General features: G+C 44.1%; 1 long non-coding RNA gene and 1 pseudogene across 2 annotated transcripts; one reads left to right on the forward strand and one right to left on the reverse strand.

Moving 5' to 3' along the window:
- Positions 1-5,352: 5,352 nt before the first annotated feature.
- Positions 5,353-9,420, reverse strand: LOC123492592. Of its 2 annotated transcripts, none has more exons than XR_006661800.1 (3): positions 9,338-9,420; positions 8,663-8,901; positions 5,353-5,380 (listed from the first exon to the last, which is right to left on the reverse strand). It is a non-coding gene; the product is annotated as an uncharacterized LOC123492592 (long non-coding RNA). The 2 variants fall into 2 exon arrangements; XR_006661801.1 differs by lacking the exon at positions 5,353-5,380 and adding an exon at positions 7,924-7,949.
- A 62-nt stretch (positions 9,421-9,482) lies between these two features.
- Positions 9,483-38,654, forward strand: LOC123492593 (annotated as a pseudogene).
- The last annotated feature ends 33,435 nt before the right edge of the window (positions 38,655-72,089 follow it).

Here is a 72,089-nt window from a genome sequence, read left to right on the forward strand (position 1 = left end):
TAGAGTTTGAAATCTGGAGACTGGCTAAGGCCCTCCAGGACCATAAGTATAAGCTTGTGCAAGCCACTCCTTTGGTGCCGGGCGGTGTGTTTAGGATCATTGTCATGCTGAAAGACCCAGCCACAATTCATCTTCAGTGCCTTGCAGATGGAAGGAGGTTTTCACTCCCAAATCTCCACAGTCTGTATTTATTCATTCTTTCCTTTACACTGATCAGTCGTCCTGGTCCCTTTGCAGAAAAACAGCCCCAAAGCATGATATTTCCCACCCCATGCTTCACGGTAGGGTATGTTCTTTGGATGCAACTCCCTTCTTTGTCCTCCAAACCACGACAGTTGGGTTTTACCAAAAGTTATATTTTGGTTTCATCTGACCATATGACATTCTACCAATCCTCTTCTGGATCATCCAAATGCCTCTAGCAAACTTCAGACGGGCCTGGACATGTGCCCCCTGGCTTAAGCAGGGGACACGTCTGAAACTGCAGAATTGTAGTTCCTAGCGCGTGGAAGTGTGTTACTGATGGTAGGCTTTGTTGCTGGTTCCAGCTCTCTGGGTCATTCACTAGGTTCCCCGTGTAGTTGCGGTTTTGCTCCACCGTTCTTGTGATCATTTGGACCCCTAGGGGTGAGATCTTGCGTGGAGCCCCAGATCGAGGAGATTAACTCAGTGGTCTTGTATAGCAAACTCCTAATAATTGCTCCCACAGTTGGTTCTTCAAACCAAGCTGCTTACCTTGTGCAGATTCAGTCTTCCCAGCCTGGTGCAGGTCTACAATTTTGTTTCTGGTGTCCTTTGACAGCTCTTTGGTCTTGGCCATAGTGGAGTTTGGAGTGTGACTGTTTGGGTTGTGGACAGGTGTCTTTATCAAATAATGAGACACAGGTCTGTTAATACAGGTAGCAGTGGAGGACAGAGAAGCCTCTTAAAGAAGAGATTCCTGAGTCTGAGATCCCAGAAATCTTGCTTGTTTGTAGGTGACCAAATGCTTATTTTCCTGCATAATTTGCAAATAAATTAATTAAATCCTACAATGTGATTTTCTGGATTTTCCTCAATTTGTCTGTCATAGTTGGCGTGTACCTATGATGGAAATTACAGGCCTCTCTCATCTTTTTAAGTGGGAGAACTTGCACAATTGGTGGCTGACTAAATACTTTTTTCCACTGTATGTGTGTGTGTGTATATGTGTGCCCACGTGCTTAGGGCATGTGTGTGTGCAGTCTGGACCTTTGCAGAGCTGGCTGATGTCCTCTGGCGCAGCTCCAGGTGGGCACAGCGCAGGGAGGAGGAGAACAGCCCGGGCGGGCTCGCTGGGAACTGGGTGTGAGAGACAAAACACGCCCTCCAAACACTGGGTCAACCAGCAGCTCTGCAGGGGTGGGTCTGGATGGAAGGTGTTAGCTGAGTGAAATCTCACACTTTACTTGAACAACTTATTTTGAAAACATATCGACGTAATTTCCACTGCATCAAAAGGTTCAGATTTCACTACCAGAATGTTATGTGAAGTGTTCTCAAATGTTCTCTCTAAAACGTACCATGTTCTCATTTGGGCATATTTTGATCACTTATTCGCTATGACAGAATTCTGCTTTCTTGCAGATGTATTCACGTGTTTACCCTGCCATTACCCTGTTATTACCCCTGTTATTACCCTGTTGATCTAAGCATTACCCTGCCATTACCCTGAGAAGGCTGAGAGAATGTGCCTCCCAACAGGAAATGATAGCCAAACACAATAGAGTCCAATCTGGCACACTGACCAAAAACATCTCTGGTCAAAGTTACCTTCTGGAGGGTAGGAAGGTCGGCATTTCCTTAATAACTTTAGAACGTTTGCTCAGGCAGCTCCTGTAACAGAACGTTGACAATTCCCAGAAGTAGCAGTACAAATCCAGACCCTGACAGCCCCAATCTCCCTCCACTCTTAAGTGGCTTTTCAAACATCCTTCTAAAGAAAACAAATCACGTTAGAGAAAGGTTAAAAGCATTTTTACAAGGGAAACACTTCGGGTCTAAATGGAGGGCATGTGAATTTACCATTAGCACACATATAAGTTCTAACAGATGTGCTGAGGCAATAGCGCCCACCAGTTAGCAAGTTGAGAAAGTGCATTGTTTTGCTTTGATGAATTGTCGTCATTTTACCATCACATTCGTTTCTGGAACAACAATACAGCGTATAATAAGGTGCTAGTCTTATCCTACCAACATCATAAAACATGAAACAAACACACACATTAGGCAATCTAACATTAGACAATCTACATATTAGAGACAATCTAATACATTAGGCAATCTACACATTAGGCAATCTAGGAATTCTAGGACAGTATCTTTCTTAGAGTGGCTTTAGTGTCCAGGTCAGGCTGGTGAATAAAATAGTGAGACTCGTGATTGATTTTCAAACTCACCCTAATCACATCCAACATCCGTTATCCTCTGCAAGGACTGTGACTATAAGTCGGTCAATGCAACCTGAGGAAAAAACACCACAGACCACCATGTACGCAAACAATTCACAACCCCCATCATAACTCATCTGTGGCTCACCAGGCTGATGGACTTGGCAACACGTTCACTTACCCAAAGTGATGATGGAATTTCGAATCTCTAAGCTTATTTCAATGTTCTGCAAAGAGTGCTTCTTACCCTAGATAAAAGGCTGATAGTACCACGAGACAGAATGACTTCCTCCTAATCACAATGTCAAACTTTACTTGAAAGGTTGATAGTACATTAAGATGACCCTCTGTTCAATGGCTATATACTATTGTCATAAATGCTGCGCTTGACAGTCCCTGACTTTGATTGACAGCTCAATCAACTAAATCAATCAATCCATTAGGTCTAAGATACATGGTGGTGTAAGAGAGCTTACTGCACACAGCTCAAAGAGGCAGGACTCCAGGGACCCCACGTCTGTCTTGGGCCCGGAGGACAGAGGGTTCTCTCCCCCTGGGAGGGGTCACTAGGGGTGGAATCTGAGCCCTGGGCGAGACCTCTGGAGCCAGGCTAGGGACTGGTAGCTGTGGACAGAGATAGTCAGAGAAAGGGTCAAGGGGGTCCAATTGAATACCCTGAAAGGCCTAGCAAACTTGAGGAGCGTTGAGGTTGTCTTGATTTAAATTCAATGAAACCTCTTTGCCAGATAACCTACATTTGACAATGAACAGACTTTGATGATTAATCTACCTAAATATTCCAGGAACTTCATGTTTCTTTGAAGTCATTGTTCAAATGATGTGTGTGCAGTACATCGCTTCATATCAAGGAATCGTCATAAACACTAGACAGATAAAGCTTATTATTACATCTTCAAACCAGATGTTTTACTTGGAGATTAGATAACACAGGACATCAGAGGGTGGCCACACACACACACACACACACACACACACACACACACACACACACACACACAATCATTCCCCATTCAACAACAGGATATTCCACAAAGACTTTCTATAACATGAGGGCCCTTGGGTTTTGGATAAGACTTCAGCTATCTTGGTACAGTGCACTTGAAACAATGGATTGCTTTAATATTCAAACCTGGTTTTCATAAACAATAGATTGACCATTACATACATTTCATAGTAATGTCTCATTCTATTTCACTAACAGCATTTAAATACTTGTGTTGTGTTCACAGAGGGACCTATGACCTCCATTATCTGAAGATCCACAGTATTACAAGTTCCAGACATTCAAGGTTCACATAACCGTCCATTATGCATATCAGAATTTGGTCATAGTTAACTCTGTACAGTGTGGAACATGTATCGCTTTTAACCTGTGTGGCTCAATTGGTAGAGCATGGCGCTGCAGCCAGGGAAGTTGTGGGTTTGATTCCCAAAGGAACCAGTACAGAAAGAAAATGATGAAAATGTATGCACTCACTATTGTAAATCACTCTAAGACTAAAATGTTTTAAAATATATGTTTTCACTGCCTCCGAATTTAATGTCAGTCACAATGTAACTGCTTTTCAAATCTATTGACACATTCTCTGTACATTGGGAAGTTAGATGTTAACAGGACTTACCCAATAGGAAAGTCCACATCCGCCCCAATGGTCTGTCATGTAATACAACCCAAACTTAGCCAGCTTCACGTTGCCCTACAAGAAACAATGTTACATATGACAATGTTCAATGTATTGATAGCCTTATGATAATCAATAATGCATCAATAACCTGATGACATTAGCCTGTTGAACCAGACTGAACGAGAGCACAGGTTTGAACCAGGCTAGATGACAATGGCAAATGGCGTTAAAGCCTTTCCATTAGACCCCAACTGATAGGGAAGGGAGGTAACCTACCTTGCCGTCCATGAGGACGTTCTGTGCATTGAGGGCTCTGTGAACCATCCCATGTTTGTTCATAAACTCTAGTCCCTCCAAGGCCTCATAGGCTATCTGGAGAACCCCTCTCTGTGCTGTAACATACAGACAAGGCCTGAGTATTATTATATACACATTATATTGCAACTTGGGCGTAGCTTTGGGATTCCTGTGGTGTTTGGCTTTTGAAAAAGGTTTGTAGTGGTACTCCGAGTGGGCCTTTGTTTTCCGCCAACAAAGCTACAACTAGGTTATTGTGTCTACTAAATATGTATGTATTTTTTCCCCCTGCCGGGTCTAAGCGTTTTAGATGAAGAGGTTTGTGTTATTATTCAGAGTCTACCAGTAGATGGCTGGTAGTACATAGCCTAGTCCTGTAGTAATGAAGCTATTCTTCTTAGTTCCAGTTGCCATGGTCATTCTACTTAACAGAGAGATAGAACTGGTGAGTCCTCTGAACATTCAATAACATAGTACAATGATAATGTACTATATCTATATAGTCTTTATATTGTGTAAATATTACACTATAAATTGTGCCAATCCTGTATTATACTTGTGTTAAAATGAGTTATTTTATTCTACTGAGCCATTTACTTTATGTTCATGTTCTTATCTTTATTATTTCTGCATTGTCGGGAAAAAACCTGCAAGGTAAGCTTTCGTTGGATGGTGTATACCAGAGATCATCAACTTTGGGATTCAGCCGCGGGCCGATTTTTCTTGAGCCGGATGGTCAGTGGGCCGGAACATAATTACAAATAATTTGTGGACTGCAAATTGACCAAGTAAGAAGCCCAAACAGATATAATATTTGACTAAAACAGCCATTTCAAAACCTTGCTTACAGTTGTATACGATCACATATACAGTATCTCTCTATAATGCTGTGGGAATAACTGCCAGTTGGGAACCCTGTATGACTAATAAAAAAACGTGAAACTTGAAATCATACCTGACAGTTTGAACCTGTTTCTGGAAATCATTTAGACTGCTTTTCTTAGTGTTCCGTCACAACAACCAGTCGTTCTGGAAGAAGAAGAAAAGGGTGATAAAACTCAAGATGTGAAATGGTTTCGATCAATTTGACATTGGTCAGCCCCACCATTTTATTGATTTATATGTTTAAAATGTGTGATTTCAAACATCTCAATTTGACGGTCTGCTGCTTGTTGTCAATTTTTTAGCGGTAGGGCTGTCATTTTGTTGTTTTTCCAATGAAGGAGTGTGCCTTTAAATTAAAGGTTAAGCCTACACCATGATTGGTTAAACAGCCAGGAAGGATCTTCTAAATGAAAAGCTAGTACCATGTGTTGAGATAACACACATCTGCAATTACAAAGCTTTAAAGTTGTACTTAGTCATTTATAACTTCCCGTTCACCCAGCCCACAAAAAAAAAATGAAAAAAAAAATGTTATCTACAAAATCTGACAACAAAGGGTCCAGGGTTCAGGACCTCAAAACATGGTTTTGACTAAATGGGATAAAGTTTATGTCAGAATTGACAAGAATTGACTTCGTAGCAGGCTAGCAGAACTTACGCAGGTTAGGAGTATTAGGTAAAGGTTAGGAAAAGGGTTAGGGTTAGCTAAAAAATGCACCAAAAAAAAAGTAATTATGACATCAATTTGACATAAGCTGTTTTCCGTCTAGCCATGACCATAAAACATCTGGACATGAAGAGGATGAAACAAAGCAAGCTTTTAACAACTCAAAGTCCATCAAGACAGTACTGTGTATACTTTTGGCCAAGAATCATTAATGTCGTCCAACATTACAGTGTCCTAAAAACAATGATGGGTTCCTCCAATAAAATCTGCATATTGTGGATTTGGGATCATTTCTGGTTTCTGTGAGACTTTTAATAAAACACATGCTTGTGGCAATACGTGTAGTAAACAAAAGTGTAACAAGTTAGGATTGTGCAGTTGAAGATTGCCAAACACATTTAGTTATTTTACAGTGACTGCGGATGTAACACAAGAAACAACACTACAAAAAAAACGGACATTGTTGAAAGCTGAGAGGAGTCTCTTGGGGAGCTGTAACCTGTGATGGTGTTTCTCCATATTTACTCAACTGTAAATGACAAAACCGGGTACAAGTCTACATTTAAACTTATGGATATGACCGCAATGAAGTTTAAAGTCAAGATTATTTGGTGCTTTTCCAAATAGAAAGGGAGGTCAAGGCTCTGTTGGAATACACTGAATGCACACCGTTCCTTCTGAATGCACACCGTAAGTAAGTGTTTCACTGTTTATTATTATTATTATTATTATTCATTTCACCTTTATTTAACCAGGTAAGGCAGTTGAGAAGTCGAGTTCTCATTTACAACTGCGACCTGGCCAAGATAAAGCAAAGCAGTGCGAAAAAACAACAACAACACAGAGTTACATACAGTGCTATGAAAAAGTATTTGCCCCCTTCTAATTTTCTCTACTTTTGCATATTTGTGATACTGAATGTTATCAGATCTTCAACCAAAACCTAATATTAGATAAAGGGAACATAAGTGGACAAAATAACACAACAATTACATATTTATTTCATAAACAAAGTTATGCAAACACCCAATTCCCCTGTGTGAAAAAGTAATTGCCCCCTTACACTCAATAACTTGTTGTGCCACCTTTAGCTGCAATGACTCCAACCAAATGCTTCCTGTAGTTGTTGATCAGTGTCTCACGTCACTGTGGAGGAATTTTGGCCCCTCTTCCATGCAGAACTGCTTTAACTCAGTGACGTGTGGGTTTTCAAGCATGAACTGTTCGATTTCAAGTCCTGCCACCACACCTCAATTGGGATTAGGTCTGGACTTTGACTAGGCCATTCCAAAACTTCCAATTTGTTGCTTTTAGCCATTTTCATGTAGACTTGATTGTGTGTTTTGGATCATTGTCTTGCTGCATGACCCAGATGTGCTTCAGCTTCAGCTCACAGACGGATGGTCTGACATTCTCCTGTAGAATTATCTGATACAGAGCAGAATTCATGGTTCCTTCTATTAAGGCAAGTCGTCCAGGTCCTGAGGCAGCAAGCATCCCCAAACCATCACACCACCACTGTCACGCCCCTGACCTATAGAACTCTAGTTAGTTTGGTCAGGGTGTGAATATCATGTGTGTGTTGATTCTATGTTTGTATTTCTATGTTTGGTCGGGTGTGGTTCCCAATCAGAGGCAGCTGTCGCTCGTTGTCTCTGATTGGGGATCATACTTAGGCAGCCAGGTTTTCCTGCCTGTGTTGTGGGATCTTGTTTTGTGCTCGGTGAGTTTGGCTTGTGTGTGTAGCCTTCCGACGTCACGTTTCCTGTTTTGTATGTTTATTCGGTTTAATAAACATGGATGCATTTCACGCTGCGCCTTGGTCTGACCCGTCCTTCAACGTCCGTGACAACCACCACCATGCTTGACCTTTGGTATGATGTTCTTACTGTGGAATGCAGAGTTTGGTTTTCACCAGGCATTACTGGAACCATGTCGTTCAAAAGTTATACTTTTGAATCATCTGTCCATAGAACGGTCTTCCAAGACTCTTGATGATCATCCAGGTGCTTTTGGCAAACTTGAGTCAATCTCGTCCCATTATGCCTGGCGAAAACCAATACTACAATTTAGTATTAACACTAGAGTGATAGATGTGCAGAAGATGATGTGCAAATAGAGATACTGGGGTGCAAATTAGCTAAATAAATAACAATGTAAATAACAATATGGGGATGAGGTAGTTGGGTGGACTAATTACAGATGGGCTGTGTGCAGGTGCAGTGATCGGTAAGCTGTTAGTCTACACTTGTTGTTTATGAAGAATTTGACAAATACAATTTTATTTTATATTAACAGCACACCAGTCATATAGTAGATGCCGAAGGGAAGGGGATTTGATTTAAAATCTGCTATCTGTCTGTCACGTGAGTACCAATCTCCCCTAGTCCTCTTTAGCTTCACTCTACATCCCACCCTCCCAATACTAGGATATTTCTGGTAGTGGAGTATTGTCACAATAACAGTATCGGGATCTATGATACCTGATTTTCCATGGATTCTTCCCTTCTTCAAGCAATCACTGAAAGCCAGATACAGTCGAATAGAGGAAAGCAAGGATTCCACTACATATCTTTCACCAATCCAGTTATGCCTTTTAAGTGCTATATCAGTGCGTTATACCAGTGCAGGGTTCAGTGCATTCAGAACACTTTTACTCCCACGGAAGGTAGGTTGAGGGAGTGATCCACTTTCACAGTATCAAGAATAGGACCCCCACAAGACCCAGTGACAAACAGACAGAGATGGATAGTCCCTACCATGCTTCCCTCTGGAGATGTCTACGTACTGGCAGAGCCTGGGGTGGGTAATGGTCTTGAGCAGCTGGAAACGGCCCAGGATCTTGATGGAGTTAGGGGTGAGGGGGAGGCCGTTGCTCCCGCACACATCGTGGGGAAGAGCGGAGGCAAAGAAGGTGAAGGCCCCTAGCTGGGCATCTCTCAGTGGCCTCATGACTGCTCACTGCTCACAGTTGACAGCTCCAGCACCAACACACACCCTATGGAAAACACAAAGACATTAGAGGCAGTGAAACAAATGATGAACAGTTTGGTTCATGTTTACAAAAACACTCATTTTAATTTGATTTGAAACTATATCTAAACACAACAGAAGTAATGTAGCTAAAATACAAGTTATATCACAGCTTTTAAACGCAGAAATAATTTCAGACATAACACAAAATAATGGTTACCACACACTTTCATATCCACTTCATTTATTTTGTAATCTTGTACAAGCATGACCTAATAGTGTATTTAGGGAGACATATAACTTGTTTGTAAACAGTAAAAGTGGATACAGGCAGCTAGCTAAATCGAAAGCTGAAGCGACAGTGCTGCAGTTATCTTGTACAAGAAGGGATGCAGTATGCAGAAAACAATGAATGAATAAAACTGCAAGAACGACTTTTCGAAATTTCAATGAATACTTACGTTTAGTGAACGTCTGTCCTCATATCCAAACAATCCTGACCGTATATTTTGATTTATTTTGCAGAATCTTCTCTTTCTCGGGATGCTGTAGTAGCAGCTGAGAGGTAACGTGACCGATTACGTCAATTTTCAGCGACGAGGCTCAGCTGTCAAAATAATTTGTAAACATTGCAACCGTGCTTACCAATTGCTGTTTGTAGCTTTTGGTTAAATGTATATATTGCTCAGTGTTTATATTGACAAACCAAAGGATACAACAGGTAGCTTACTTTATCTGCATGTCTTAATTTTCTATGCCTGATCAAATCTCATAAACAATGTTTCTACAAAAATAACTCAAAATTCGTAGTACGATTCTTGCTATGTTTTTATTTAGTATTTTCTTTAAATGTCATTTACAAATTACTTCTGAATGTCAAATAATACATACATTTACTGGATACGCAGGCACTAGCAAGTTAGCCCTAAAATCATAATGAACATATAAACTGGGCAACTGCAGCGCATATATCAAATGTCTAATCATATGGATAGAAAATGCATACCAGCATGCCCGAGCTAGCCAGAGGGTATGCAGACCAGTGATAATGCGCATGGGGGGCACGTGGGTCTTTTCTCGAACAGCTGTGGGGTTCGAAGTTCCACTCTCCAAAACGTGTCAATCACAGGCAGACGGTCATAGTTTGATGTAAGTTGAATGCATGTTTATTTTTGATCTTTCGTTGTCTATTTTTCAATTCAGCCAGTTATTTCTGAATTTGGTATTTTAGAGTTAGATCGATGCAACCCCTATTGCTAAACTGAGCTAGCTAACGTTAATGTTTCACCACAGATATAACCATATATATCCGGCGTCACCAAAAAACGTTTCCGTCAGCAAAAGGATATGTACAATTTCTAGGATTCTCTTCATTTACCAGACAAAGTGAAATGTGGCACTGGCTAACAAATAAATGTCCGAATCCAACTTTTGTCCAAACAACACCAAATGATTGTGAAGTTAGACAGCGGGCTGCCATTAGACCACGCACTTCATGCGAGACTTAGGTCCTACCACTCTTACACAGCAGGAATATGGAGCGGTTTGGACAAAAGTTGGATTCAAATCTATATTTGATAGCGAGGGACACATTTCACTTTACGTCTGGTAAGTGGAGTTCTTAGAGATGATACATATGCTTTTGTTGACAGGAAAGCCGGCTATTTTGTGGTAGGGTTATTTTCAGTCGCCACCCACCAGCTCAGGGAGTCCAACCAAGGCTACATTCGTAAATTCACTCTGGCTATCTACTCCGATTTCAGAGCACTCTCGTCTGAGTGTGCCAGAGCGCAGAATAATTGATGCATTTACGAACACGCAACACCCGTTGAATATGACTGGTGTCAGTAAACGTCTACAAAAAACGTAATTCAGTTGTTGCCAGCAACACAGTTACAGCAACCAACGCTCTAGATAACATGAAAACAGCCTAACCATCTCTGCTAGGGCGAGTAAAATGGTTAGAGTGAGGTATAATCTAATTTGTGTCTGGAAGTAGCTAGCCAACTTTAGCCAGTTAGCTTGGGTGCTTGACTGCCGGTGTGAGGTCAGAGCGCTCGGGATCAACCTACTCCTCTACCAGAGTGTCCAGTGTGCGCTCTGAACGCTCCAAGAGCTAAACGCGCTGAATTTACGAACAGACAATCTGACAAAGCTCTGAATTTACGAACGCCCGGAGCGCATTCTGGCACTCCAGAGTGAATTTACGAACACACCCCAATACAGACTCCCCGATGTTGTGTCCCAAAGATAGCTAGTCCCGTCATTAACTGTCATTTCAAACATAAATTAATAGAACAACATTTAAATGCTGACCAGGTGTCAAAGTAGAGTAGAGGCTGTGAAGGCATGTGGTAACAAGAATGTCCTAGTCTCAGCCAGAACTGTCTTGGACAGAACCACAACATTTTGAAAATTGGAGAATGTCATGCAAAGTCACTGGCTTCCATCAAAACAACCCCATCATTGTCCCAAACCATTATAATCTATCAAGTGACTGATCTGTTCAGATATCAGTCAGACACATTTTACTGTAAGTGCACCCTTCATTATATATGTGAATATCAGTCCCAAAAGAAAACCATGCAGTGCACTGCTGGCATCAGTTATTGCCATATCAGCATATTCCTTTAATAACCTCTAAAGGTCTAAGCTGTTGTACTAAGCAAACAATGGAATTGTTTTAAGATGGTCATACCATGGATCATTCAGCTATTTCATTTATAATTTTAGGATCCTGTTAGGGATCAGACATTTTTTTTGTAAATGATTTGATAAAATATTGAATTTGGACTTTACTACTATAGCCCATAGCATCCACACATTGAATAACACATTCATAAATGTAAGAAAATACAGTAAAACATTTCATCATAAGGAATAAGGTTTTGAAGTGTGTGTCCTATATCTAGGAGATATAAGAAAGATCAGAAAATATTGTAGTTTTTTTGGACACATAACCCCTTATTTCTGTTGGCACAAAACTACCTCCATACTTCCATTTGTTTGTATGGGTTACCTTCAGATGAGTCCGGTGACACAGAGAACACCATGGTGTTTGTGAGAGTCTCCCCTTTCCATAGAGTGGTCATAATAGTTTGTAGGCCAAACTGTTCATGACAAACACTGCTGTAGCTCGGCCACCTTCCACCATAGATGCTGAAGGCCGACATAGGCGGATGCGGTGGATTGAGACGCAGCCCATGCTAGAAACCTGATATCTCTAGCTTAAACTGACGGACTTTGATGTGGCTTTTTCTTATTTTTCTTATGTTACTTAGATTGATAGACTCTTATGGATTTGAAGTGCCAAAAACACTTTGGGCAAGCACTGTAAACAATAAACATATTGTTTGCATTATTGCTAAAAAATCCTACTCCCATTCAGTAAGGGACGGGTTATACTAGGGCTATTGGGCTGGACGACCAACTGGTGCTGAGACTGACTCCTTTGACCGCATCCACGTATTTCAACACCAATGCCTACTGAGTGATGACATTATGACGGCAAGAAAGCCAGCCAGCGAGAGAGTGATGGAAAGGCCAAAGCCGCAATTTAAAGCTGTTCCTAATATCTGTCCCTTATAAGAAAAAGCCTTGGTCCCTTTTAAAGTGTTCAGATCTATGCTGGCCTGCTGTGGCCCACACTGTTCTCATTGCCTCGCAAAGCAGCCTGGTGTTTCATCTCATCTACACACACACTCCTCACAGTGGAGACTAAGGGTGCGTTCGTAAATTCACTCTGGATGCTCTGCCCTGAAATGCGAGCGCTCTGGTTCGGCGTCTAGAGCGCTTGATAATGAGGAATTCCTACGAACGGACAATCTGACAACGCTCTGAATTTACAAACGCCCAGAGCGCACTCTGAACACTCTCTGCCACTCCAGAGTGAATTTACGAACGCACTCTTAAGTGACCCTGGTACACTAGATCATGCTTAGATCCTCTATCTGTTTTTCTTCCTCCACCACCAGCTGTTTCCCTTTAGTTAACACTATCAACGTTTCGTCCTACTGTGGCAAACTGGGAACGGCTGGTGGTGAGGGAAGAAAAACAGATAGAGAATCTAGGCTTACTTCTACTACCACACAACGCCTTGGTGCTTCTGTTGTCGCTGTTCCCCAAAGAGAGATGAAAGGGTACACATACTTTTGAGGTCTCTTGCTTTTTATGCTTTTCTCACTATCACCCAACTTGGAAAACGGAGCTAGATCCTACTTGTACTCGGCCTATCACCCAACTGGGAAAACTGAGCTAGATCCTACTTGTACTAGGCCTATCACCCAACTGGGAAAACGGAGCTAGTTCCTACTTGTACTAGGCCTATCACCCAACTGGGAAAATGGAGCTAATCCTACTTGTACTAGGCCTATCACCCAACTGGGAAAAACGGAGCTAGATCCTACTTGTACTAGGCCTATCACCCAACTGGGAAAACGGAGCTAGCTCCTACTTGTACTAGGCCTATCACCCAACTGGGAAAACTGAGCTAGTACCTACTTGTACTAGGCCTATCACCCAACTGGGAAAACGGCGCTAGCTCCTACTTGTACTAGCCCTATCACCCAACTGGGAAAACGGAGCTAGATCCCTACTTGTACTAGGCCTATCACCCAACTGGGAAACGGAGCTAGATCCACTTTACTAGGCCTATCACCCAACTGGGAAAACGGAGCTAGCTCCTACTTGTACTAGGCCTATCACCCAACTGGGAAAACTGAGCTAGTTCCTACTTGTACTAGGCCTATCACCCAACTGGGAATAGTGGGTGGTGGTAGTGCAGGAAAACTGAGCTATGTCCTACTCGTACAAGGCCTATCACCCATTGCCTGGGTTGTTTCTCGAAGATGGTCCTGCGTCTGTTGTGTTGTCACTGTCCCCCTAAATGAGGTGAAAAGAAAAACAGACTTTAGGGATGAATCAAACATTTATTTCGCATGTCGTCTCTTATACCTTCCCATAGAGAATTGGAACAAGGTACGGTTCAAAATCAGACTAGGCTATATTATATTGGCCACCAGCTGAGCAATAAGTTATTCATCATTATGTATTTTCTGATGTAAGGAAGCATTTCACTGTTAGTCTACACCTGTTGTTTACAAAGCATTTGATATTGATAGGACACCAGTCATATAGTAAATGCCGAAGGGAAGGGGATATGAATTGACAGCTGCTATCTGTCTGTCACGTGAGTACCAGTCTCCCCTAGTCCTCTTTAGTTTCACTCTACATCCCACCCTCCCAATAGTAGGCTATTACTGGTAGTGATACTATTACTACCAGTGCTAGCTGTGCCACTGTGCCACTAGAGATCCTGATTCGAATCCAGGCTCTGTCGTAGCCGGCCGCGGCCGGGAGACCCATGGGGCGGCGCGCAATTGGCCCAGCGTCGTCCAGGGTAGGGGAGGGAATGGCCGGCAGGATGTAGCTCAGTTGGTAGAGCATGGCGTTTGCAACGCCTGGGTTGTGGGTTCGTTTCCCACAGGGGGTATGAAAAAATATATAAAAAAATAAAAATATGTATGCACTAACTGTAAGTCGCTCTGGATAAGTCTGCTAAATGACTAAAATGTAATGTAAAAATGTGATACTATTACTGGTAGTGATACTATTACTGGTAGTGATACTATTACTGGTACTGATACTATTACTGGCACAGATACTATTACTGGCACAGATACTATTACTGGTAGGTATGCTATTACTGGTACTGATACTATTACTGGTACTGATACTATTACTGGTACTGATACTATTACTGGTAGTGATACTATTACTGGTACTGATGCTATTACTGGTACTGATGCTATTACTGGTAGTGATACTATTACTGGTAGGTATGCTATTACTGGTACTGATACTATTACTGGTACTGATACTATTACTGGTAGGTATGCTATTACTGGTACTGATACTATTACTGGTACTGATACTATTACTGATACTATTACTGGTACTGATACTATTACTGGTACTGATTTTATTACTGATAGTGATACTATTACTGGTAGGTATGATATTACTGGTAGTGATACTATTACTGGTAGGTATGCTATTACTGGTACTGATACTATTACTGGTACTGATACTATTACTGGTAGGTATGCTATTACTGGTACTGATACTATTACTTGTACTGATACTATTACTGATACTATTACTGGTAGGGATACTATTACTGGTACTGATGCTATTACTGGTACTGATGCTATTACTGGTAGTGATACTACGTTAGCTGATTTTCCATGGCAACAAGGAAAACACAAAGCAGACTAAACTCTGTGGTCCTTTAAAAAACCTACTGAATGTCAAATATTGTGTGCTATAGCCTGGAAAATAAACGTGATTCTGGGTGACAACTTAAAGCTGCTTGTTTCCAACATTAGGACTGTTTTCCTCAGGAAATTCAATCCGCTTCATGTTCTGTTTCTTTGCCATGATACCTCTGAGTATCGCGATACTGGTGTCGTGACAACCGTAGGTAGTGGAGTGTTCAATGTTTCAGGTGCAGAGTAGAAGTGGTTTTGGAACCAGGCCTGTACAGGCTTCTATAGACTTTGAGTTGGAAGTGATGATTGTTATGTTTTATCCTCTCAACCAATGTGCCCGCGAGCAGCTCACCTCGGACTGCCGCGCAGAAGAAATACTTGAGCCCGCGCAGAGAAGCACGTGGTTGAACTTAACTCAACTTTCTACAGTTTTTTTCTACTTTAGTTAACACTATCAACATTTCGTTCTACTGTGGTAATTGTGATCGGATCAATGCAATATTAACCACTTTCAATGTAATATACCGAAACAAAGCGAGCTATGCAAGATTTGGTATGCATAACGAACTGTGCAAGAGATTTTCTTGTCGGCAGAGCGCATTGGAGTAGGATTCTATTGCATTGACAGGCACGACTTAGGCCCGTATTCTACACAGACCGGTGCACCATAACCAATCAGAGCTGCAGTAGGCCTATATGCAAACAGCCATTGCCATATATGGATCTGTGCCATTCACTTTGAACTGGACTGTGTTTAGGCTACAGTATGAGTGGTTGGGAGGTCAAAGTGAGAGCTGCATGTAGCCACTTGTGTACATTTGTTCATATTCTTTGCTAGTTAGTGAGTTATTAGCCCAGTTATAGCTAATTTCTAGTCAACAATGGGGGAGTGATTGCTTCCTACAAGAGCACAAAACATCTTTGAAAAGCGATTCAGGTAAAGAGCTTTTTTATGTCTTAAAGGGGAAGTGTTGTATTTTGAGACAGTCTAGAATAAACTAAGTAGCCAATAGGCAGAGGGTAGCATAATTTGTCTGATTCTCTGTAACTATGGTTTGGGAATAATAATGCATTTTATTTTGTATAGTGGTTTCTTGCGTCAAACAACATTTTCAGTCACCTCAAGCTCTCAACGCAGTTTTATTTCTTAGAGGCTACCTTATGAATTGTATGATAACATCCAGAGCCAGTTATGATCAACTCCTCTATTAAGCTATCAGCTCTGCAGTGTTGTCCAATGTCAATCTAGCGATACTGATCCCTGGGGGACTCCTTGTTTCAGGCAGCCTGCCTGGAGGCCCGTCCTGTGGTCTGGGCTGCTGTCAGAGGTGGCTCGGCAAGGCCCCACAGCCCCAGCCCCTGGGCTCATTTTCAGGAGTTATGCAAATTAAAAACAGCCCTATTGTGGTGCTCGTAATTCTTCCACCACAGGGCCCAGTTAAATCGATTCCGAGCCTTCGAGCAAACAAACTTCTTTGATCCCCTATATTATCAACTCCAGCTCTTTTGTGTTTCTAATTTCCTCATCCCTGATATTTTTGTTTTCATCTCACTCCATCTGTTGTTTCCCAGCACCACCCTGTACTAAGCCTATGTGTACAGCGTTTTCTTCTCCTCCCCTTTCGCCTGAGCCCTTGTAGAATTCCCCCTCTCTTTTATTTCCTTTGTCGACGGGAGAGGATTGCCAAAGCCTGTACATGTCCAAGGCACATTTCACATTACAAGAAAAGCCCTAACTGTCGTCCAGCTGCGTTTTGGTTGAGTGGCACAAGGCTGTCGTTTGATCCCTTTTGAACTCTAAAAAGTAGCCCTAAAACCAAACACACACATCGCCGATGATGTCTGTAATGTGATTTGCCCATTTGTGCCTATAAAGGAAGAAAAAAACGGAGCAAATACCAAAAAGAGATAAAAAACAACAACAGGTTATTTCATTTAATGTCATATGGTTTGGCTTTTTTGCCGTGTCATTGAAGAATTCGGTTTGACCAAGTTGACCTGGAGTTTGTCAATACATTTATTTGGTTTACAGACTCGGCGCTGAGAAGAAACAGCAACCTCCTTCCGAATCCCCAGAGAGAGGGAATGATAGAGGGAGGGGGGGAAAAAGAAGGGATGAGCTAATTTATCGACTCATTTTCATCACCTAACCAAACCTACATGTACATAGTACTTCAATCAATCAATCACCTAACCAAACCTACATAGTACCTCAATCAATCAATCACCTAACCAAACCTACATGTACATAGTACTTCAATCAATCAATCACCTAACCAAACCTACATGTACATAGTACTTCAATCAATCAATCACCTAACCAAACCTACATAGTACTTCAATCAATCAATCAATCAATCACCTAACCAAACCTACATGTACAGTGAGGGAAAAAAGTATTTGATCCCCTGCTGATTTTGTACGTTTGCCCACTGACAAAGAAATGATCAGTCTATAATTTTAATGGTAGGTTTATTTGAACAGTGAGAGACAGAATAACAAAACAAAAATCCAGAAAAACGCATGTCAAAAATGACGAATTCATTTGCATTTTAATGAGGGAAATAAGTATTTGACCTCTGCAAAAACATGACATGAGGTCAGACGTTTCTTGTAGTTGGCCACCGGGTTTGCACATCTCAGGAGGGATTTTGTCCCACTCCTCTTTGCAGATCTTCTCCAAGTCATTAAGGTTTTCGAGGCTGACGCTTTGGCAACTCGAACCTTCAGCTCCCTCCACAGATTTTCTATGGGATTAAGGTCTGGAGACTGGCTAGGCCACTTCAGGACCTTAATGTGCTTCTTCTTGAGCCACTCCTTTGCTGCCTTGGCCGTGTGTTTTGGGTCATTGTCATGCTGGAATACCCATCCACGACCCATTTTCAATGCCCTGGCTGAGGGAAGGAGGTTCTCACCCAAGATTTGACGGTGCCCGTCCTTGTCCCCTTTGATGCGGTGAAGTTGTCCTGTCCCCTTAGCAGAAAACACCCTTTGTAAGCATAATGTTTCCACCTCCATGTTTGATGGTGGGGATGGTGTTCTTGGGGTCATAGGCAGCATTCCTCCTCCTCCAAACACGGCGAGTTGAGTTGATGCCAAAGAGCTCCATTTTGGTCTCATCTGACCACAACACTTTCAACCAGTTCTCCTCTAAATCATTCAGATGTTCATTGGCTAAACTTCAGATGGGCATGTATATGTGCCTTGAGCAGGGGACCTTGCGGGCACTGCAGGATTTCAGTCCTTCACGGCGTAGTGTTACCAATTGTTTTCTTGGTGACTATGGTCCCAGCTGCCTTGAGATCATTGACAAGATCCTCCCGTTAGTTCTGGGCTGATTCCTCACCGTTCTCATGATCATTGCAACTCCACGAGGTGATCTTGCATGGAGCCCCAGGCCGAGGGAGATTGACAGTTCTTTTGTGTTTCTTCCATTTGCGAATAATCACACCAACTGTTGTCACCTTCTCACCAAGCTGCTTGGCGATGGTCTTGTAGCCCATTCCAGCCTTGTGTAGGTCTACAATCTTGTCCCTGACATCCCCTTGGAGAGCTCTTTGGTCTTGGCCATGGTGGAGAATTTGGAATCTGATTGATTGATTGCTTCTGTGGACAGGTGTCTTTTATACAGGTAACAAGCTGAGATTAGGAGCACTCCCTTTAAGAGTGTGCTCCTAATCTCAGCTCATTACCTGGGAGCCAGAAATCTTTCTGATTGAGAGGGGGTCAAATACTTATTTCCCTCATTAAAATGCAAATCAATTTATAATATTTTGACATGCCATTTTCTGGATTTTGTTGATGTTATTCTGTCTCTCACTGTTCAAATAAACCTACCATTAAAATTATAGACTGATCATTTCTTTGTCAGTGGGCAAACGTACAAAACCAGCAGGGGATCAAATACTTTTTTCCCTCACTGTACATAGTACTAAAATCAATCAATCACCTAACCAAACCTACATGTACATAGTACTTCAATCAATCAATCACCTAACCAAACCTACATGTACATAGTACTTCAATCAATCAATCACCTAACCAAACCTACATGTACATAGTACTCATCAATCAATCAATCACCTAACCAAACCTACATGTACATAGTACTTCATCAATCAATCAATCACCTAACCAAACCTACATGTACATAGTATTCAATCAATCAATCACCTAACCAAACCTACATGTACATAGTACTTCAATCAATCAATCACCTAACCAAACCTACATGTACATAGTACTTCCAATCAATCAATCACCTAACCAAACCTACATAGTACTTCAATCAATCAATCACCTAACCAAACCTACATGTACATAGTACTTCAATCAATCACCTAACCAAACCTACATGTACATAGTACTTCAATCAATCAATCAAACCAAACCTACATAGTACATAGTACTTCAATCAATCAATCACCTAACCAAACCTACATAGTACTTCAATCAATCAATCACCTAACCAAACCTACATAGTACCTCAATCAATCAATCACTAACCAAACCATGTACATAGTACTTCAATCAATCAACCACCTAACCAAACCTGCATAGTACATGGCACTTCAATCAATCAATCACCTAACCAAACCTACAAGTACTTCCATCAATCAATCAATCACCTAACCAAACCTACATGTACATAGTACTTCAATCAATCAATCACCTAACCAAACCTACATGTACATAGTACTCAATCAATCAATCACCTAACTAAACCTACATGTACAGAGTACTTCAATCAATCAATCACCTAACCAAACCTACATGTACATAGTACTTCAATCACCTAACCAAACCTACATGTACATAGTACTTCAATCAATCACAACCAAACCTACATGTACATAGTACTTCAATCAATCAATCACCTAACCAAACCTACATGTACATAGTACTTCAATCAATCACCTAACCAAACCTACATGTACATAGTACTTCAATCAATCAATCACCAAACCAAACCTACATGTACTTAGTACTTCAATCAATCAATCACCTAACCAAACCTACATGTACATATTACCTCAATAAATCACCCCAACTACCACGTACCCCAGTGCACTGACACAGTACTGGTACTCCTTGTGTGTGTATATATAGCCTCGTTATTGTGTTACTACTTTATTTTTATCCATTAGCAAATTTTCTTACTTTTTAACTGCATTGTTGGGAAAGGGCTCATATATAATCATTTCACAGTAAAGTCTACACTTGTTGTATTCGGCGCATGCACGCAAATTAGATTTGATTATCTCTGCATTGCTTGTGGAAGGAAGCCAGCCTCTTGAATAGGCCAGGCAGATGTCCCATATGGGCTATTATTATGAGCTAACATGCCTGTGTGCTGTAGCAGCAACCTGGGATTCTCTTGTGGTTGTCTTGTCTTTGGGATGCTTCCAACTTCCCAGGTTCCCTGATGTTATGAGGCCATATATTACATGATAACATCCCTTATGTTTTAAATGTCTGTTCTTTACTGTAGCACAGAAATATAATTCTTAGAACAGACTTTTCCATTTAAGTGATGGTGGACCGCCACAATTCTATTTCTCATTCTCTATTTGTCATTGTGTTTTGTGTTAGGGTTGCTTTCCCAAATTCCAGAATGTCTCTGTTTCAAGTGTGTCTTGTACAGTAAATACCTGGGGTTCTTTCTCACTGTTAGGTTTTGTTTTCTGGTTCCAGGTTCCTAGTAACACGCTCCCTGTCCCTGGTCAAGATGTCGGGTCACACTCCATCCATAACGAGGCTGGAACAGCGGGCAGCCGAGGCCGATCACATCATAGACTACCTCAAACAGCAGGTCCAGCTGCTCAAGGAGAAAGCCAGTAAGAGACGCCGAAAGCACGCGCGCGCGCGCACACACACACACACACAAAGACACATGCAAACATAGAGATGCATGCGCACACTCAATCTCAAGCAGAGTATGGGGTCAAATGTATTCCTCAAGCATTCTCAAATGGTTGAAATTCTTTCTAAAAAGACTTTAATTGAATGAGTTTGACCTCAACTCTACATGAGTGCACATTCTCAGGGTGAAGTAGCCTAGCTGAGAGAACCGGTTTAAAGCCAAAGTTGGGGAGGGAAAGAGGCTGTAGGATAGAACTAGATGATGCATGTTAGTCCCTATAAAAGTCTGACAGGAGCTTGTCTGTCTGAACATAGAGGTGCAAGCCACCGTCAGAGAAGAGAAGAAACTGATGGTGGAGAACACCAAGTTGAAGAGGGACATCGAAGCAACTGAAGCAAACACTGCTGGAGAAGGAGAAGAACAGAGGAGGTACGTAGTTTGTTGGTGACAGTGTTCCATCTCTGTCACATCCTGTTTAACTTCTGCTAAGACCTCCTCGGAGATGAAATACTGACGTTGTTCAGACTGCGATTGAGAATAACTGTTTTTTTCCTGAGGGGAACTTCATTCTTCAAAGAACAGACGCCATTCCCTTTGGTACGGCCTTGATGTTGTCAACCACATAGCTATAGCAAGCTGTAGGGTAAAGTTCTCACACTTGAGTCGTTGATGGCGTCTGAGGCAACTCATTAGCGACACATTGTTTGTTTTGCTGTATTAGTAACAGTCCTAGATCTTAATAAAATGCCTTTCTCGTCTCATTCTAATATTACAACCAGACCTTTTTAACTATCAAAGTTCAAACAAATAATTGAACTCAAGTGCCCAAGCATGCCCATCATTAGCGCCACTAGGCAACCCCCAACTGCCAAAGTCAAACGGGCATGCCGTCTGCGTGACTGGCGGCGTGCTACAACCCTGTTGTTATATCGCGCCTCTGTCATGCATTAACATACAAGGCAAACAGTCTCTGTGATCATTAACATGTCAATAATGGCTTCCAGAGAGGAGAACCAGGTGGTAAAAACCAGAGGATTAGTATGAATAGGTAATGTAGCCCTCATCAAAAGGCTATCCTCTCTACATGTTATTTTTGGAGCGTTCGGGAATGTGTGCGAAAAGGACGGCAGGATTATGTTTTAGGTTTTTCCACGTATCCAATTCCGATGTTTATTTTTGGTATGTGTTTCAATGGGGCTTTGTGACACTGTTAAAAAAAAGTTCAATCACAGTACAGATAAAGTGTGGAGCTTTTTTGAGGGATATTTCAGTCGGGCCTCATCCGTTTGTTATGGAGATGACTAACTGAAGTAAAGTGAAGACCTTCAGGGATACTGTCTGGGCATTTTGAGCAACAGAGAACAACAGCAGGAGAAACGACAGCATTTAAAAGGTTCCATCGCCATGTTGTTTTAAAGGTAAACCTTTGGAGTTCTGAACCTCCGCTCCAACATAGAATTAAAATGTGGGTAAAGTATGACTTTACGTCCAAACTTAAACCTGAAATGACGTTTAAAACTATATTTCCTTGTTTTCATGGACACTGTCATTTTCCCATGAAAACAAGCTTCAGGAGGCTGGTCTTTCCTCCCATTGGGTCTAAAATAAGGTTTTTCTATCATTAAGCAAAATTATGTTGCGGAAACTAATTAGGCAAAAGTACATCTCAATGAATAGCCATCATATCCAACGATCCCTCGCCGTCATTCTCAATTCAAAGTTCCATCTGTCAGGTTAGATGGCTTTGTTATTCCCCTTTCACACTGTCGGACCCACCCAAGACGTACTGCGCTGGTTGGGATATTTTATTTTTCACATTGTTCTTTCCTGAACAATTCCAGCAACTGTGGTGGATGCATAGCCAGGCCAGCTCAGTACAGCTTGGCTCGGCTCTGTAGTGTGAAAAGGGTATTAGTGCCTCTGGGTTCAAAAGAAAAATAGCCAACCTGAAGATACAAGGTTTTCAAATATATTGTGTATTGGAACTTGGTGCAGTATCATACAGCCTATCTGAACGGTACTGCAGAGGAGCGTTCAACTCCAGTTCTGCAGATTTTTATCCATCTCTTATAGTCAGCCTCTGATCTCCACCTTACAAACCAGTTCTCCTGGATTCTAATCAGTAGCATCAATAGCAGGGATCAAATAAAACCAGCAGTACTGCTGTAACTGGAGTTGAATATCCTCACTCATGGCTCAGTGGGTTAGTTAGAGCATGGTGCTGGCAACACCAGGGTTCTGGGTTCAATTCCCGCATGGGCCAGATATACTTAATTCATGTGTCACTGTCAACTTTAAGGCGACATTCTAATATCCGTACTAGCATACCACTTAGCATGTGTCCAATGCATTGTATGCTGGTGTGGTTATTAGAACAGAGCTTAAGGGCTCTATTAAATCTGCGTCGTGGAAATTCAGCTTTACAGCGTGATTGAAATTTAAAGGAAAGGTTCCTGTTTTAGCGGAGACTACATTCGTGGTAAACGCTGCTTATGTCGGCTCAATCGGAAATGACCTTTACATTTCTATCGCGAGATCTGTAACGCTTCATCTTTATAGATTGATCAGGTCTCTTTGGATAGAAGTGTTAAATGAATCTTCTCTCCGTTTTTCCCACTGCAGTGAGGGAGGTGTCCATGCCAACTGCAGGAGACTCGAGTGTCCAGTGTGCCTCCAAGCCCACACCTCCTCAGCCCTCATCCCCAGCAAGGTCCTCCACCTCCACCTCCACTGCCGACCCCTTTTCCAAAAACAGCGAGGCCAAGAAGAAGAAACCAGAGAAAAAGGGTAAAGTGAAGAAAGAAGTGACTTGTTGTTGAAGTTGCAGGGCCCTTCCACATCTGTGATTCACACACTCATAATCGTCAAAACCCCTCAACGTTCCACCACCACTAAAGGCCCGGGGGTCTTAAAATATGCCATTTCATTTTTTGTTTCGTCAGCAAAATCGAAGTAGGCCTGAGCGCCTCTTCAGCGACAATTTGAGTTTTAAGTGCTCCATGATTTTGCTTTGGGATGTTTTTTTTTTTTTACTTCTCTGAAATTGCTTTCCATTTGGAACACGAGCCCTTGTCTAAGATCCAGCGTTTCCATCAATGCTTGGCTGGATACAGGGTCTGTCTGTACTTTAATGGCCATTTGTGATTTCCCAGGCAGGTATTCTCCATCTGAATCTCTAATATCTGGCGATGATGGATGAAAGGCACAAGGGGGAATCTGCATATATAGGGGATCCGTTTCAAACTTTGGCCTAACATTTCAGTTTCCAACAATAGACAGGCTTTTTCCCGAAACAAATTCACTTTCTCCGAAACCTTTCGGTGATTTATCTTGAAGTAGATGTTTAACCTTGATTACTTTAATTTTTAAAAAATGAAAACATTTACTTGTTTCGGGTGATGAGAGAAGAGTCTTAGCAGAAGTGTCAACGCGTAATGAGAGACAGGCAGAATTCGGTTTGGATGTTTATGTTGTGTCGACGCCATTCATCTTGAGGCTTTGCACAACCTCCCCAGAGCTAAACCAGAGATGCTCTAATGCAGTGTAATATAACATGCTGTTCATTTCTCAGTGTCAAATGATATCTAAAAACTCGTATTCCAGCGAAACTATTGAAATTCAGCGGTGTAGGGTTGTATTCTTTTGAACTTTTTTTTGTTTATTATTAAAATTATATTCGATATACAATAAATCAGTCAAAGCCTCGTTCCATCTCAGACGTCAAACCCATCTGGACTAATTAACTTCCCACGGCAACAAATTGGGAATAATCTTCCAGATTATTTACAAGGTTATAATTCAGAGAAGATGAGGAAGAGAATGCTTTGCGACGTAAGAACTGAACCAGTTTGTATCTGACTTTTCTGACAGCCAGATGTCAATGGAAAACGGAGAGCAGTAAATATCTGATACTGTTTTTTTTTTTTTCTCCGCTGTTGACGATTTGCTTTGTTTTAGTACGTGTGGATATCCTCGTTTCCCACATAAAGGCTTGGATGTGACTGTGTTCCCACCTCTTCTTAAACAATCATCGCCTGGCAATCAAAATAAATCAGCCGGCCCATGAGTGTGGTACACTGCTGCTCAGGGGCCAGGGCGGATGACGTCACACATCCAATAAACTGTTTTCGTAACAGGCAGATGTTGACAGGGGCGTTGGAAGTAGGTAGCCCAGAGGTTAGAGAGGCGGACCAGTAGGTTGCTGGTTCGAATCCTGGGCTGGCAACATGGGAGATGAGCTGGCAACTGGAAGGTTCTCACCATCTAGAAAAAAAGGAGACGAGACTAGGAGACGAGACTAGGAGACGAGACCACTTTATACTATCCACTGCATATCATTGGAAGCGTCTGGCACGCTACAGCACCCTTGTATCCGTGCAAAGCCTGTCTGGGCCTATGTTTTAACAGTGGGTATTGATATTGGTATTTACTTTAAGTCTCCTCAGAAGTCTGTTGAGGTTGTGGAAAAGTAAATGTACTATTTTTGAAAGCTCACGGTGATCACAGTAAAAATGCCAGACGCTGGGGCTCCAGAGTCGCCGGGCAGATTTGTTTTCACTTTGGGGTAAATTGGATCAGAACAGTCAAGATGGCTGAATCACTCAGCATAGTTTCCAGACAGACTAGGCTCAAATGGGTCCTAATGAGTCTCCAGGGAACACTACCATAGCAGTGGGCTGAACATAATCTCAAATAAGCCTTTGCATTAGATGCCTGGAGACAATATATTCTCTGGTGGACCTTTAATGTAATAAAGGCAGGGAGTCAGTATGCCATCCCTGAACTCAGTCCAGGATACTATACCGCTGTGGCAGAGCCTGTATTGTAGCCCCGTGTAGCTCAGTTGGTAGAGAATGGTACTTGCAATGCCAGGGTTGTAGGTTCGTTACGGGGGCCAGTATGAAGAAAAAAAATGTATGCACTCACTAACTGTAAGTCGCTCTGGATAAGAGCGTCTGCTAAAATGTAAATGTGTTAAGTAATATATACCATTAAACAGACGCCTTTATCCAAAGAGACTTAGTCATGCTTGCATACATATTACGTATTGGGTGGCCCGGGAATCAAACCACTATCCTGGCGTTGCAAGCACCATGCTCTACCAACTGAGAGAAGAGGACCACAGCTTTGTCACTAGTCAGGCAAACTCACTCTTATCCCAAAGACTTAACTGCAAGTTCGTATTGGGTGGGTGTGTGACTGTCTGTCTCTCTGTGTGTGTGGTCTCTGTTCCGCTGGTTTAACCCCTTCCCTCTGTGTGTGTGGTCTCCTGTGCTGGTTTAACTCCTTTCCCTCGGTGTGTGGTTCTGTTCCGCTCGGTTTAACCTTTCTCTCTGTGTGTGTGGTCTCTGTCAGTGCGGGTTTAACCCTTTCCTCTCTCTGTGTGTGTGGTGTCTGTGCTGGGGGAACCCTTTCCTCTCTGTGTGTGTGGTTCGTTCGCTGGTTTAACCCTTTCTCTGTGTGTGTGGTCTCTGTGCTGGTTTAACCCTTTCTCTCTGTGTGTGTGGCCTCTGTGCTGGTTTAACCCTTTCTCCCCGTGTGTGTGGTCTCTGTGCTGGTTTGAACCTTCCTCCTGTGTGTGTGGTTCTGTGCTGGGTTTTTAACCTTTCCTCGGTGTGTGTGGTCTCTGTGCTGGTTTAACCCCTTTCCTCTCTGTGTGTGTGGTCTCTGTTCCGCATTGGTTTAACCCTTTCCTCTCTGGGTGTGTGGTTCTGTGCTGGTTTAACCCTTTCCTCTCTGGTGTGTGGTCTCTGTGCTGGTTTAACCCTTTCCTCTGGTGTGTGTGGTCTCGGTGCTGGTTTAACCCTTTCCTCTCTGTGTGTGTGGTTTGTGCTGGAAGCCTTAACCCTCTCTCTGTGTGTGTGGTCTCTGTGCTGGTTTAACCTCCCTGTGGGTGGTCTCTGTGCTGGTTTAACCTCTTTCCTCTCTGTGTGTGTGGTCTCTGTTCCGACTGGTTTAACCCTTTCCTCTCTGGTGTGTGGTCTCTGTGCTGGTTTAACCCTTTCCTCTCGGTGTGGGTTTGTGGGTTTAACCTTTCCTCCGTGTGTGTGGTCTGGTGTGGTTTAATCCTTTCCCCTCTGTGTGTGTGGTCTCTGTGCTGTTTAACCCTCTCTCTGTGTGTGTGGTTTGTGTGGTTTAACCCTTCCTCTCTGTGTGTGTGGTTCTGTGCTGGTTTAATCCTTTCCTCTCGTGTGTGTGGTCTCGGTGCTGGTTTAACCTTTCCTCTCTGTGTGTGTGGTCTCTGTGCTGGTTTAACCCCCCCCCGTGTGTGTGGTTCTGTGCTGGTTTAACCCTTTCCTCCTGTGTGTGTGGTCTCTGTGCTGGTTTAACCTTCCTCTCGGTGTGTGGTTCTGTGCTGGTTGAACCCCCCTCGGTGTGTGGTTTGTGCTGGTTTAACCTTTCCGGTGTGGTCTCGGTGCTGGTTTAACCCTTTCCTCTCTGTGTGTCCTATCACAGAGAAGGGAGAGAAGAAGGCCGCGGCCCCCCAGGAGGAGGCTAAGGTGGACGTGTCGCGCCTGGACATGAGGGTGGGGACCTCGTCACGGCCGAGAAGCACCCGGACGCCCGACTCGCTCTACGTGGAGCAGGTGGACGTGGGGGAGGCCGCCCCAGGACGGTGGTCAGCGGGCTGGTCAAGCACATACCCACAGATCAGGTACTGGAATGCACAGCCTAGTAATAACACAGCCTAGTACGAACACAGCCTAACACTGCTAGGCAGCAAATGTCAGATCAGCTCTGAAAAATCAGATCAGCTCTGAATAAGATCTGATGTGAAAAGATCTGATCTGATTGGTCAAAGGACCAATTAGTGGAAAAAAAGATCAGAATTGGGCTGCCTGTCTAAATGCAGCCAAAGAGCCTCATCATGTCAAGTATTCACGCAAGGCCTGTGTCAGTAGAACAACAGTGTATGGGTAGTTACCAGACAACTCATCGGGTAGAAGAATCGGTTACCAGACAACTCATCGGGAGTTCAGACAATCCGGGTATTCTGGGCCGGGTAGTTACCAGACAACTCATCGTAGTTCCAACGGGTAGTACAGACAACCAGGCGGTAGTTACCAGACAACCAACCAGACAATGGGTAGTTACCAGACAACCATTGACAACTCACCGGGGAGTTACCAGACAACTCATCGGGTAGTTGGACAATGACAGAAGGGTAGTTACCAGACAAATGCCCTTTTGGAACGTTTTATGTGTCTGGAACACAGTCTGCCCACAGACAATACAAAGGAAGGCTGTTACTGAACTAAACAGGTAGTGGGAACTTAGCGGTCATTCAGGGACTTGGGCAGGCAGACCTAGTACACTACAAAGCTCTCTACATGCTTTTGGTAGTCAAATAACATTGGTTTTAAAGATTGCTGTTTTAACACTGCTAATACATTTTTTTGCCATTTTCAATAGAACAAATTCAGCTGTTTTTGTTGTACACACGGGTGCTATAATTCTGGCTAGCCAGGGTCATGTTCTGGGGTTTAATAGCCCATGTAAAGGGACTACACCGGTGTAGTCTGTGTCTGGGGTTCACGTGATGCTTTTTAATGTCTACGACGTAGGTTTCTGCACACACAGACTTGGTTTTCATTTAGTTATTGCCCCGGAATTTACGATTTGTCTCCGAGACGCAAAAGTAATTTGTATGCAGTCTTATTCACCTAGAAAAAGTCCCCAGTTTCTCTGTGCAATCAAAACGCTCTTCTCGGTTTGCCTCTTTTTGATTCATCTCCAAAGCATGGGGAGCCTTTGTATACATCCTACTTTATATAGACAATGTATATTCCTATAAATGAAAGCATATGCTCGTTGGAGTCTTTGTACCCAAACACAGTCGGAGTCAAAATATATCTATGGTTCTATGAGAAGACTAATTGGGAATTACATTTTTCATTAGATTTTTATATAAATGTATTGAAATACTTGTAGTTACGTAGCTATTGGCTACATTACTAAGCTAGGGCCTACATTTGTTTGACAATTCTTTTATTGCATCTTAATGTACGTTCTGTAGTGGCTGAATTGTGAAGTGTTTCTTCACAACACCGAAATAACCTTTTTCACTGAGACATTTGTCATAAGCCATAGTAAATTACAGAGACTCAAAGACAATCCAAGCACACGTCACTGTAATGACTAGATTTTGTTTTGTCATTTAAAGAGAGAATGCCTTCTTCCTTCACACCAGGGCTAGACGAGCAGCCTTCTTCCTTCACACCAGGGTAGAATCACACCAGGGCTAGACAGAGCAGCCTTCTTCCTTCACACCAGGGCTAGATGAGCAGCCTTCTTCCCTTCACACCAGGCTGACGAAGCAGCCTTCTTCCTTCACACCAGGGTAGACGAGCAGCCTTCTTCCTTCACACCAGGGCTAGACGAGCAGCCTTCTTCCTTCACACAGGGCTAGGCGAGAGCTTCTTCCTTCGCCCCACACCAGGGCTAGACGAGCAGCCTTCTTCCTTCACACCAGGGCTAGGCGAGCAGCCTTCTTCCCTTCCACACCAGGGGCTAGACGGAAAGCAGCCCCTCACACCAGCTAGACAGCAGCCTCTTCCTTCCACACCAGGGCTAGACGAGCAGCCTTCTTCCTTCCACACCAGGGCTAGACGAGCAGCCTTCTTCCTCCACACCAGGGAGATGAGCAGCCTTCTTCCTTCCACACCAGGGCTAGACAATAATTATTTGGACAAGAAGAAACCACAGTTTTCCTTTCTCGTCAAGTCATTCATTCTGTCAGAGTCAACATGGCGACGGCCCGTGCATACAAGACATTGAGCCTTCCCTGTTTCAAGGAACATACTGGAGTTTGAAGAACGACATGAGGAATAAAAAGCCAAACCCTTTCATTGGCAGCAATATAGAGGGCCCATTGCAGCATGTTGACTTGAGTGCCCTGGCATGTTTGTCCTTTGTGCGTTGGCGGAATAAGGAAACTTTGGAAACCCAAATCCAGTGTTTGGATTGTGTTCAGTTGTAACCCCTCAACATTAAAGTGATTTCAGGCCTCATTGCCATTACATGAAATTGAATGTCAACCCCACACACATAACACACACACACAACTTGACTTCTGTAGTCCGCACATCTGACCGATTACTTAACTGACAAGACGTCACACACCCAACACACACACACACACCCTTTCCCCGTTAAGCAAATGGCGCTTGAGTAAGAAAAGCTGCCGCAAGAAGGCTGTCAAACAATATGTCAGCACTTAACGGGAATGTATGTAGATTTATGTAAACATTGAACTTTTTTAAAGGATGTTTCAAAAGTGAAGACATCATTATTTTCCTAGTTGTGACACGCACTATGACTTTGTACACTGGATCCTCGCCGTCCTCTTCTCTTTTTGATGGAAATAGCTTCTGGCCTTCTCAGAGTTTTGGTCAACCTCTGAGGTCACTCCAGAGACATGAAAGAATAATGTTTTTTTCTCTCGCTCTCCTTGGTTTATGAAATAAGGCACACCATACACACAAGCTATATGCCGGCCAGAGGCAGGTTCATTTTAATGACAAGATTGGACATGGTAGAATTGTGTGAATATGATTCTGAAAACCTCAGTACTGCAAAGTGGTCGAGAGTGGAGACCACACAAGTTGGTGTTTTCTTTTCTCCATTTTTATCAATCAATCAACCAATCAATCAAGTCATAAAGTAGGCCATTCATTCTGAAGACAGCAGTGCAAAATCCCTGTGTGGTTTGTACAGAATCAGAGTAGTGCTCCCTACTCTCTCTACTAGTAAAATATGTATTCTTTATTTTAATACTTTTCCTACAAAAGAAGGTTGAAGATATATGTATTTAATATCTCTGTATCTCAGTACTAGTTTTAAACCTTGCCCTGTTTCATCGCCCTCCAGATGCAGAATCGCATGGCTGGTGCTGCTGTGCAACCTGAAGCCAGCTAAGATGAGAGGCGTGCTGTCCCAGGCCATGGTGATGTGTGCCAGCTCCCCAGACAAGGTGGAGATTCTAGACCCTCCCAGCGGTGCCGTGTCCGGAGACAGAGTCATCTTCCAGGGCTTCCCAGGTACCGTAACACCGCTGACCATCTGGGCATGTATCCACAGAGTCTGAGTAGGAGTGCTGATCTAGGATCAGTTTGCCTTTTAGATAATAATGAATAAGATTGTATGGACAGATCCCTAGATCAGGACTCTACTCTGAGAGGCTTTGTGGATATGCGCCCTGAGCCTCTAGGGTCTACTTCACCATTAGCCTGGAGTTAAACCAGACTGAATGCTGCACTCAATGGGGAGCACAGTGTTCAGTATGGTTTATCCAGGCTACTCATCATACCCTCTACAGCTCAACCTGCTTGTGACTAAGCTAGTACGGCGAAAGTAACCAGGAAGTGTCTGCCCCCACAGCCTTTTGTAGTTTTCTTTTTATGATCTTCAATGCGCAAAAACGTAGCGCAATGGTCTTCAAGCACAAAAACGTCAAAGTGTATCTGGTAGAAGTACATTCGTCCACAAACCCGTATTTTATATCTATCTTAAATGATTGCGTTTTCATGAATTTGATGAGTAAAATGTCAAAGCCAATTCAAAAAAGCATGGGAAACAAACGAAAGTAAAAGCGGAAGTAGCCGTCACTTTCACAGGGTATTTTAACCTCGATAACACTTACATATATCTTTATAAAGGGGTTGTCAAGGGTTTATACACTGAACAAAATATAAATGCAACATGTAAAGTGTTGGTTTCATGAGCTGAAATAAAAGATCCCAGAAATGTTCCATACGCACAAAAAGCTTATTTCTCTCCAATTTTGTGCACAAATTTGTTTTACATCCCTGTTAGTGAGCATTTCTCCTTTGCCGGAAGAAAATCCATCCACCTGACAGGTGTGGTATATCAAGAAGCTGATTAAACAGCATGATTATTACACAGGTACACCTTGTGCTAGACAATAAACGGCCACTCTAAAATGTGCAGTTTTGTCACACAACACAATGCCACAGATGTCTCAAGTTTTGAGGGAGCGTGCAATTGGCATGCTGACTGCAGGAATGTCCACTAGAGCTGTTGCCAGATAATTGAATGTTCATTTCTCTACCATTTAAGCCGCCTCCAACGTCATTTTAGAGTACTTGGCAGTGGACGTCCAACCGGCCTCGACAACCGCAGACCAGGCGTAACCACGCCAGCCCAGGACTCCACGTCTTGCTTCTTCACCTGCGGGATCGTCTGAGACCAGCCACCCGGACAGCTGATGAACTGAGGAGTATTTCTGTCTGTAATAAAGCGCTTTTGTGGGGGAAAACTCATTCTGATTGGAAACGTGGATCTTGAATCTAATGGCGGTAGAATAGTGGAAGACTGGACTATTGTCCAAAGGAATGGAAAAAGGAGCAAGGTTATTTTGGAAAACAAAATGTTGAGTTTTGAAAATGTGCCCTCTTAATGGAGTACGGTTTGTAGAAGAGGAGCGGATGACCCAAATACCATACTTGAATCCGTTTGAGATATCTAAAACTGGTGGAAAAAAGTATTCGGCGTGGTGTAAAGGAGAAGTAAAAATACTTTTTTGAAAAGTATTTAAAGCATTTAGGTCGTTTTTTGGGTATCAGTACTTGGTTACTATTTATAATTTTTGACAATATTTACTTTTACTTCACAACATTCCTAAAGAAAATAATGCACCTTTTATTCCATACATTTTCTGACATCCAAAAGTACTCTTACATTTTGGGTGGCCTGGCTCCCAAGTGGCTGCGCCTGACCCAGTCATGTGAAATCCATAATTTAGGGCCTAATGGATTTATTTCAATTGGATTGATGACCTTATATGAACTGTAACTCAGTACAATTGTTAAATTGTTGCATGGTACGTTTATATTTTTGTTCAGTATAAGTAGTTTGCAGACCATTTATTGATTAGTTCATCTAGTTGGTTCAAATCCTGGCCATCATGTGGGAACTGAATTAAATGTGGTAAAATAGTTGAAGGCTTGATGTTTGCCATTCCACTGGCTACACTTTAAAGTAGGATACAATGAGTCTGGTACAATGACGGAACACTGCATTCATTTCCAGCTTGCATCTGGTGGAATGGGACACAGGGTCTGCATCCCAAAACATTGCACTTAGGCAAATGTAGTGCACTATGTAGGGAATAGGGTGCCATTTGGGACACATCCAGGGATTCCTTCTGTAAACTCAAGTCATGAATTATTTATGACCAAAAAGCCACTAGATGACCCAACACTAAAGAACATCAATAGATTCCAAACCAAGGGGAAAAGGACTGAATGCATTGCCCTGAACAAAACAACAGGGTTTCCTTATTGCCTTTATCGGTAGGTGAAATGAAGCGTGAACAACCAACTGTCCTTTGCCAAGGGGCAACAAAGGCTTTTATTTTCATTTCTTTGAAGAGAGGAATCAAAAAGCCTTCTCAAGACCTCGAGTTTCCTATTGCAGCGCTCCTGCTCTGTTCTCTTTAGAGATGGGAGCTAAATGGCCTGTGACTGTTAACAGAATAGACAAACTAATCAACTCCCTCTGACAAGAAGTGTAAGTCCAGTCCCTCTTTTCCCACAACTCAAGCGTAGGAGGTTAGGAGATGGAGAGAGTTTGAAAGGCCCCAAATAATTCTTTGTAGCTGTCTATTTACCACCACAAACCGACATGCTGGTACTAAGACCGCACTCAATGAACTGTATACAGCAATAAGCAAACAGGAAAACGCTCATCCAGAGGCGGCACTCCTAGTGGCCGGGACTTTAATGCTAATATAACAATAATTGGCAAATCTGACCATAATTCTATCCTCCTGATTCCTGCTTACAAGCAAAAACTAAAGCAGGAAGCACCAGTGATCGGTCAACAAAAAAGTGGTCAGATGAGGCAGATGCTAAGCTACAGGACTGGTTTTGCTAGCACAGACTGAAATATGTTCGGGATTCTTCCAATGGCATTGAGGAGTACACCACATCAGTCACAAGCTTCATCAATAAGTGCATCAATGACGTCGTCCCCACAGTGACTGTACGTACATACCCCAACCAGAAGCCAAGGATTACAGGCAATATCCGCAGTGAGCTAAAGGGTAGAGCTGCGCTTTCAAGGAGAGGGACTCTAACCCGGAAGCTTATAAGAAATCTTGCTATGCCCTCCGACGGAACCATCAAACAGGCAAAGCGTCAATACAGGACTAAGATAGAATCGCGATGTTTCACGGCTCGGACACATCCGAGCTCGGCCGGATGTGGCAGGGCTTGCAAACTATTACAGACTACAAAGGGAAGCACAGCCGCGAGCTGCCCAGTGACAAGAGCCTACCAGACGGAGCTAAATTACTTTATGCTGCCGGAGTAACACTGAAACATGCATAGAGCATCAGCTGTTCGGACGACTGTGTGATCACGCTCTCCGTAGCCGATGTGAGTAAGACTTTAAACAGGTCAACATTCACAAGGCCGCAGGGCCAGACGGATTACCAGGACGTGTACTCCACGAGCATGCGCTGACCAACTGGCAAGTTTCTTCACTGACATTTTCAACCTCTCCCTGTCTGAGTCTCTAATACCAACATGTTTCAAGCAGACCACCATAGTCCCTGTGCCCAAGAACACTAAGGTAACCTGCCTAAATGACTACGACCGTAGCACTACCACGCCTGTAGCCATGAAGTGCTTTGAAAGGCTGGACATGGCTCACATCATCACCATTATCCCAGAAACCCTAGACCCACTCCAATTTCCATACCGCCCCAACAGATCCACAGATGATTGCAATCTCTATTGCGCTCCACACTGCCCTTTCAAACCTGGACAAAAGGAACACCTATGTGAGAATGCTATTCATTGACTACAGCTCAGCATTCAACACCATAATGTCCCTCAAAGCTCATCACTGGCCAAGCTAAGGACCCTGGACTAAACACCTCCCTCTACAACTGGATCCTAGACTTTCTGACGGGCCGCCCCAGGTGGTAAGGGTAGGTAACAACACATCCGGCCACGCTGATCCTCAACACGGGATTCCTCAGGGGTGCGTGCTCAGTCCCCTCCTGTACTCCCTGTTCACTCATGACTGCATCGCCAGGCACCGACTCCAACACCATCATTAAGTTTGCAGATGACACAACAGTGGTAGGGCCTGATCACCGACAACGATTGAGACAGCCTATAGGGAGGAGGTCAGAGACCTGCCGTGTGGTGCCAGGGGACAGAGGGACAAAACCTCTCCCCTCAATGTGATCAAGACAAAGGAGATGATTGTAGACTACAGGAAAAAGAAGAGGACGAGCACGCTTCATTCTCATCGACGGGGCTGTAGTGGAGCAGGTTGAGAGCTTCGAAGTTCCTTGGTGTCCACATCACCAACAAACTAACATGGTCCAAGCACACCAAGACAGTCACGACAAAACCTATTCCCCTAAGGAGAGAAAAGATTTGGCATGGGTCTCAGATCCTCAGAAGGTTCTACAGCGACCTGGTCTGCCTGGTATGGCATCTGCTCAGCCTCCGACCGCAAGGCACCTCAGAGGGTAGTGCGTACGGCCCAGTACATCCCACTGGGGCCAAGCTTCCTGCCATCCAGGACCCATACCAGGCGAGTGTCGAGGAAGGCCCTAAAAATTGTCAAAATTGTGATTTGAAATGCCTTGTTCAAAGGTCTGGTTTGATTCAGAGTGTAGAGAATTAGAGCTCTTTATACCAAATCATCCAACGGAACACAACCTATGGAATTTATAGTCTTTAACAGAGTGACCTCAACACTATCCCAGTGCCTTTTAACCATACTCCATGTTCAATGTCAGTGCCTGGGAAATGGCAGAAACCCAAACTAGAGGAATGCCTGCCTGAACTGCTCATAAATGTTCAACCTCTATGCCCTCGTCCGGCGTTGAAGGAAGAAACCCATCACTACACCATATTATGACTGATTTAGAGTTGTTCGAGCAGAGTTAATTTAAAAATATGGTTGTAGGGCTGGAAACAAAATGTTTTGGGGGGAGGAGGAGAGGAGTTGAGTCATGCGGTTGTTTGTAGGGAACAACAACTGAACTGGGAGTTTCTGAGAAGAGAAGGAAGAGAGAGGCGTGGAGATAGAAAGGGAGTATGGGGAACATGACGAAGGGGGAGGGCCATCACACAGACACCCTGACAGGAATGAGGCGCTGACATCAGCCTGGGCATCCTTTCATCCTCTCTCTCCTCTTCTCTTCCTCCTCTCCCCTCTCCTCACAGCCGCCTTTCTCAAGCGGTTTGTTTTAACCAGGCCTGTATCCACTTGTCTGAATAGGAGTGCGATCTAGAATCAGGTTGCCCTTTTTTTAGATAATAATGAATAAGAGTGTGACCTAGATCAGCACCTCCTTCTCCCTGAGACGACGCTGGATATGCGCCTGACCTCTAGGGTCTACTTCACCATTAGCCTGGTTAAACCAGACTGAATGCTTGCACTCAATGGGGATCACAGTGTTCAGTATGGTTTATCCAGGCTCACTTCCTACCTCTACAGCTCAACCTGCCTGTGACTAAGCTAGTACGCTGTAAAAGTAACCAGGAAGTGTCTGCCCCCACAGCCTTGTAGCTTTCTTTTCTGTTTTATGATCATCAAATGATGCGAAATGGACTCTAGGAATCTGTAGCGCAATGGTGTTCATAATGGCACTTCCTCAATGGTGTTCAATAATGGCACTTCCTCAATGGTGTTCATAATGGCACTTCCTCAAGCTGTTTGTTTAACGGATCCTCGGCCAAAACCCCTTATTTTACGACTCTACGCACGTCAATTAGAGCCACATTCAGGTTGGCATCACAGAGAAGGACCACAGGATGGAAGAGAGGAGAGGAGGATCATGGAAGGATGAGGGGCGGGGGTTGCTAAGGCGGTCTCAGTCGGTTTCTAGCTGTTCTGATACACAACTCTGGGTCGTTAAACAACACAGTCAATAGGCGGTGATGGCGAACGCTTTTCCAAACAGGATGTGTTTCTGTTTACAGTGAGGATAAAGGATGATGGACTTGGGATTAGTTTCATTCCCTCTCTTATTTTGATGTCAGCTTTGGTCCCTCAGAATAAGGCTTCCACATCATAGAATGTCCAACCTCATGCCTCACCCGACATTGAAGGGGGAAACCCACCACCACCATCAATGTGACTGGGAGAGCGAGGGAGAGAGAGAGAGAGGAGTCCATCACACAGATGCCCCGTCAGGACTGGAGCCGTGACATCAGCCTGGGTTCTCCTTTCATCTCCTCCCCCTCCCTCACCGGCCCCTCCTCCAAGCTGTTTGTTTAACTGAGCGATCCACTAGGGCTTTGGCGGTCATTCCAATTCCCACCCGGCAAAAAAAACATTACGACCTACGCACACAGAGAACGACCACGGGATGGAAGAGAGGAGAGGAGGATGGAGGGATGCGGAGGAGGAGAGGGCGAGGCGGGGCTGCTAAGGCGGTCTCGGTTTCTAGCTATTCTGTTACACACCTCTGGGTCGAAAAACATAGCCGCGGCGGTGATGGTGAACAACTTTTCCAAACAGGATGTTGTTTACAGGCGAGGGGTAAAGGATGAAGAACCTCATTTTACTTTTTTGACATTCCCTCGCTCTTATTTTGATGTCAGCTTTGGTCCCCCCAGGATTCCATATTTTTCTTCATATTTTAGGGAGTTGCACCTACTTTTTAGTGACATTCGGTGCTAGCTAGTAGCACTCAAGTCAGTCAGTAAGTGAGTCCAGCATTGGTCTTGGTGTGGATAGATGACAGTAATTACTCACACATTCACCAGCCCTAATAAGCACCCGTGTTCCTGTTCAAACGTAGAGGGTGCCCTAAGCTGCCCCATTACAACTTTCTCCCACCGCTTGGGTGCAATCGGGAGGAAAATTAAACATTTTGTTTTTTCTTCACACGTCTTTCAGGATGTTTGTGATGATGAGTAGGAAAAGTTTAACCCCAACAGAAGCACGTTATGAATCCAATGTGGAGAGCCAGTTATGAATCCACACAGATGCAAAGTAATATCTAAACACTGCCAACAATACAATGCCGAGGTTATGAAGAACTCCCTAACTCCATTAGTTGCCGACAAACATGGAGGTTGTAGACGTTTTGAATTAGAGCTACAAGAGTAATAGCTTTAAACCTCTGGCTTCGTTTTTCTTTTTTATATGTCAAAATCGACACTACACCAAGGGAAGTACTCCCTGCAGCACAAACCAATCGTCATCACAAGGCTACAGAAAAGCAAGCAAGGCAGATAAGGTGTTCGCCATTGAGTCATCATGTCTACTGGGGTTCCCCCTAGAGGCGACATGTCATCGAAACTAAGGAGGAACGTTCCCCCTCAATTTTATTCATAAAATATACAAGCGATGCGACAAGAGATATTCAATAAGCGCCCCTCAAAAATCTAGTGCATAACACGAGTGTATTGCTCCATACAAGGTATGTAAGTCATAACTATCGGAGCTGTCATCTAGTTTTCTCTCCTATGTTTCCAGGGTGAGCCAGACAAGGAGCTGAACCCCAAGAAGAAGGTGTGGGAGGCGGGTGCAGCGGACCTGGAGACAGACGGCCAGTGTGCTTGGCCACCTACAAGGGAGCCCCCTTCCAGATCGCCCGCAAGGGGAGTGTGCAAAGCCCAGACCATGAGCAACAGCTGCATCAAATAAAGGAAGACGAATGCAGATGACTGGAGCCGTAGAACTAGAATTGCTGGGAATGGGAAAAGTGGGGAAGGACCGTTCCAGCCATTCTATTTCTATAGGTGGAACTAGCGAAGGTCCTTGTTCAGCCTGTGGAACTGATAAAAACTCATCCATTGACGGTGATAGTGATGATGTCGACGGAGGAAAAGGAAATGTTTTTGAAGATGTTCAATAAAAAGGTTATCAGTTGGCCTTAAAATTGTTGCAATTGATTTCTTGTTTGGTTCTTCTTCATAAAGAAGCTGATAGGAGTGTGTTTACATCCTATAAAGCCTTTATAATGCTCTATAGCATTCTTAAATCATCCTGCAAATCACTTTTGTGATTTATTAGTTTGATTAGTACTTTGATTTAGAAAAGTGTCCATTTAATCTATTCTGGTTCGATGAGTCGAAGGACAGAAATTGGGGTGTCATTCTACAAAGCCCACAAAAGACAGATCGATTCTCACAGACGTTACGCGGCAGGCCCTTTTGACAGTGGGCAATGGTAACAGAATGATGCGGAGATGCAAAGTTTGATAACAGAATGACGGTTTGTGCCATCATTCTGTTACCAAACTGCAGTCATCACGTCTCTTTAAGGTTCAGTCATCACCCTCTCTTTAAGGTTCAGTCATTACCCCACTCGTCAAGGCTGTTGCTCGAGCCCAGTTTTTTAGGATTCTACGATCCAGATCAAAAGGATCCTGTGTTGTGTTCAATTCTGTTTCTCCGTCAGATTTGTTCCCTCTTAGCTTTGGACTAAACCAATCTGAACTAAATCTCAGTGGTACCTTTATATGTACAGTCAAGGTCATGTCCCATGATATGACATGCACTTGTATTGGCTGTTTATTTGAAAGTAATCTAATGAGTTAACAGAATCATTTGATTTCTAACTGACCAACACCTGAATCAAGGATCTCTGTAGTATCATCTCTGGCAATCAGAACAATAAGGTCTGGATCAAAGTTCTAGCTCTCTCTCAGCAACACACCAGGAGTGCACTGGGTTCCTCAGCCAGGGCCATACCAGTCTGTCTGGGTCCTGGTTCTAGAATGGTTTGATTCATAATCAGCAGGGTCCAGATTCACAAAACACTTCTTACGCAAGAAACTTTAGAAGCTTCTTTAAGAAAGAAAAAAATAAGTTCATAAAATAGTTAAGTAAGTGCAATTCCTCAACAATATCTTAAGATTTAATGACTTTCACCACAAAAACTTCTCAAATATCTTCTTACAAATCTTTTTAAGATGGTTGTTGCTAGGTTTTTGCTAGGCAACCGTTTTTAGCTAGCTATCTAGCGCGTAGCAATGGCTATCATGTTGGTATATTTCTTACTGAGATTACTGTTCAAAAACATGTTCTTGGGTTTAAAATACATCAATACTTAAAAGTTTGAGTAAATTGAAACATTCTATTGCTTATGAGCTTTTTTCTCTCACTGCCCTGAGTTCAAGACAAGGATTTAGTAATCTTGGAATTAAGAACATTTCGTAATAACTTTATTTTTCAAGAATCTAATTTCTTCTTAACTTTTGCCTAAGGAGAACATAAGAAATAGGGGGTGGGAAAAAATCCAATAACCTTTTTAAGGAATAGCAACTTTGCTTTTAACCTTCTCTCCTTAAGTCTATAGTTAAGGAACAACATGCCAGTTAAGAAGACATTTCTTCTTAAGAAGGTTTTGTGAATCTGGGCCCAGGGCTGATTTATACATCCTTATTGCCGGTCTATTCTCTTGTGTCGATAGTAATCAAGTCCATGTACACCCCTGAACATCTGTAGTTAGACTGAGGAAACCCAGTGTAGCATAGCCTTGTGTTTAATGTCCCATTCACTCTGCCCTCCTTTGAGATCTATCCCATTGGCAGCTTCAATATATTGCTGGGTTGTACTGTTCCATAGTCAATCACACATTTAGGACTTCATTATATATCGTAGTGTCTGTTTAGTGTGTTGACGTATTCGTATATCTGATGTGATGCATATTGTGAAAATAATATATTTAGGCTTGTAAATTACATTGTCCAGTTCGAAGTTCTTGAGGAAACAGTCGAAAGTACTTTTCTAATTGTGATACTAAATGACACGTTGTTGAGGATAAACCTATAGTATATTTCTAAATGGAATGTGTGACTCATGTTACTGGAATGCTTCTGTGTCAGCCTATCCCCAGTCATTTAATTTATTTGGTATATTCCCAGAACAGATTCAACTAATCAAGGGCTTGATAATTAGTTGACCAGTAAAACAGCTGTACTAGAACTGGAAGCTGATCTAGTTGGTGAAAAGACCTTCATTAATAAATAAAAAAAGATCAGAATTGGGCTGGCTGTGTGAACGTAACTGACTAGACCAAAACAGTGGAATGGTACTATTCAAGGAGAACTGACCCCTGCTGAATATCATTTGCTACTATACCACGGTCTCTGTGTTGGCATGATTATCCGTAGAAATATAATATTATCCATAGAAATGGATATGTGATTATCGCTGACAGACAGCTTAACTGAGAGATCTGAATGTTTATTTCAATGTCTATTTTTTTTTAGCACCATGGGGCTCATTTGTGATTGCTGGAGCAAAGCTGGGCGGTAGTTGAGTGGATTGGGGGATGATTGGGGGTTTAGATAGCTGGTTTGGGCACGGGCATGGTTAATGCACATAGTCCGTGATTACTGCCAAGATTAAATATTTGACTTGTCATGCTATTTTCATCTGGTCTGAGTCCTCCCTTATTGGGGTGTATATTATCAAACATTGCAAAACATCTGAATGTCAATAGAAACATAGTTGTTGAAAACAGAACCCTGAAACTGTTGGAGTAATGATTACACCCCTGGGGGGATTACTAGGAAAACTAAACGAACAAATGAGGGAGGGACCTACCTGAATTTGTCTAATAAAACTTGTTTCCATTGCAAAATGTTTTGGATTAATGATTACACCCCTGGTGTTAGTAGTGAGAGTAGGGCCTAAACAGGTAAGCTGAGTGAGGAGGACCTGGGTACATCTGATTAGGGACCAAATGGAAGAAACGGATGGAAACAGAAAGATACTGGACTTACCTGAAGAACATGACCTCATCTCCTTAGGACTGGGCAATTAGACTTGATGAGTGTTAATATGATTGGGGGTAATATTGAGACATGGGATTACATCTCATCAGCTGGAACGATGAAAGTGAGAAATAGAGAATATTTTTTAAGGAGGATATGAATAAAATGGGGAAATTTAGAGTAAAAATCCTCAAGTTGTCAATACTCAAAAATCTCACATCTCACCCACAACCTTACCAAAAGAGATAGGAAAGGGACTTGATATGGTGGTGGGAAAAACCGTTATAGGGTAAAAAGAAGAAGAAGGGGTGAGTATGAGAGTAGGGGGATATTTGAGGAATTTTTATAGTTGAGACACAGATGATATGTTGGGTATTGTGATAAATAAATAAGTGTTTACTGGCAACTAAATCGTCTATTGGCACAACACTAATTGTGTGGAGAAGCGAAAGGAGAGAGATTGTTCCGGTGGCTGATGGTGTTAATGTGGTTTGACATTAAAGCTGAAATAGTTATCCGTCTCCACCTCCAGTCCTGTGCTCCTACAGAAAGTAATAATCCACCTGTACTGGATCAATTACGGTGATGGAGACAGTGAAATTCCTATCTGATTCCTCCTCCACTTACCTCCCTATGCTTTGACGGCTAGGATGACAGCTATGATGACGGAAGTTATGAGGAGATCATGATAGGCTATGAGGACAGGATGATGACAAGGCAAGATGATGGAAGAGGAAAGTGGGGATGACAGATGATGGGAAAGGGGATACGAGTCAGTTGCAAAAGTAAATGCATTAACCAAAATGTTTTAACATTTAACAACCCCTCTGAATGGGAGAGGTGTAGGGCTGCCTGAATCGATGTCACATCATGTGCCGGGGAGCAGTTGTTGTTGGGGGTTGAACTGCCTTTGCTCAAGGGCAGAATGGCAGATATTTCCACCTTTGCCGGTCAGGGATTTAATCAGACATTTTAACGGTTATGGCCAACGAATCCGCTAGGCTACCTGACAACTTCTTAAATATGTCAGCACCTAATATTACACAACCAGTGGAAAAAAGCCAAATCAAAGAAAGAGATGAAGACTTTTTTAGCAGGCCGAGTGACAAATGATGTATAAAATGAGAAGGAATATGTAAAAGGATGATTATCAGTTAGTTGATTGCCTTTTAATATTGGGATTGAGATGTGATGCGAAGAAAATCAAAATGCAAGTGCATGTGTTCCTGATTACTTCAAGACCTGTTGGATAATGTGTCAACATGATGAATGGCTTGTTTTGGGAATTTACAAAAACCTTGGTTTGAAATGATTTATAATCTGTTGATTCATAGTTATCCTTTTGCTTTGTGTTGATGTAGTGAGAAAATAAGTTTTCATGTCAGTATGAGCAGATAACACTGACCTCATCAGAATTAATAGTATGGCACCTATTCCATCATAGTGACTATTTTGACAGAGCCCATGGTAAAAGTAGTGCACTATATAGGAATAGGGTGCCATGGGGGATGCAAACTAATGTATAATCGCTTGTGTTGTATTCTTGTTGCACGCGACATCCACACTAAGTGTACATGCCCGATGGGGACCTAAACGCATGTTTTAAATATGACACCGAAGATTGTGGACAGGGTTAAACAGTGTTTTGAGAGATGTCAAACAGGTTCAATTGAGTTGCCTGGGAGTGCCAGATGGTTGGGGTTTGTACTTTTAGGACTAGTCTGTTGGTTCATTGCGCCAGACAATCTCACATTGAGCCCAGCATAAGTATTTAAAAGCTTCCAAAAAAGAACCATTTTTGCAATGGAATATTTTTAACAGGTAGTGGGACTGGAGGCATAATGATTACTTTAAGCTTGATTTGAACAATGTTAACGATCAACAATACAGGGAGAGGATAAATGCCAACTGAAACTGTCGGGGGAGATTATACTCCTTTTTATCTGTAGTAGAAAAAGTGATAACCTCTTTTCTTTGGCAAATGTAGAAAGATTAGTCATAAAGGTTGGAATAAAATGAGAATTATACCAGTGGTCTACTTTGTGTTAGAAATGCTATAGGCTTTCTGTTGGAGCAAAAGTTAACTTGAGTCAATATCTATCAAACCTGGGAGGGAGTGGGGATGTCTTGGCTATATCTGCACCATGGACGAAGTCGACTATGATTTGGAGGGGCTAATCATCATTTATTATTTAAGATTGTTTGTTTTGATGTAGGATTAAAAGTATTTGGATCAAAGGAAGAATGTGTTTAATTTTTCACATTTTCCACTGTGATCTAGTGGAATCTAGCTTGAAGCTTTTTGTAGAAAATAATAGCAGAATCGTAGGAGATCAGTATTTTTGGGTATTTGCCCCTCTTTAAAATGGAACAAAGGCGAGGAAAACCATGAAAATAATTTGTTTGAAAATTCTCATCAGAACGTAAACTGAACTAATGAATTAACAACAATGGAGGTCTCCAACACTATTGATTCAAAGGCGCCTGAGATGTATAAACAAAGAACATCAAAGCATATACTTGGTGCACTTAGTCTCACTGCTATGAGGCGATAAAATAACAGGGGAAAAGATGGCACATGGATGGGTAAAGAGAGAGGAGAGGGACTGCCTAGATGGCCCAGACCCATTCCTATCCCTAGCCTCCCTTCCATGGCCCAGACCCATTCCTACCCCTAGCCCCTTCCATGGCCCAGACCCATTCTCTATCCCTTTAGCCCCTCTTCCATGCCGAGACCCATTCCATCCCTAGCCCCCTCCATGGCCCAGACCATTCTATATACCCCCTCCATGGCCCAGACCATTCCTATCCCTAGCCCCCTCCATGGCCCAGACCCACATCTCCTAGCCCCTTCCATGGCCCAGACCATTCCCTATCCCTAGCCCTTCATGGCCCAGATCCATTCCTATCCCTAGCCCCCCTCCATGGCCCAGACCCATTCCCTATCCCCAGTGCCCTTCCATGGCCCAGACCCATTCCTATCCCTAGCCCCTTCCACTTGGCAGACCCATTCCTATCCCCTAGCCCCCCTTCATGGCCAGACATTCTATACCTAGAACCAGCAGACATTCTACCCACCTTCATCAGACCCATCCATCCCTAGCCCCCTCCATGGCAGACCCTACTCTATCCCTAGGCCCCCTCATGGCAGGACCCATTCCTATACCTAGGCCCCCTCCCATGGCCCAGACCCATTCCTATCCCTAGGCCCCTCCATGGCCCCCAGACCCATATATATAGCATGGCAGGACCATCTCCTATCGCTAGCCTTCCATGGCCCAGACTCATTTCTATACCTAGACCTTCCATGGCCTCAGACCATTTTCATACTCAGACCCTTCCATGGCCCAGACCACTATACCTAGCCCCTTCCATGGCCCAGACTAATTTCTATACAAAGGATCTATATGTACACTAAAACCACATACTGTCCCACTAAGCTGTAATTAATGTGTTATGTGACAAAACACCACATAAAACTGTCACAAAAAGGAACAATAAAAAGAGACACACAAGTGTGCAAATGAGACAGGGCACTAAGCATCACTGATTGACTGTACATGAAATGGTTAAATGGACATATCCAAATGTCTTCTGCATCTTATCAAGCCAACTAGTACAAACACTATGAAGTAAGCTTCATTAGGGGCGATTACAAATGATTCAAGGCAAGTTACCTCTTGTCAATATTAAATGTAGAAAGAGCGAGAAGGTGAGAGGGGAAATGCATACACAGAAAGAAGTGCATACTGGGAAAAACACACTCTCCATGGAGATATGTTGGCGTGAGCTGAAAGTCAGGTTGCTCTTTGCATGCTCCTCTATGTGGTTTCATGGCTTGCCAATGAACACAGATTACCCCAGCTCCCTCTCTAAGCTAGAAGGAAATCTATTAGCCATATAATGGGTCAACGGGGACTATTAGAAACTCTAGTTACGAACAGCAAGCATTGCTTTCTTTGTCTCGGTGGCCATGTTGATGGTTCTTTTAAGCGCCCTTGCGTGGCAACATTTGGATTTATAGGCTCAAATGTGCTCAACTTGGTCAAGGTTCTATGCGGGACCACACGTCTTTAGACTGAACTTAGACCTGTTTTCCTTTTGAGAAAGATTTATATTGATGTTTCAAAACACTAATAAGCGAATTATTGCACTGATTATTTACAAAATAATGTGTAGCCTTCAGAAAGTATTCATACCCCTTGACCACATTTTGTTCTGTTACAGCCTGAATTTGAAATGGATTTTAAAAAATTGTCACTGCCCTAAACACAATACCCTATGATGTCAAAGTGGAATTATGTTTTTAGATTAATTAATTAAAAATGAAAAGCTGAAATGTCTTGAGTCAATAAGTATTCAACCCCTTTGTTAGGCAAGCCTAAATAAGATCAGGAGTACAAATGTGCTTAACAATTTACATAATAAGTTGCATGGACTCACTGTGTGCAAGAATAGTGTTTAATCTCTGTACCCCATACAATTATATGTAGTCCTGTGTAGCTCAGTTGGTAGAGCATGGCACTTGCAACGCCAGGGTTGTGGGTTCGATTCCCACGGGGGACCAGTCTGCTAAATGACTATAATGTAATGTATCTGTAAGGTCCCTCAGTCGAGCAGTGAATTTCAAACACAGATTCAACCACAAAGAAGGGCATCTATTGGTAGATGGGTTAATAAAAGCAGACATCCCTTTGAGCATGGTGAAATTATTAATTGCACTTTGGATGGTGTATCAATACACCCAGTCACAACAAAGATACAGGCGTCCTTCCTAACTCAGTTGCTGGAGAGGAAGGAAACAGCTCAGGAATTTTCCCATGAGCCCGATGGTGACTTTAAATAGTTTGAGTTTAATGGCTGTGATAGGAGAAAACTGAGGATGGATCAACAACATTGTAGTTACTCCACAATACTAACCTAATTTACAGAATGAAAAGGAAGCCTGTATCTAATTTACAGAATGAAAAGGAAGCCTGTACAGAATAAAAATATTCCAAAATATGCATCCTGTTTGCAACAAGGCACTAAAGTAATACTGCAAAAATATGGCAAAGCAATTATCTTTTTGTTCTGAATACAAAGAATCCAATACAACACATTACTGAGTACCACTCTCCATATTTTCAAGCATAGTGGTGGCTGCATCATGTTATGGGTATGCTTAGAATCGTTAAGCACTGGGGAGTTGTTCAGGATAAAGAATTTATGGAATGGAGAGGAAAACTTGGTTCAGTCTGCTTTCTACCAGACACTGGATTCATCTTTTAGCAGGACAATAACCTAAAACACAAGGCCATATCTACACTGGAGTTGCTTACCAAGAAGACAGTGAATGTTCCTGAGTGGCCAGAGTTACAGTTTTGACTTAAACATCTACTTAAAGCTATGGCAAGACCTGGAAATGGTTGTCTAGCAATGATCAACAACCAATTTGACGGAGCTTGAAGAATTTAGAAAAAAAAATGTTGCACAATCCAGATGTGTAACGCTCTTAGAGACTTACCCAGAAATACTCACAGCTTTAATCGCTGCCAAAAGTGATTCTAACATGTTTTGACTCAGGGTTGTGAATACGTATGTAAATTTGATATATGTATTTCATTTTCAATCAATTTGCAAACATTTTGAAAAACATGTTTTCACAGAAAAATAATGATTTAATCCATTTTGAATTCAGGCTGTAACAACAACTTACATGTGGAATAAGTCAAGGGGTATGAATACTTTCTGAAGGCACTGTAAGTCCACAAAGTAGCAACAACAGATTTATGCAAATTCTGTTGAGCATCTCCCTCATTGCATGTCTTCTGTAGAACACAGAACAAGGTTCTGAAGGTTCTTGTTCTCTCAGTGCTGCTGTGTGATGTGGATTTGGCAAAAACACAGAGAGAACCATTAGAGTCCAGCCAGGCAGCCACCATGTAGTAAAACCATTCCACTGCAAAATTCATAATGACAGACTGAACAACTTTGGACAAGTCTGGAAAACAAGAGAAACGCTGACAATTTCCTTCTGGGCCACACAGCTTGCTACAGAATAATCCACCTAATTGGTTTCTGATTCAGGGGATGGTAGAAAACATGCTCACTGCATAATCCATCAATAGAACAATACTACTGACAATGTCACTATGTCCCCATTGGTTCAGGAAAACAACTGTAGTGAGAGGACCTTGTTGTTCTCTCCACTCTAGACAATATCCAACATCACCATTTGTGAGTGTCCCTCACATCCATTGGATTCACAGAACTACTGAACACAGCCCTTGACTGGACTAATCAAAAATGTTACTTAGAGACAGTGATGATATTTCTGCCAGTGCGATAGTACTACCTGTCTGTCAGTCTGTCAGTCAGTCGGACAGATGGACATTCGTCCTCTGTGGTTGCTGAGCCTTCTGATTAGGCACTAGGGAGGTTGTAGCTATGGCGACCACAGGAGGGCAGAGCCCCACCACTAATAATAAACATTCCTAGACAGACACAGTGGGGAACAGGGTTAGATAGGATTTACACAGGAGAATTCCTCAAAGATAAATGATGTTGCATTCTACTACAGGATGCTACTGCACTTTTACTGTTTGCTGTCTCTATGTCCTATTTCCTTGACTATGATTATTACTATTCATTTCATTTCTGCAGTGCTGTACATATCTGGAATGGAAATGTGTTGGGTGCGAGGGAAGTGAAGAAGAAGAAGAAGAAGAACAGGAAGTGAATATATCCCACTGTATAGTTTGTGTTCATATGTAAAGTCTCTATCTGCACCAATAGGCTAGGTCCCTCTAATCATATAGCTCAAATTTATTTCATGAAATCTTGTGATCTAATACATTTACGGGTGCAAGCAAGCACTTCATGTCTAAGCTTAATGTGATGAAATATTACTTAATGAGCAAAACTCAAATATCATAACAGGAAATGAGGATGTGGTTAGCATAGTTGCTGATTACCGGATGGCCCCGTTTCCAAAACACGAAAAGGGAAGTGGCCGAGTTGTGTTTTGACATGTGCACTGAGACGATCCCCTCACCCTCTCACTAAACATATTCCTCTCAGACGGAGACTGAATGACTGAATCGCACATTTGAAATATGAAATGATTCAACAGGAATAATAGGGGTGACTCTAGCTCACATATTATGGAAATGTCCAATGCTAGCTGCAAAGAAGACCGCAGGGAAGTTGTCTGAAACCTTTGAGAAGTAACACACATACAGGATGATACCAGGGTACTGAATGTCTGCAGTAAAACCATGACAAGCTCAGAGTCCAAACTTTCATGTCTGGTACTTCAGTGAGCGCATTCATTGTCTATCTTTGTAGAAGTGCAGTGTGTGCATTTTAGAAGGGTTGAGTTGGCATATTGTGCTTGTCTGTTTCAGATTCCCATAGAGGCATTAGACATAAAAAGATGAGACCGTAAACTGAGATTAGAATGATTTGTTCCAAGACAGGCTCCACAGATATTCATTCACCCTTACATTTAGAACAATATATAAGCTTGCATGACATTGTTTTAGGTGTTGATTTTGGGTTTTGGTATTAAGTATTTATTTAATATTTTATTAGGATCCCCAATTAGCTGTAAAACCATGTCCAAAGTTTCATGTCTGGTACTTCAGTGAGCTCATTCATCCATCACCAGCCAATGGGGCTTGTGGAGACAACTCATAGGGCTGAGAATATACACACTTCCTGTAAGAGTCTCCAGTGAAACTCAAGTCTCCTCAGTCCTCTCAGACAGTCCATGGCCAAAACATATGCAAAGTAATCGATCAATCAAATGTATTTAATATATTTTTACATCAGCAGTTGTCACAAAGTGCACTACAGAAACCCAGCCTAAAACCCCAGAGAGCAATCGACGCCGAGCAGTGGCTAAGAAAAACTCTAGAAGACAGGAACCTAGGATAAAACCTAGAGAGGAACCAGGCTGCAAGGGGTGAAGTAAGTATCATGACTGGGAAGATACGACGAGCATACTGTATGCCTAGTAAAACGATGAGAATCTCTCTATGACAAAACCATGAGAATCTTTTTATGACAAAACCATGAGTCCAATTCAAGTGACCTATCCTTCAATGAGTAGGTCCTCTTCTATGGCTGGTACCTCAGTATGTCTCACCAGGCAATGGGGCTTGTGGGGAGTCTGGAGAACATTGTTTAGGGTTGAGGAGGAAGACAGACACTAAGGCTACTATAGAGGTCTCCATCGAAACAAAAACTGAACAGTCTTAGAGACAGTCAGACAGCGCTGGAGTGTCTTAATTTTCCTTGACACCTAATGAGTCACTGTCTCAGTCTATGTGGCTTCAGGAACTTTGGTTGGGTGGGGGTGGTTCCCCGGGGAAACTTTGAGGTGAGCACCGTAATTAGAGCCAAACAAGGACACCAGTGTCCTGAGACGCTACAGGTGAAACTCAAGACACTATGGGGAGATGCTGGGATCAAAATAGGGAGCTTTGGAACAGATTAAGGTTTAGATGAAGGACCTGTGGTATGTTTTGGGTTACAGAACACCTCAACGGCCCTCTTGTTAACATCAGTTGGCGCTACCGCTTATTAGCATGCTGCTGGTTAGCGCGATGTATTCCTTGGCTTTGGTGGTGGATGGACGACAGAACAGAAACGTAGTAATTTTCAGACGTCAAATTAATCGGTGAATGGAATATTTGATTTACAGTGCGCGAGGCTGGTTTCGTGCTCTGTGGTTGTGTTTTCTTCCACTGCGTTCTCAAACGATATCAGTTTACATATCTCTAAGCTCCATCAAGGGACTTTTCCCCCCTCAAAGACAACGTCCGACTCAAATGAAAGTCATTGTGAGACAAACATGCATGCAGTCAATTACGATAATGCTGACGGTTGTAAGTGATATTAGTGAACAGCGCCATGTAATCCAGCTTTGTCTTAAATAACATAGGGCATGCTCAATGGAGCAGCTGCTTCAAGTATAAACAAGAGGGAGGGGCATTATTGGTGCCCACAGTCCTGCGTTGCCAGATTGGATATAGTGTGTCTGGCTGTTTGAGTGCCTGTTGATTTGGCTGAGTTGCCTGTGGCATGTAGGGGAAACCCCCTTTATAAGAGGGCAATAACTGCTGATCCAGGTTTTAACATGTTGGGTTGCCAGCGCTTACTCACTCAATAACCCACATGTGCACCCAATCAATCTCTGAAGTAGTGTGGACTTAACCCCTTATGGACCCCAGGCAGAAATACGCTGGAAGGAAGGAATGTTCTCCCTGTGACCACTCACAGCTAAGATTGATTTATCACTTTGATGGAGGAGGAGGTAGAGGAGGAGGAGGAAGAGGAGGAGGGCAGGTAGGGCCAGTCCTCATGATTTACTGCTTTACATTGGTTTTCATTTTTATGCCATGAACACAAGCAGATTGGGCAGGTGCCTCTACCGCTACAGTATAATGATGGAAGATGTCTCCGTTAGGCTATAGCTCACTGCAATGAGTAGTGTCGTTTTCAGTAGACAGTGAAGCATCAAGAAGTTGTGTATGAAAGCAGTAGACAATGGAAATGATGAAGAAGTCACTGACATCATCTGTCTCACAAACGCACACACACAGAGAAATCTAGGTCTGAAATGTAGACCCCAAACACACACCTGAGGTGGAATACTCTGACTCACTCTCCTCTGTCTGTTGTCCTGGTTACACACACACACACAGTCTTGTACAACTAACCTTTTGGGGTTCAAAATCCTATTTTCCCTAACCCTAACTCTAACCCTTACCCTAACCCTAACCTTAACCCCAAAACCTAACCTTAACCCTAAACCTAACTCTAGCTCCTAACCCTAAACCTAACTCTAGCTCCTAACCCTAGCCCTAAACCTAATTCTAACCCTACCACTAATTCTAACCTTAACCTTAAACCCCCTAGAAATAGCATTTGACCTTGTGGGGACTAACAAAATGTCCCCAGTTGGTCAAATGTTTGTTCATTTAATATTCTTGTGGGGCACAAGTATAGTTAAACACATACACACACACACACACACACACACACACACACACAGGTCAGTCAGCAGCAGACAGGGCCAGCAGCAGAGTAAAGCAGCCAGCCACAGTGGGGTCTGATCCCTGATGACATGCCTCTGGAAAAACACACAGACTATGACCAGGCATGGCAGGTCAGTACAGGATGGAAAACTACACTCCCCAAGAGTTTTATCCCATGTCCACTTAGCCACATGGAATCACCATCATCCCTAGCAGTCCCATCATCACTAATACTGACATTAATATGCCAGGGGATTTCCATATTACTGTAAAGTATTCCCCTTTCATACTAAACTGGACAATGTTTCAATGGGCAGAAATATGGAGTCAGTCAGTTCTTCCGTCGATGGAGAAAAACTGTAACAGCAGCCTAAACAACAAGAGAGAACTACCAGAACTGAAACCCTTCAATTTAGGGGTCATCACCACATCAATCGTTATTTACAGACCCCCTGTTTAATCCCCATTTGGTTGACCCAATGTTTAACCCCCATTTGGTTGACCCCCTGTTTGAATCTCTAGTCAGTCAGTCACCATACCGACGCCCTGTCTTCATTGAGAGAGAGAGAGAGAGAGATGCTCAATGTCACGTACAGAGTATACAGCCGTCCTCCCTGGTGATGGTATCTTATCTGTTCTAGGCCTTAGATTAGGTTAGCAGTAAACACAGAATAGAGAGAAAACGTGTAGATAAAGGAAGATTGATCCTCGTAACAAGCAGGACGATGACATGTAAATCATTTCCTCCTGATAAGTGCATGATTTAGCTGTTTTATCTCCATCAGATTGGGGTTATCCGTCCTGAAATCTATATACCATGCATGGGCAGTGTTGCCTGCCTCCCTCAGCTGGTGGGGAGAAGAGAGGAGGGGAAGGGGTATTTCGTGTTTTGTGTGTACTAAGACTGAAGTTTCAGGTCCCTGTTGTTTTGTCTGGACAATGTACTGGAACTGTGAGTTGTCCAGTCACTTTGGGACAAGTTCTGAAACATACAGAAGGTTATGCAAGAGATTATACCAATGATTGATTATACAAGCGGCCCTGTCCAACACGTGAACAAGTGTTTAGGAGTGGGTCAATGAGCAAGGCCAGGCTCCAATGAATATGAGCTGTCCAGTATTCAGAATTCCAGAGCAATAATGAGTCCTTTTTATCCGCTGTAATTCCCTATGAGTCATGTTGTTTTGCAGTATTTGAACAGTTGTCCAACATGGATAGCTACAGTAACACTTGTGTTTTCGAGTAGTGTTCAGTGGTTTCAAATCTTTCCTCGAGGATCCCCCAGGATCTTTGTTTTCTTCTTCTAGTGCATCACTAACACACCTGAGTCAACTAGCCAACGAATCATCGAACCCCGGTCCTGTATGGCTCAGTTGGTAGAGCATGGCGCTTGCTTCGCCAGGATTGTGGGTTCAATTCCCGGGGCCACCAACACGTAAAATGTATACACGCATGACTGTACGTCGCTGTGGATAAAAGCATTTGAATCTAAATGGCATATATAGTATACTAGACTCAGGTGTGCGTTCCTGGATAGAGATGGTGGAAAACATCACTGGGGAAAGAATGTCAGGGCAGTCCATGGTTGTGGAAACACAAAAAGCTTTGCTTTCAAATAACTGCATTCTTCAGGCGCAATATAGACCTGACCTGTCCATTCATTGAATAAGGAGAATAAATCACATGGGAATATAACTCTTTTTTTGTCATAGTGGAAACCCTCAAAGGACGTCCACTGTGAGCGGTCCCGTCGCGCGGAGACGCTTGGATAAACACTGAAGTAACATAGAGGAGGTGTCCAGTTGCAGCCGGGGCTATTGGGAAAGAAAGGAGCACAAAATGCATTGTGAGAAACCATTGTTGTTCCCTCTATTTTCTATTCTGGGGGTAACTCTTCTTACAGACCGGACACAGGCCATCATTTCTCCAACAAACACAAAACAACATCCTCCAGGCCTCCAGACAAAGAGCCAGAGAGGAGACCTGATATAATAATTGGTGCTGGTTGAGTGGTGGATGATGTTTGGCTCGGGAGTAGTCCGTGATCGACGGTGGCCTGGGGAAAAGTCTGGACTCAGCGGGGCCTCTAATTGGCTGAAAGGGGCCTGTGGCCAATCACGTCAGTTGATGGTCAACGAGGTCATGACATGAAGGACAAACCATGAAAGTAAAGGTGAGAGAGGTCAACTACGACTATTGTCATCACCCAGATTACTATAGGCTAGTATCCCAGCAACCCAACTCATCCAAGGCAGAATTGGATGAATAGACTGGCTGGGACTTAGCCTGAAACTGAGCATATCAGTTTTCATTCTAGAATTCGACTGACCATCCTCACTATTTGAATCATTGACAAGGAGGGATAAAATAAAGTGCTACCACCAACAACTTACATCTGTGCTCTGTGGGCCTATTTGAGTTTTGTGCCAAAAAACTGTTACATCTATGTGGCGCTCTCTTGTTCTAAAAACAAGCCCCAAGAGAAGTGCAAAAAGCACTGCGTTTTTATTGGGCCTCAGCAAATTGAGCAGCATGTCGAGAACACTTAAGAGTGCACGACAATGAAAATTCCCCCTCTGAATCAGGACTTAGTCAGAGTTCAGTGCCACGCCACCCACCAAGAGTAAGAAATCCGAATCAAACTGCCATTCAGTGTGGAGCCCTCTGAAACCTCTAAACCCTGTAGACATTATCATTATGGGTTTATTTCATTTGAAGAGGCAACCGCCTCTCCACCATACAACATTGGCGAGTGGGTTATGAACTGAGGCCTACTGTAGGGGGAAAACAAGAGAGGAGGAGAGAAGAAAAAATGTCATTCTTAATGTAATAATACAAGTCTCTCTCTGATTATAGGCCTTTGAGAGGCCTAGTTAGCGAAGCAGAGAGGGAGCTCCTGGCTTATATCTTTGGCCACATGAAACAGGAGTTGTGCCGGAGGCCTACGCTTTGTTTCGGTTTCATTCTCCTGGCATTCATTTTCTGTGGCCTTAATGAGTTTCTGTTATTCCTTAATGAGTTTCTGTGGAAGCGACTAGCACAGAAACATTTTGCTGTTGTTGTTCATTTATCTTATGAACAATACATGTGAAAAGGAGTTGTTTTGTTTTGAGTTGTATTTTGTCGTCACTACAGACAATAACCTAGCCTCCTTAGAGGAGAGAAGAAGAGGTCATTTAAGCAATAAGGCCCGAGGGAGTGTGGTATACGGCTAAGGGCTGTTCTTAGGCACGACGCAACGAGGAGTGCCTGGATACAGCCCTTAGCCGTGGTATATTGGCTGTATACCACAAACCCTGAGGTGCCTTATTGCTATTATAAACTGGTTACCAATGTAATTAGAGCAGTAAAATTAAATGGTTTGTCATACCCGTGGTATATGTTTGGATATACCATGGCTGTCAGCTAATCAGCATTTAGGGCTCGAACCCTAGTTATTGTTTATAAACCACCCAGTTTATAAACAGTAACTAGATCATGGCACATTGACTTGGATTGGGAATCCCATTCTAGTAATTCTATTTCTATGGGTATAATATTGAATATCTCAATTTAATCAAGCCACTATTGAAATACAAGCCTTGACACTCTTGGCAAAGAGTGCGATCCTGTAAACTGGTTTGGTTTCGAGTTGCACACTTCTTCAATAAAAAGCTGTTATTTGTCACTGTCTGTGACTGCTATCCGAAAAGAGTATGCTTTGAAGGTCACATGTTTGTTACTTGGACACTGGAGAGTGTGACTTCGTTAGCCTGGTCCTCATAACACGCACCATCAGCCCTCTGTAAGCCTCCGATTTCTTAACCCTCCCCCCACCCTGAAAATGTCTTCACTCGCCGGTTTGTTTTACAGCTGTTGTTCCAATCTCCATGGATACTCTCACACCGAGCCACCATCATTTATCTGGTAACAAGTGTTTTGCCATATCCTTGAAAAAATTGGAGTCTTAGGGGAGTACTAGTGCTAATTTCTCATGACAGTGTAGAATCTGTTTTTTTATATAGAGGATCGTTTTACCTGCCAATGACTACATCATACCACCCATGACGGAACACAGACCTACTCTCTCTTTCTCTCTCTCTTTCCCTCTCTCTCTCTCTCTCTCTGATCTGGGTAAACAGATGGTGTCATTTCTGGTGCTGCTGTGCTGTTGGGATGTGATCATACACCTAGACCTGGGCAAAAAGTGTCAGAGGGCTGATATAGGATCAGTTTTGCCTTCAGATCATGATGAATGACATTAAATGGACGGGGGGGGGACCTGTTCCTAGACCAGCAATCCTGCATTGACACTCTGAATACAGGATCTGCTATTCTTTGAAGTGAGACTGATATCAGTGTAGCCGAGGTGTATTTCAACTAGACTTTAGACTGAGGGATGACCACCTAGCGTGCTGGAGTTATGATGGGCCAGGTGTAAATAAAGGATACATTTCCAATATCCATGTTAGCATGCCCAATACATTGCTTCATTCGCAGTAGTATGCCAGTGTGGACATTGGAACTGAGCCTTCGGCAGCCAGCACGTCTTGAAGTTCCAAATGCATTCAATAAGGGTCAGATATCAGGCAATTCTGAAATAAGTAAATCCAAGTGAAACTGGAGGTTAACGATGCTGAATTTCAACATAATACAATCGTACATGGCCATTGATGGCAGTCAAGTCAGAAAACATTCAGCATCCATCCCCTTAGCGAAGAACGTAGGTTTAAACTAATCAAAATAATTCCACTTGATATGAGTATCTCTCCAGAAACATGATAAAGCAGATGTTTCAGAGGCTCCAGGAACAAGGGATAAAGGAGGGAAAGAGAGAAGGAAGGATTAAATATATACTTCTAGTAGAAGACAGATGTTCATAAAATCAAGTCATACATTCAGAATCATTTCCTGGGCATATGTTTCTCCATTCATTAATGTGCTATTTCTAATCTAAGATCAATATCATCTCGAAGGTCATAAAAGAGTGTGGTGTGTGTGTTTGTGTGTGTGTGTGTGTGTGTGTGTGTTTGTGTGTATGGTGTGTGCAAGGATAAGTCTTCCTCAAGGGATATCACTGTACTGCATGGTTTAATCTAACTTTTCTTGAGCTGATGCCCAGAGAAAGCTCTCTGAAAAAGAATGATGAATTAACTCCCCCAAAATAGGAGGGAGAGAATGTTTTAATCAACTCCTCAGCAAAGCTTTCCAGAACTTGAACCATTAATTCTAGCCAGCGATACATCACTCCCTGGGTGTATCGCAAATGCACCCTATTCCCCATATAGTGCACCACTTTCGACAACAGCCCTATGGGTCCGGTCAAAAGTAGTGCACTTTATAGGGAATAGGGTACCATTTGAGATGCAGGCCGCGGAACGGAGATGGTGCCATTGGTTACAGTTAATCACAGAGAAGTGAGGCGGGACGTCACCTTGAGCGCCGGTGAGGGAAAGAAACCAGCACGCCACCGATGAGTGATGGGATGGTACACACACACACACACACACACACTGGTGCTAAAGGAGAGAGCGAAAAGTCCAATGTAAAGCTATCCTGTGGCAGCTGCCCTGCCTGTGTGTGATCTGGCCGTTGAAGTGGGAGGGAGGGGAGAGGAGAGGAGAGGAGGGTGGAGAGGAGGAGGGGAGGAGAGGAGGCGGGGAGCGGCCCTTTTCAACAGCCAGAGAGAGGAAGGATGTCTCCTGTCTTGATGAAACTCTGGCGTCTCTTTGTTGTTTGTGAAAACAAAACACAGAAAAAGGGGAAGAGGACAGAGGGAGGGAAAGAGAGAGGAAGAACAAAAGGACGTTTGAGCGTCTGCTCTCTGGCAGAGACATGATGTCACCACGAGGTCCCTGGCGTGAGGGCCGGTGGGGTGAGGGGTGTAGGTAACTGGGTGGGGCTCTCCCAGTCCCTCCTACCCTCTAGTGTCTCTCTGTGAGGGAGGAGAGGGGCGGCGGTGGGGTGAGGGGTGTAGGTAACTGGGTGGGGCTCTCCCAGTCCCTCCCTACCTCTCTAGTGTCTCTCTGTGAGGGGAGGAGAGGGGCGGCCGGTGGGGGTGAGGGGTGTAGGTAACTGGGTGGGGGCTCTCCCAGTCCCTCCCCTACCTCTCTAGTGTCTCTCTGTGAGGGAGGAGAGGGGCGGCCGGTGGGGGTGAAGGGGTGTAGGTAACTGGGTGGGGCTCTCCCAGTCCCTCCCTACCTCTCTAGTGTCTCTGAGGGTTTTTCTGAATGAACAGCAGGAGAATAATAACACCAGGGGCTCACATCTCCACTTCCACACGGCCCTCATTTGAAACAGTGAGATTTCCAGGTCGCCCATTCATCCCGCTTAGTTCCCACTGAGTATGGAGGGGGTGGGGGTGAAAGAGAGGGGTGGTGGTGGTGTGTGTGTGTCTGTGGTGTTATGCAAGGGGTAGGGGGTTGGGGAATAGCCTGGTAAATGATAGCTCCCATGGGGTGGGGGGAGGAGGGGGGCGGATGGTAACAGGAGAGGAGGGTGAAAGGAGAAGATCCCGTTCTCTTCACGTGCGGTGGGGTCACGGTTGGCCTCGCTCACTTACATCACCCCGTTCCCATGAAGTGACATAGTGAACGAGTGATTCCTAGAAATAGACGGCACTTCCAGTGACAGGTGCAGGTTAAAATCAGTAAACAGGGCAGATACAGGAGCTCATTCTTAGAACGTTTACACAGACAACAGACAGGCAACTATAGTAAATAACTACACGGCAGAAATATAACAGAAGGCCAGGATTAGACTGCATCCTAGTAGGACGTTCTACTGCACTGTTTATCGGAATTCTACCAACACCATCTGACAGAGGAACAGGTGCTAAAAGATGAACAACAATGTTTAAGAGATACAAATGGGGTATGTACACCCTTAAAGCAGGTAGTTTAGAACTATGTACAAGCTTAAACCAGGTAGTATAGAAAGTATGTACACCCTTAAACCAGGTAGTATCCACTATTTAGATATCTACAGTATTAACAGGTGTAACATTGTGTAGTTCAGGTTAAAACTACAAGATATACTACATGACCAAATGTATATGGACACCTGCTCGTCAAACATTTCATTCCAAAATCATGGGCATTAATATGGAGTTGGTCCCCCTTTGCTGCTATAACAGCCTCCACTCTTCTGGGAAGGCTCTCCACTAGATATTGGAACATTGCTGCGGGGACTTTCTTCCATTCAGCCACAAGATCATTAATGAGGTCGGGCACTGATTAGGCCTGGCTCGCAGTCAGCGTTCCAATTCATCCCAACGATGTTCGGTGGGGTTGAGGTCAGGGCTCTGTGCAGGCCAGTCAACTTCTTCCACACCGATCTCGACAAACCATTTCTGTATTGACCTCGCTTTGTCATGCTGAAACAGGAAAGGGTCTTCCCCAAACTGTTGCCACAAAGTTGGAAGCACAAAATGGTCTAGAATGTAATTGTATGCTGTAGCGTTAAGATTTCCCTTCACTGGAACTAAGGGGCCTAGCCCGAACCATGAAAAACAGCCCCAGACCATTATTCCTCCTCCACCAAACTTTACAGTTGGCACTATGCATTGGGGCAGATAGCGTTCTCCTGGCATCCGCCAAACCCAGATTCGTCCGTCGGACTGCCAGATGGTGAAGAGTGATTCATCATTCCAGATAACGCGTTTCCACTGCTCCAGAGTCCAATGGCGGTGAGCTTTACACCACTTCAGCCGACGCTTGGCATTGCGCATGGTGATCTTAGGCTTGAGTGAGGCTGCTTGGCGATGGAAACCCATTTCATGAAGCTCCCGACGAACAGTTCTTGTGCTGACGTTGCTTCCAGAGCCAGTTTGGAACTCGGTAGTGAGTGTTGCAACTGAGGACAGACGATTTATAAGCGTTACGTGCTTCAGCACTAGGCGGTCCCGTTCTGTGAACTTGTGTGGCTTATCACTTCGCAGCTGAGCCGTTGTTGCCCCTAGACGTTTCCACTTCACAGTAACTGTCACGCCCTGGCTCTGGGGACTATGTTATGTTGAGCCAGGGTGTGTAAGTCTATGTTTTGTATATCTATGTTGGCCTGAGTGACTCCCAATCAGAGGCAACGAGTGTCAGCTGGTTGTCTCTGATTGGGAGCCATATTTAACTATCGGTCTTTTCACTTTGTGTTGTGGTTTCTTGTTCCTTTTGGTTTGTGTGTATCGAAGAACTTCACGTTTCGTTCGTTGTTTTGATCGGGTGATCTGTTTAATAAATAATATGTACGCATTCAACGCTGCGCATTGGTCCTCCTCCTTAAGCGAACGTGACAGAAGAAACCACCAAGACAGGACCAAGCAGCATGAAGAGGAGAGAGGAAGGACCTGGGATCAGGGGAGTAGGAGTTTCGGCTGGGCCACGCTAAGTGAAGAGGGAGAGAGGCTGGTCTATGAAGCCATGGATCGAGAGTCTGGCGAGAGCTAGGAGGCCTGGTCCACGGGGAGGGAGAGAACCCCAGAAAATTTTTAGGGGGGCTCACGACGTGGACGACGGGGCAGCAGGAGGCCGCGATGGAGGCGGTCCAGCGGGTGTGAAGAGGAGGCCGCCAGGTTAAGGGGGCCACTGGTCACAGAGGAGAGGGAAAGTGTGGAGGCACGGCGAGAGGTACTGGGGTGTATTACCAGTCCGGTCCGGCCCGTTCCTGATCCCCTGCATAGGGCCAGTGGCGTGTGTCCCCAGTACGGTTCGGCCTGTTCCTGCCTCTCGCACCGAGCCTGTGGTGCGCGTCGTCAGCCCTGTCCGGCCCGTTCCTGCTCTCCGTACCCAAGTCGGTGGTGCGCGTCGCCAGCCCGGTCCGGCCCATTCCTGCTCTCCGCACCAAGTCTGTGGTGCGCGTCGCCAGCCCAGTCCGGCCCATCCAAGCTTCCCGCACCAAGCCAGTGGTGTGCGTCGTCAGTCCGGCACGGCCCGTGCCTGCTCTCCGCACCAAGTCTATGGTGCGTTTCGTCAGCCCTGTCCGGCCCATTCCTGCTCTCCGCACCAAGTCTGTGGTGCGCGTCGCCAGCCCAGTCCGGCCCATCCAAGCTCCCCGCACCAGGTCAGTGGTGCGCGTCGTCAGCCCGGTCCGGCTCATTCCTGCTCCCGCACCAAGTCAGGGAGTGCGCTTCGTCAGCCCGGTCCGGCCCGTTCCTCCTCCACGCATCAAGCCAGGGGTGTGCGTCGTCAGTCCAGCACAACCCGTGCCTGGGTCATGTCCGGGCCGGATCCGCCGCCGAGGCGGAGTGCCCACCCGGTCCCTCCCCTGTTGTGGTTGTTTGGCGCGGCCGGAGTCCGCGCCTTTGGGGGGTACTGTCACGCCCCTGGCTCTGGGGACTATGTTATGTTGAGCCAGGGTGTGTAAGTCTATGTTTTGTATATCTATGTTGGCCTGAGTGACTCCCAATCAGAGGCAACGAGTGTCAGCTGGTTGTCTCTGATTGGGAGCCATATTTAACTATCGGTCTTTTCACTTTGTGTTGTGGTTTCTTGTTCCTTTTGGTTTGTGTGTATCGAAGGACTTCACGTTTCGTTCGTTGTTTTGATCGGGTGATCTGTTTAATAAATAATATGTACGCATTCAACGCTGCGCATTGGTCCTCCTCCTTAAGCGAACGTGACAGTAACAGCCCTTACAGTTGACCGGGGCAGCTCTAGCAGGGCAGAAATTTGACTAACTGACTTGTTGGAATGGTGGCATCCTATGACAGTGCCACATTGAAAGTCACTGAGCTCTTCAGTAAGGCCATTCTACTGCCAATGTTTGACTATGGAGATTGCATGGCTATGTGCTCGATTTTATACACCTGTCAGCAACGGGTGTGGCTGAAATAGCCGAATCCACTAATTCGAAGGGGTGTCCACATACTTTTGTATATATAGTGTATCATGGCACGCCATGCAGTTAAGTTGCAGTATCTAAAGGTTAATGGTTTATAAACCAGTTTCCAATGGTAAGAGAGGTCACAAATTGAGTTGTAATCAAATTCAGCTACGTTTTGAGTCAGCATGGCTAAATTCTGACCTTTCCATCCCCCTTTCAATACACACTGGATTCATTCAACAGGGCTGCAGTCTGCACTTTTGCCAAAGTTCACTAAGAATTTCTACAATTTATTTGTGATACAGCACACATTGTCCAGTACATGTAATTACAAGCTCAACACACGCATCCTGACTCACAGCATGTGGTATTGGGTGCACCTGGGTGGTCATTACATCCAGAGACCGAATTGAAAGAAACATTTGGAAGGGTGTCAGATAAACTATAAATACACCATTCACTGTAATACATGATCAGGCACAAACCAAGAACGTGGACTTCGTGAATGTGAATTCTCTCTAGTGTATGTGCGGCCGTGCACTTCTCCTGAACTGGCTCCCACCGGAAAGTGAGGGAGGAGGAGGAGAGAAGCGAGGGGAGGAGAAGAGAGAGAGAACCTGTTACCCTCAAAACCACCCATCTAGTCTTAAGCAACCTCTAGTGGAGCACAGAGCACTAGCTGCCAGATGACCCAAGGTCACTCCGCAGCACTGGAGTACTGGACAAGCTCTCTAGGAGTACTGACTCCGGAATACTCCGCCCAGAACACTCCACTACTTACAGCATTCCACCCCCCGTCCCATTTTCTGCAGCACCAGAATGCTGCGAGCGCCCAAATAATAATTTGGTGGGTGCTTATATTTGTCGTAATGAGACATCCTCAGAGAGTGGGGTCATAGCCAGGGTCTGCCATTATCACCAATGCCCCTGGAGCAATTAGGGTTAAGTGCCTTGGTCAAGTGCACATCAACAGATTTTTCACCTTGTCCGCTCTGGGATTCAAACTAGTGACCTTTCAGTTACTGGTCCAATGCTCAAACCGCTAGGCTACCTGCCGCCCTCGCCATGACAATTATACGAGACTGGCTTACTAGGAAAAATGGAAATGTCCGCCATTTGTCCACATTGTCCGCTCAATTTGGAGTACACTGACTGAAGTGGCTGTTTGGCCGGCGCTGGGCCGGCATGTAAACAATAAACCCTAAAGAATGAGGGTTGCATGACTTGTAGCCGAGGCTGGACCATGTGTTTCTGCCTCTGTGTTGATTGCTTACAGAGACAGCTGGCTCAGAGAGAATGTGCTGCTTAGAGTTAAATCAAAGTAGTGGTGGTGCTGCTGCCAGGGCTATGTGATATATCCCACCTTCCTCTAATGCTTCTCTGTGGTCTGGTCTAGATGTCCTCTATTCCTAGGTCTCCTCTCTCTCTCTCTCTCTCTCTCTCTCTCTCTCTCTTGTATCCATAGGTTTCCCTCTCTCCTCTCCTATATTCTCCTCTCTCTCTCTCTCTCTCTCTCTCTCTCTCTCTCTCTCTCTCTCTCTCTCTCTCTCTCTTTCTCTTTCTCTCTCTTCTGTATCCATCTTTCCCTCTCTTCCATACATACACTACCAGTCAAAAGTTTGGACACACCTACTCATTCAAGGGTTTTTCTTTCTTTATTCTTTTAACTATTTTCTACATTGTAGAATAATAGTGAAGACATCAAAACTATGAAATAACACATATGGAATCATGTAGTAACCAAAAAAGTGTTCAACAAATGAAAATATATTTTATATTTGAGATTCTTCAAATAGCCACCCATTTCCTTGATGACAGCTTTGCACACTCTTGGCATTCTCTCAACCAGCTTCATGAGGTAGTCACCTGGAATGCATTTCAATTAACAGGTGTGCCTTCTGAAAAGTTAATTTGTGGAATTTCTTTCCTTCTTTATGCGTTTGAGCCAATCAGTTGTGTTGTGACAAGGTAGGGGGGTATACAGAAGATAGCCCTATTTGGTAAAAGACCAAGTCCATATTATGGCAAGAACAGCTCAAATAGGCAAAGAGAAATGACAGTCCATCATTACTTTATGACATGAAGGTCAGTCAATACGGAACACTTCAAGAACTTTGAACATTTCTTCAAGTGCAGTCGCAAAAACCATCAAGCACTATGATGAAACTGGCTCTCATGAGGACTACCACAGGAATGGAAGACCCAGAGTTACCTCTGCTGCAGAAGATAAGTTCATTAGAGTTACCAGCCTCAGATTGCAGCCCAAATAAATGCTTCACAGAGTTCAAGTAACAGACACATCTCAACATCAACTGTTCAGAGGAGACTGTGTGAATCAGGCTTTCATGGTCGAATTGCTGCAAAGAAACCACTACTAAAGGACACCAATAAGAAGAAGAGACTTGCTTGGGCCAAGAAACACAAGCAATGGACATTAGACCGGTGGAACTGTCCAAATTTGAGATTTTTGGTTCCAACCGCCATGTCTTTGTGAGACGCAGTGTGGGTGAACGGATGATCTCTGCATGTGTTTTTCCCACTGTAAAGCATGGAGGGGGAGGTGTTATGGTGTGGGGGTGCTTTGCTGGTGTGATTTATTTAGAATTCAAGGCACACTTAACTAGCATGGCTACCACAGCATTCTGCAGTGATACGCCATCCCATGTGGTTTGGGCTTAGTGGGACTATCATTTGTTTTTCAACAGGACAATGATCCAACACACCTCCAGGCTGTGTAACGGCTATTTGACCAAGAAGGAGAGTGATGGAGTGCTGCATCAGATGACCTGGCCTCCACAATCCCCCGACCTCAACCAAATTGAGATGGTTTGGGATGAGTTGGACTGCAGAGTGAAGGAAAAGCAGCCAACAAGTGCTCAGCATTTGTGGGAACACCTTCAAGACTGTTGGAAAACATTCACGGTGAAGCTGGTTGAGAGAATTCCAAGAGTGTCCAAAGCTGTCATTTACATTTACATTTTAGTCATTTAGCAGACACTCTTATCCAGAGCAACTTACAGTTAGTGAGTGCATACATCTGTCATGAAGGCAAAGGGTGGCTATTTGAAGAATCTCAAATATAAAATATATTTTGATTTGTTTAACACTTTTTTGGATACTACATGATTCCATATGTGTTATTTTATAGTTTTAATGTCTTCACTATTATTCTACAATGAAGAAAATCGTACAAATAAAGAAAAACCCTTGAATGAGTAGGTGTTCTAAAGCTTTTGACCGGTAGTGTAGGTAACCTTTTTATCTCTGTCTATCCACAGGTCACTATATCTCTCTATTCTCTCTCTATATATATATCCACAGGTCACTATATCTCTCTATTCTCTCTCTATATATATATCCACAGGTCGCTATATCTCTCTATTCTCTCTCTATATATATATATATCCACAGGTCACTATATCTCTCTATTCTCTCTCTCTATATATATATATATATATCCACAGGTCGCTATATCTCTCTATTCATATATATCCACAGGTCGCTATATCTCTCTATTCTCTCTCTATATATATATATATCCACAGGTCGCTATATCTCTCTATTCTCTCTATATATGTTAGGCTATGGTTCAACCCAGCACTCAGAGAAACAAACACGACAAAGGGAGTGGAAGAAACAAAAATACTTTAATAAAAGTTCAAATTGTCTTAGTCCAAAAACAACTGAAGTAAAGGAACAGAGTGGGCTAGTCGGCTCCGGAGGAAGGAGAGGCTGAGGCAGGCAGGCAGACCGGCAGGCAGGAAGGCAGGCAGGTTGGGAGGTATGTCTGAACTGAAGACAAAACAAACGACAGGTTAAGGAGAGTGGAGAGCCAGGCTGAAGACAAAGACAAAATAACTTTACTGGTGAGCCAAGTTACCGCTCTGGTAAGAACAACGATCTGGCGCCGGTGGAGAGCCATGCCCCGGAATTAGTAGTGCAGGTTGATGAGAGAATAGGATGCAGCTGCGTAGGCAGGAATCACTGGAAACAACCCGCAGCTGCACAGGAGAGGCAGATCCTGAGCACGCCCCTGATCCACTCCAGACACACCCACATAAAGGGGACAAACACACATACAGATACAACAGACAGAGGGGACAAAACAAGGAGGAAGGGAAACAGAAAAGGGAGAGACAAGCTGCCCACATAACAGTACCCCCCTCAATGGTCGCCACCTGGCGACCCACCAGGCCTGTCAGGTTGCCGTGTTGGAAGTCCGTGATCAGCTGAGGATCCAACACAAAACGCTTAGGGACCCAAGACCTCTCCTCTGGTCCATAACCTTCCCAATCGACTAGGTATTGGAGACCCTACCCCGCCTCCGAGAGTCCAGGAGCCTACTGACGGTGTAGGCCGGATGGTCCGTCAATGAGGCGAACAGGTGGAGGTGGATCAGCCGGCGGACACAAAAGGCTGGAGGACACAGGTTTCAGTTGGGAGACGTGGAAAGTAGGGTGTATCTTCATGGCTGAAGGCAACTTCAAACGAACCGCAGCGGGTTGATGATGGACTCCACCACAAACGGACCCAGGTACCGAGGAGACAGCTTGCGTGATTTGGTACGAAGAGGTACGTTCTTAGACGACAGCCAAACCTCTTGACCAGGATGAAACACAGGTGCGGGAGTCCTGCTCCTATCCGCTGTCATCTTGTTCCTGTCGGTGGTCCGAAGCAACGCTTCCGAGCGTCGCGCCACACTCTCTGGCAGCGGCGGAGGTTCTCCTGAACCGAAGGAACAGCCAATTCCTTCTCCTGAGCAGGAAACAGAGGGGGTTGATAACCCATGGTAACTTCGAAGGGTGAAAGACCAGTGGCAGAGGTGGTGAGGGGAGTTGTGGGCGTACTCTATCCAAGGCAGATGTTTGGCCCAGGATGATGGATGTTGAGCAGCCACACAACGAAGGGTTGCTTCGAGGTCTTGATTGGCTCTTTCTGTTTGACCGTTGGTCTGGGGATGAAACCCTGAGGATAGACTAACGGAAGCACCCAAAGCAGAACAGAAAACCTTCCAAACCCGGGAAGTAAACTGTGGGCCTCTATCAGATACGATGTCCACAGGTATTCCATGGGGACGGAATACATGTTGGACTAGGAGGTCCGCTGTCTCACTGGCAGACGGTAATTTTGGTAATGCTATATAGTGAACAGATTTAGAGAATCTGTCCACAATGGTAAGTATAGTATCATTACCTTCAGACTTGGGTAGGCCGGTGACAAAATCCATGGCTATGTGGGACCAGGGACGGCTGGGAACTGGGAGGGGTAGCAGCAGCCCGAAGGGGACTGATGGGAGGCTTTGCCCCGAGCACAGGTTGAACAGGCTGCCACAAAAGCCCGAACGTCAGTTTCCATTGAAGGCCACCAAAAATGTCTCCCAAGCAGCGTCAACGTGCGTCTCATCCCAGGGTGACCAGCAAAACGGGGAGGTGTGAATCCACTGCAACACCTGAGACCGGGACCGTCTCGGGAACAAAGAGTAGGTTGGGAGGTCCATCACCCGGTCCCGGGTCCGTGGCAAGTGCAGTCTTCACAAGAGACTCGATCTCCCACTGTACTGCCGCCACGACGCATGAGGAAGGTAGGACTGCCTCAGGCTCGCTGGTCTCCGAAGGGTCAGCAAACTGGCGGGACAAAGCATCTGGTTTAACATTTCTTGACCCCGGTCTGTATGTAAGAATAAAGTTAAACCTACTAAAAACAGGGCCCATCTGGCTTGGCGTGAGTTGAGTCTCTTAGTGGCTTGGATGTAAGCTAAGTTTTTGTGGTCTGTCCAGACCACAAACGGCAGTTCAGCTCCATCCAGCCAGTGCCGCCATTCTTCCAATGCTAGCTTGACCGCCAGCAGTTCTCGGTTTCCAACGTCGTAATTCCGTTCTGTGGGTGACAATTTCTTGGAGAAAAAAGCACAGGGGTGAAGCTTTTGGTCAGTGGGGGAGCGCTGGGAGAGGACTGCTCCCACACCTGAGTCCGACAGCGTCCACCTCCACAACAAACTGTAGAGAGGTATTGGGGTGTATCAACACAGGGGAGGTGGAAAACAGTTCCTTCAAAACCCTACCGCCTGCTCCGCCTCAGGGGACCACAGAAAAGGGACTTTAGGGGATGTGAGTCTAGTAAGGGGTGCCACCACTTTACTAAAACCCTTAATGAACCTACGGTAGAAGTTAGCAAAGCCCAAAAATCGTGAAGTTGCTTACGGGTGGTGGGTAGTGGGCCATTCCGCCACTGCCCGGATCTTCTCGGGGTCCGCCTTCACCTGCCCGCTCTCAATGATGAAACCAAGGAACGATGTAGACTGTTTGTGGAACTCACACTTCTCTGCTTTTGACGTACAGCTTGTTCTCCAAGAGCCGTTGAAGGACTTGACGGACGTGTGACTCATGCTCCTCGGGTGACTTGGAAAAACAAGAATATCATCCAGGTATACAAAGACAAAACGGTTCAAAATCCCTAAGAACATCGTTCACCATGGCTTGGAAAACAGCAGGGGCGTTTGAGAGCCCAAAGGGCATGACCAAATACTCAAAATGTCCCAGTGGAGTGTTGAAAGCGGTTTTCCACTCATCTCCCTTTCGGATCCGGACAAGGTGATAAGCGTTCCGGAGGTCGAGCTTGGAGAAAACTGTGGCGCCATGCAGAGGTTCAAAAGCAGAGTTGATGAGTGGAAGGGGATACTTGTTTTTAACAGTTATGTTGTTTAAACCCCTGAAATCGATACAGGGGCGTAACGACTGTCCTTCTTTCCACGAAAAAGAAACCTGCACCCAAAGGAGACGACGAGGACGGATTATGCCCGAGACCAGAGAATCACCAATGTACTGCTCCATTGCCTCTCTTCCGGTCGGGACAGATTGTATAAGCGACTAGAGGGCAAGGGAGCACCAGGAAGCAGTTCAATAGGGCAATCATAAGGCCTATGTGGTGGTAGAGACAGAGCCTTGTCCTTACTGAAAACCTCCGCTAAGTCATGGTATTCTTTGGGGACAGATGACAGATCAAGAGGAGCTGAGGGATGAGTTGGGTTACACTCAGTGGGGGGAACCGCTGACCTAAGGCACTCTGAATGGCAGTTAGTGCTCCAACTGAGAATGGTGTGACGTGTCCAATCAATTTGTGGGTTGTGAAGAGCCAACCAGGGGAAGCCAAGGATAAGGGAGGTAGCTGAGCCAGACATAACTCTTAGCTGAATGCTTTCACAATGATTGCCAGAAATCACTAGGGAAACGGGGGTGGTTTGATGAGTTATCTCCGCGAGGAGGCGCCCATCAAGGGCTGTGACCCGAATGGGGGTAGGTAGTGGCTCCATGGGGATACGAGCTTGTGTAACGAACTGGTGGCTAATAAAGTTGTCTTCTGCACCTGAGTCTATGAGAGCTGAGAGTGGCAGGGAATGACTCTGGAAACGAAGGTTACAGGTACTTGTAATCGGGGAATGATGGGTTCAGGATCTAACTCTGGGCTCGCAAGTAGACCCACCGTTACGAAGCGAGCCTTGTCTTTTGGCCGCTTAGGGCATGTAGCCAGAATGTGTGTGGCGTCTCCACAGTACAGGCACTCACCCGCCTGGAGGCGCCGTTGCCGCTCTGCTGGAGGTAGTCGAGCTCGACCCTCTTGCATAGGTTCCTCCTCTGTGCTCGGGATGGAATCAGGAACAAGAAGCTGCCGGCTCCGGGGAGGCGAGACTCGAGTGGTTGAAGGCTGGGGAACTCGTCCCTCCTAGATGCGGCCGACCGCCTCTCCCGACGCCTCTCCCGCAACCGGTTGTCTAGCTTAATGGACAGGGAAACGAGAGAATGTAAATCACGTGGCTCGTCACGAGCAGCCAGTTCATCCTTAATAGCTTCATTCAAACCGTTTAGAAATGCTCCTTGAAGTGCCACATTGTTCCACTTGGAGTCTGCTGCCAAAGTCCAGAACTCAATAGAGTACTCAGCCACACTGTTAGAACCCTGCCTCAAATTAAAAAGTATCTTGGAGGAATTACCCACATGGTCAGGATGGTCAAAAACAGTCTTCAATTTAGCAGAAAAATCAGCGAAAGTCAATCCAGTCAAAGTTTGATTTGAGCATACAGACTCAGCCCAAACCAGAGCTCTCCCTCTTAACAGCCCCAGAACATAATGTACCTTAGAAGAATCAGTAGAAAACGACAGTGGTCTCTGCCGAAAAATCAAGTCACACTGAAGCAAAAATCCCCGGCACTTGTCCAATTCTCCATTGAACGGTTCAGGCGACGTGACAGGGGGTTCCCGATGGAACGAAGCCTGCATAATGTCAGAGGAAACAACTTGGGGTGCATCAAACTGAGGGACAGAGAGAGATGGAGAGCTGATAACAGACAATTTAGAGACTTGTGTAGTTAACTGAGTCACCTGGTTCAGCAGTTGATGATTATCTTCCAAAAGAGTCCGAATCAATTGGTCATGCTGTCCTAGCAACGTTCCTTGAGCCTGGATAGCTTGTTGGAAGCTGTCTTCGTTTGCCCCGTGCTGTTTCTCTGTTGGGTCCATGGCCAGATCGTTCTGTTAGGCTATGGTTCAACCCAGCACTCAGAGAAACAAACACGACAAAGGGAGTGGAAGAAACAAAAATACTTTAATAAAAGTTCAAATTGTCTTAGTCCAAAAACAACTGAAGTAAAGGAACAGAGTGGGCTAGTCGGCCCGGAGGAAGGAGAGGCTGAGGCAGGCAGGCAGGCAGGCAGGCAGACCGGCAGGCAGGAAGGCAGGCAGGTTGGGAGGTATGTCTGAACTGAAGACAAAACAAACGACAGGTTAAGGAGAGTGGAGAGCCAGGCTGAAGACAAAGACAAAATAACTTTACTGGTGAGCCAAGTTACCGCTCTGGTAAGAACAACGATCTGGCGCCGGTGGAGAGCCATGCCCCGGAATTAGTAGTGCAGGTTGATGAGAGAATAGGATGCAGCTGCGTAGGCAGGAATCACTGGAAACAACCCGCAGCTGCACAGGAGAGGCAGATCCTGAGCACGCCCCCTGATCCACTCCAGACACACCCACATAAAGGGGACAAACACACATACAGATACAACAGACAGAGGGGACAAAACAAGGAGGAAGGGAAACAGAAAAGGGAGAGACAAGCTGCCCACATAACAATATATATATATATATATCCACAGGTCACTATATCTCTCTATTCTCTCTCTCTATATATATATCCACAGGTCGCTATATCTCTATTCTCTCTATATATATATCCACAGGTCACTATATCTCTCTATTCTCTCTCTATATATATATATCCACAGGTTGCTATATCTCTCTATTCTCTCTCTCATATATATATCCACAGGTCACTATATCTCTCTATATATATATATATCCACAGGTCGCTATATCTCTCTATTCTCTCTCTATATATATCCACAGGTCACTATATCTCTCTATATATATATCCACAGGTCACTATCTCTCTCTATTCTCTCTCTCTATATATATATATATATATCCTCTATATATTGATCAATCCCAATGCTGTAGAGCTAGAGAGAAGAGAGAGACAGAGAGGAGACATATGGATAGAGGACAGAGAGATAGAGAGATAGAGAGAACAGAGCGACAGAGAGACCTATGGATGATTAATCACAGGAAGTCTCCATGTAATTGTTCTGCTTCTTTACCGACCGAGGAGGAAATTGTACCCTTTGCCACCCACAAGCCCTCAATGGTTCCCTATCAAGTTAAACTGCAAAAGTGAGACACCCTGACAAAGCCTTCATTTTGCAGATGAGGGATGACAGTGGATGGGGAAGTGATGGGGTGGGGTGGGGGTTAAGACCCCCCTCCTGGGAGTAGGAGGGGCAGTGTCACCATTTGGAGCTGTTGAAAGAAGCACAATAACACAGAGTATCAGGTTTGTCTGTTTGACAAATCGAGCTCCCACAGTCCTGTTGACTGAGAATGTGGGCAAGTGCTAGCGTTCTTATCTAAGTGAGCACAGAACGGCAATGGATGTTGTTGATGATTAAAAAACGCCAACCGTTAGGTTCGCAAAAACTATGATACCCCTACATACTGTATGCTGACTCATCTGAGATTAGGATGATATTGGAAACCACACAGTATTATATACAGTCGTGGTCAAAAGTTTTGAGAATGACACAAGTATTGGTCTTCACAAAGTTTGCTGCTTCAGTGTTATGAGATATTTTTGGTATATGGTTCCCCTAGAGACAGGTGACCTTAAGGATAACATATTTCAGCTGCCTGCCTCCCTCTAAAAGGGGAGTGTTGAGAATACTTTTCCAAATGGCCAACACCTACAGACGTCACTTCCCATAGTGCCTTGCTGCTGAGAGCAAGCTGCAAGTGATGTTCCTGATTTATTAGCAGTTTAGCTTTACATTGAACCCACTCAATAAAGGTGTGGGAGCCAGGAGGAAACTACAGTCGTGGTCAAAAGTTTTGAGAATGACACAAGTGTTGGTCCTTACAAAGTTTGCTGCTTCAGTGTTTTTAGATATTTTTGTCAGATGTTACTATGGTATACTGAAGTATAATTACAATCATTCCA

This window comes from Coregonus clupeaformis, chromosome 1 (genome assembly GCF_020615455.1).
Source record: "Coregonus clupeaformis isolate EN_2021a chromosome 1, ASM2061545v1, whole genome shotgun sequence".
NCBI classification, from domain to species: Eukaryota; Metazoa; Chordata; class Actinopteri; order Salmoniformes; family Salmonidae; genus Coregonus; species Coregonus clupeaformis.